Genomic DNA, 71,749 nt, shown 5'->3' with positions numbered 1-71,749 from the left:
CAACAGCCAGATCACCCCGTGGTATCTGGCCTTACAGCCTTTTAAGTTCAAGCTGGTCCATAGGCTGGGGTACACATAGTCACTGCTGATCATGGGGTAAGGTGGGCTAGGCTGCACGGCTCCCCGGCCTAAGTCAGAAGTGGGGGTATGGGACAGGGTGTGGTCTGTGGCTCAGCTGCAGGGAAGGGGAGGAGCAGTGGGTTCACGGTGTGGCGTCATCAGCTAATTATGCGTCCTCTATTTGAGCACAATGCAGGGACCTGATGATAGAGCAGTGATTGGCTGAGCTGGAGTGTGGCAGCTGGAAAGCTGTAGAGTGGACTGACTGAAAAACACTGTAAATAAACATACACTTGGGTGTGGTTTAGCTCAGTGGGATGAGCGGGCAACCGTATGCCATATGGCTGAGAGCGGCGGGCCCGGGTTCAGGGTCTGAGTCCGACCCGCGGCCACATTCCCCCCCCTCACTCTCTCCCTCTGCTTTCCTGTCAGTCTTCACTGTAACTATCCAATAAAGCCAGAGAAAGGCCTAAAAATAATCATTTAAAAATAAACATTTCATGGGCAACGAGAATATGATTCCCAGAGACTCGTGAAAACATGAATATTGATGTTTAGCATGATTTAAACGTGCGCGTGTTTGTGTCATCGTTTGATCATTTTAATGATATATTTGCTTTTCTTACCACAACACATAGAAAGCTTTGTAGCTAATTATAAACACTTTTTACATGGAATACCTCATTGAGAATGCTTTCCAGTGTGGGAGGTGTGTCCACTTGTGGAATGTCAAACTCCTTATCATCAATCTGAGAACAAAAGTCAAACAGAAACATACAGGATCAGAACGCTGCACTAGTGTCTCGGTTTCCTGCTTTAACTTATCATGTACACAATGCATTTTAGCACAACACAAGAGAGCATACAGCACAATTATGACTACAATTTATAATAATCAATTGTAATTTGTGACTGAACATTCTTCAAACTAAGCTTTGCTTTGCAAGGAAAACACATTTGTGAGCAGCAGAGTTGAGTATGTGGGTAGTGCCCATGAAAAACCAGCTTGTTTTGCTATTTACTTTATTTGTTGTTTGGTGCTGTTTGATGCCCGGAGTCTAAAGAATCAAGCTACATTTGCAATTTAACACTTTTTCCATTTAACAAACTGGAGCTTCAGGAGCATGTGGAAGTTTTAATCACTGGACTGGTTCAGGACAGTCTGACTGTGGAAGCCGAGGCCAAAGGTGCTTAATCCACATAAACCACCTGTGTAAAGAGCTGCAGACTGCAGTTTACAGACTTATCCCGTCCAGCCATTACAACTTAAAGGAAAGTTTTCACTGCTGTTATTGAGTCTGAAGGTTGATTTTATATGGACAACAGCTGATGCACTTCTGCCCATGAGGAGCACAGACTTCATTTCTGCTGCTCCTCTAAATTTCTTCTGTGTAAGAATTATGAGTCTGTGTGCTAAAAGAATTATTTGACACTATTTCCCTTTTTCAGCAGATCGTGCTCCTGCAGAGTCCAGATGAAACGTCCACTCTGTGTGGCTCTCACAGCAAACACTCGGTCACATCCAATAGAGACGACTGTGCTGCGGTTTGCAGACACGTGTAACAAAGGTTCCATACACAGCTTTGCATAATGGACACATGTAACGACAGCTGCTCCATCCTGAACTCTCTGCTCTTTAAGCCCAACATAAATGACAAGTACTGCACTCTGTGTGTACACATGCTTAGATGCAGCTGACCAACAGATGGCAGCATTACATAGCTACACTGTATTATGAGAGCCTTCCATAAATATGTGCTAAGGTTACAATGCAGGGATATGTTACTAAGATTACTTTACATGACAGCAGCACAGTGTCTTGTGAAGCCTGTTAGGAATGTCTCAGTTGAAGAAAGAGACCCTACAGAGTAGAAAAGCACATTTTAATTACTGCTGAAACACAGTCCACTATGTAATATCATAATTAGGGGCAGATCCTTCTGACAGAGAGCAGAACAAAAAGCAGTCAATATCCAGGAAGAGCTTTGACTGTCCTCATGAAGCCAGAAGACTCCTTAAAAAGCTGCTGACTGTCTAACTCCAACTGAGGTTGTAGGCTTCAGGAGGCAGCTAACACAAAGAAAGAGCTCAAAGCCCAAAGCTGCTTTTCCATTTATGGATCGATTTTCTGATACTTACTAATGGAAGATTTGTTTTCTTTCAGTTGCTGTCTTTTTTGTTTCTCTTAATGGAGGCAAATGCTTGTGCAATTAAATTAAAAGAACCCATCTTTTTGCCCACATTGTCTAGAAAGTCTTGCTCCTCAAGCAAACAGCAGCCAAATGGCCAATCTAGCAGGATCCCCTAATAACTTGCTATTACTTCATCATGATTTAATCACACGGCTTGATTCACTGAACACAGATTCAGGTGCTGGAAACATTTCCCAGGACATTTCTTCGAGATTGACAAGACAGTACAATGCAAATGTCCCATCACGTCCCAAAGCTGCTCTGTTTGGATCTGTTGGCTGTTTAGGCCATCTGAGTACAGTGAACTCATCATCATATCTGAGCTGATATGAGATGGCGTTATCCTTCTGGAAGCAGCCATCAGAGAATGAGCACAGTGCTGTCATAAAGGGATGCTCTTGTGCATATCGTGGTTGTAACAAGTGGTGACTGACTTCTTCTTGCATTCCTAACAGCACGAAGCAGACTCGCCATTCTTCCCAGTCCTTTGACAACAGCAAGGCTTTTTCTCCCAGGGAAATACCCAGGAAATTATGCACTAAATTCATACCATGTGATTGGCTGATTTAAGAATTCCCATTCAAATGCAGTTAAACAATTGTACTTAATTGTACCCAATGAAGTGGACAGTTAGTGTTTCTTAGGAAAATCTGAGATCATGTATTAGAAGAACTAAAAAGAAATGCATCTGTGCACAGAAGGTGTTTTTGCAGAGGACAATGAACACTGTTATTTACAAAACTAATGCTGAGAGTGTAAAAAATGTCATTTAAAAATGCAACAGCTCATCTTTTGCTTTTAAAAAAGGAACATTCTCCTTAAAACTGACCACAGATGCACCGATCAGCCAGGGACAAGAATCTTCACCATGTTTTGGGCCCTGACCAGTGACGGGCCAGGCAGCCTCGCATATATTATTATGAACCATTTGATTTTAAGCATGCACAGCACTTGCTCAGCAGCACAATGTCGCTCACACATTCACAGAACAAGCTAACATGTGGTTAGCGTGGAAGCTCTTTGCTGTGAGTGCAGAAACAAAGCAAACTGCAAAAATGTCCAGAGCTCAGAGGCAGCTAGCCTCGTCATGAGGACCCAAGAAGGTTAAAGGACAATTGGGGAGAAAAAGAAAAAAGCACTGATTTCCTGTTATATGCTGAAGTTATAAACCTCTGATGGTAAATGATGGACGCACTTGACATTTGTTTTGTTACAAAAATCTTTGCACTTGCTTTTGTCTGGTGAGGTAAAGGTGGGAGGCTGTACACCAGCTTATTCTCTCTTCATCTGCTGTAGCTCTCCAGTAGCAGTGCATGTTTTCAGTTGTTTCAATGACAGAAGATCATGGAGCTTACAGCACTTTGGGGAAAATTAGAATTATTTCTCTTTTTATAACAAATATTTTGCATTGAAGAAAAGTTGTTGGGTTTTTTTGCTTTTATTTAATGTCAGTTATAGCTCTTAGAAAGAAAACTGGAATCTGCAAAAAGGACCAGGTCAAACTAAGGAAAAGAGAAAAGCAGAAATCGGATGATCTCTATGACTGTCTTATATAAATACAAACGTCCACAGCTGATTTGTTTATTGCCAGTCTGGGGAATCGATATTTTCGGGGTTTTCATTTAGATAAATTGTGCCACGTCCCGACAGCACAGTGAGAACTACTTGATTACATCCCAAAACGTTGATTCTGCTCACCTGGACGTAAAACCAGTTCATTCTAAGCGTGTGCAACACATTAACTTTTGGGGATTTCCTCACCTGGATGATTGCGCATGCATCACATGACAGCTGTCACACTTTAACGTACAGCCTTGGTCATAAATGGGCTCACCAAGCTCACCTTGAAAACAGTAATGCTGGTATGGGCTTTCATCACTACATTAAATCATATTATGCAATTTGAAAAAGTGTAAACAAACAGGCGCCACTGGGCCTCATTTTGAGCCATCATAAGATAATAATGATCGTTATTAACACGGCATTTCTGCCCTTTCACGTGAGAGTCCCGTGCGTTGGTGATTTATTGCAGTCGCATGTCATTCTTTCACACCTAGATCAAGGTGTAGTCCAGCTCTTCATGCACCTCTAAACGTCACCGCTGTCAGCTGAACTACACCCCAGCGGAGTTCGTGCTCCCGCTAACCCCACGCAGCAAAGCAGGACGAATAAAGAGCCTCTCACCGAGTCCACTTCCATCAGGTTCAGCTGGGAAGAGGCAGACAGTAGGCTGTGGGAGTCCGGGGAATGCGACATGTCTCTGTTTACACGGACAAAACTCGGACCGCTGCAGAAAACAGAGGCGCTTTCCGTATATTGATCTACGCATGCGCGACAATGCGTAGACAATGCAAATCGGAACTCGAAAAGGGCTTTACGCCCTTCCTTTCACAATAAAAGCGCAGGACTCATACACTGTGACTTCTAGCAGTGAACTAGGCTCAATCCTCCCAGTGACCCTGTGTGGACAAGTGGAAATAAAAGGATGGACAGACATTCTCCTCGTTAAATTAACTCTGGCTATAAAGCCTATTTAATGATCAATGAAAAAAATGTTTAAAAAAAACTTTTAAAAGTAACTACACAAACAAAGCAAAATTTGTGTAATTACCAATCAAATCATAAGAAATATTCATTGATATTGTATAATACGTGTCTCTTTAGTTGTACTGTAAAAGTCACACTAAACATATTTCACACAAAATATTTTCATCTGTTTTAAAAAATACAGTAATATATGCTTATGAGGTTTGGCTTGAATTCAAACTCTGCTTTGTACATTCTGCATTTCAGAAAAAATCACAAAGAAAATTCCTTACAAAATGCACACACAAGAAGCTTAAAACTCTCCTGCAACTGAAGAGTTTTAACTGATGTAAGGAAAGACAACCACTTTGTAGAAACAAGCAAAAAATAGATGCAGATACTGCTGTTGAGGTATTTTAATCAGAATCTCAATCATAAATTCTTTTCAAAATAAAAAATATATGTAGATTTTATAAAGGATAGTAATATCTCAGAACAATACAAATCACTGTCTCACTCCCTGGGGATGGTATGTGTTCCTCAAGCTCCTCGGGAGTTTGAGGGATCTGTGCATCTTAGCTGATCCTAGGACTACACTCTTCTGGACAGAGACCTCTGATGTTGTTCCTGGAATCTGCTATAGCAACTTTTCCACTTTTGGGAGTTATAGCTCATAATGTTCCTATTGTCACTGAGACCTTCCTTCAACATCTGCTCCAACTGGTCCTGCAGTCCCTGGTAATTCTCTGGTTTCTCTTTTCTTTCTTCAGACTTTATCCTTCAAGCTCGGGTCCTCTACCAGACGCCTGGGAGCTTGACAATCCTCCGATCCTCCACCTCTCTGTCGCCCCTTGGTATTTTTCATTGATCATTTATTTCGAGCATTTGCGTACATATAAACAAAATAGAGCATGTATACAGGAAGGAAAACACTGTCTCCTAGTACAACAGGTGCTCAAAAAGGAGTGAGAAGAAGTAATTCTTATATATCTGTGAAGGTTCTCAGTTATCCAGGTCATTGATGCTTTTCTTTCCAAGGAGCTTGGAAAGAAAAGCGTCTGGACTTCTTTAAGTTGCTTGAAGACGTTTCACCTCTCATCCGAGAAGCTTCTTTAGTTCTAAGGTCAAATGGTGGGGAGTCCCAGATTTAAGCCCTGTGGGAGTGTCCGCCTGCGGAAAATACAGAGACATGCTACAAATGTGCTCACAGAGAGAACACAGAGAAACCAGACAGACATGGGCACGTGACTGGGTAAACAAACATGAGGACACTCATAAACAAACCAGAAATCTATCATTATAAATAACAAACTCAGAAGCACTAGAAAACTAGAACACAAATATCGTATACTTTCAAAGAAATAACCCAAAATTCCAAAACCAAACTGAAAATATTGGGTCAGTGATCCAGGACCATGACAGGGTGCTCTGCTGAGCACTCCCAGCTGCTGGGGTTGTCTCTTGTAAATTCTGCCTTTCCTGTGTTCCACGCCTCCTGAACCAGTGGGTCCTGAGCTGGCACCAGCTGTACTACCCGAACCAGCAGGTACCAGGTCAGCGCCTCCACCCCACCTGAACCTGAGGTTCTCGTTTAGCCTTCACCTTTGGGTTTCCTCTCCTTCCATCGTTGCCAGCCTCCAGCTTAGTCATTCGTGGGTCTTCGACGCTGTCATCGGCCACTGCCAGCGTAGCAGATATGAAATGGTAGGCTGTGTTGTCACGACAAACAGGGAGTGGTTGCAGAATGACCTTATTTTCTAAAAGACAAAATGCAGCAGCAAAATCAGTGGATACACACAGCGGCGGGCCTTTCTTCACCCCAGTGTGGAGTCCATGCAACTCTGGCCCACAATATATAAAAAACATAAAAATGTCAAAACAGTGGTGTGGTTTCACAGACACTTCAAAATCAAATGTAATAGCAGGGTTAAACTGAGACAAGTACATTTGCATAAAAGGCCTGACGTCACGGAGGGTTACACACCTCCTGAGCCCCATGGTACCGGGGGTGTCCTCAGTTTCCCTGTGCTGACTGGTCCGTCCTCCCTCACAGTATGTTTTTCTGCAAGATTTGTAGATTTTTGGTTCCTTGTTTTTTGACCTGAATTATTGTATAGTTTAGGTTAATAAAGTTTACCTCCCTTATTCCTGAGTCTGTATTTGGGTCCTACTCTGTGTGCCTCATAGCCAACCGTAGGTCCAGCAAATCAGCTGATCAATCAAACACAGTGATAACATGCTTACCAAACATCTGATGCCACTGGGCCTGAGAGGAAATTGGTATCCTCATAAGACATCTCCTGCAATGAAATGTATTTCACACTGCCATGTTGAGCCTGTCATTTTCAGCATCTGTGTGAATGTTAAAATCACTCCCTGTAATTTTATCTGAGCTAAACACCAAATCAGATAAAAAGTCTAAGAAATCAGAAACTCTGAGTAGGCCAAGTGGATGACAGAGACAGCAGGTAAAATACATATTAAATGTCACCAATTTTCCAATTAAATATATTCCTAAAGGTGCTGTTGACATGAAATTCAGCCCAGATGTTGCCAATAACTTATCAAATCAAAGAAATTGAGCCATAGACATCTATGGTTGACATCTATCAACCCATAGCTTAAGTTATATGAACAACTATTCATAACTATTTACAAAATCACATGTAAGCAGGAACAGAATCTTCTCCACTGGTTTCTCGTGCAAATCTCCCTCGTGGGGAAAAAAGGCCCGGTCTTCTGCACAGAGAGGACAGGTAAGTGAGCGGTGAGGCGACAACACAAAACAGACGTAAAGATGGTTTCAGTAATGTGTTCATTCCAGTCTCAGGTGAAGACCAAATGTTTGCTCCCACAGTAAGCAGTGGCAGACTGATCAGCAGAGGACAAACAGCTGAGCCTGTACAGATGGCGTAACGCAGGTGTCACTATTGCCAACATGAGTTATAATTTTAGGGAATTTACGTTTATCGTCAGCCAGCTTCAGGGTTCCTTTAATGTCTCCTGTTATGCCCCTTGAAGACACTTCACTGTGGTTGCTGGCGTCTCTAAATCCCTCGATGATCCCAGCTCAGCCACAGGTACCCACAGTTTAACATCACTGTCAACACTGCAGGAGACTCTGGAGACAGACTAAGGATGAACAAGTGCCTGGCATATGTAGTCTCCACTCTTACAGTGTTCACAGGTCAGCATCTGTTTCTTCTGATATTTAGTAAAAAGTTGTCTTAAGCTGTAATGCAATACAGCATTAAAGCTGTTAATCCATCTGCTGGATCATGGATAGAGAGCTGGAAGTGTACGGAGGTGGAGTCCTGCTCCTAAATGAAGTTTTCCCTTTGACTGTCTTTTTAATTCCCTGAAGCCAGCTGGTTGCAGTGGAAGCTTAGCGTCTGTTTTCAGACACATTTTTGAAAATATTTTCTTCTTGGCCTTTTATTGGCTTTATTGACAGAGACAGTGAAGAGATGACAGGAAGGAAAGCAGGGGGAGAGAGGAGGAAGCGATTACGTCTTTAAGGCGTCTTGATGCATGCTCTATCATCCAGGTAAGTAAATCTCCAAAAGTTCTTTCTGTTAATCTGGAAATCTGGAACTCACATCACTTAGTAATGACAACAACATTATCATCCTTCCAGCAAACAAGGGGAGGTGCACAGTTTTGCTAAACCAGAAAGACTATCATGAGAAAATACTTATGAGCCCCTGAAACGAGACCCAGGAAGTGGCTACAGGAAGGATAGACTGTCTGAAGCAGTTAGAACAAGACAAGGCTATTGACCGGACCTCATACCACAGGCTGTACCCAGTCTTAACCGTGTAGAAAATGTTGTAGAAATGTTGGCCAATCACAAGTCTAGAAGCCTGGGAGGAAAACCTCACAAAACCTCACGTACTTCGGTACAATGTAGCTGCCATCAACAGTGTGTGAGTGTGTGTGTGAATGGGTGAATGACTGAATGTAGTGTAAAGCGCTTTGGGGTCCTTAGGGACAAATACAGGCCATTTACCATTTCTGAAAAGTGTTTTTCTTTTCCTGGAAAAGCAGCTAATTTTGTGTTACTTTCACGTGCCTTCATCCTTTCAAATGTTAATAACTAAAGACAGCATTTTGGCTAGAATAGACTCACAACTTTGGAATGGGCAAAATGCATACAGCATACATAAATGTATTTATTTATTTTATTAAATTTATTCCAACCCGGTGTCAGGATTTGGGTTGTGAGAGTGTCTGTGTTGAATGTAGAAGCCCCGTCTGATGCGCGCTCTGATGCCTCTGTCTTTCTAAATGGAGGCACAGTAACCGTGTGTGTATATGTCAGCGTGTATAAACTGCAGATACTAAGATTAACAGCAATAGCATTTTGTCACGGCGTGACGTCAAAAACGGCGCACACTTTAGACATTGCGTGAGTAAATCTCCGTTTTCCTCGTCCACACCTAAACACAAAAACGTAGTTTTCAAAAATCTCCACCCTGGCAGGAGTTTTTTAAAATCTCACCTTTCAGTGACTCAATCTGCTGTTTAGGTGTGGACAAAAGCCCCAAATGCATTATTTACATTTTTTAAAATTTATTCTAATAGTTCCTGTAAAGTTCTACTCTAAGAGATTCATCTCGGCCTTCACGCAGGATTAAAGCTCAATAATGAGTACACACACACAATATAATACATTTCTTTATGACTGTTAGGCAAAAGTGAAGAGAACCCAAAGTTATCACAGCATATATCCACTGATATGGGCTTAATCTTGCTCTGCTCACTAATCTTTCCCTGGAGGCATCACTATGGCAACAAAACAACAAGCATTAAATGAGGTTCCAAACGACAACAACCAAGCTGTTTTCAGCGCTTAATATTTAACACGTCTTTGTTCTAAACTTTATTTGTACAAATCTGTGATGCTGATGTGCACAACCTGGGACTCTGCTGTGAGTGGTGTACTTCGACAGCAAAGAGCTGAAGCTTATTGTGACGGCTGCAGCTGTCGATATTGTTGTCTTGTTTATCTTTATTTTACTGTATCAGTAGTCACCTCATGTATTGATTGGATCTGAGAGTGGTTTACCCTTTTTTATATATCGTTGCAGACAGTGAAGGCGCTGCGTGGGAAACTCACCTTTTTTCTTGCCGCTTTTTGCATGCACCTCGTTGCCTGAGTGGAGAGGGCACTGAAGATTTTCCTTTTTATACTGTTTTGCCCAGTTGGGGTTCAGGGTGAGATGCCGCCAGAGATGGGCAGTAATGTGTTACAAGTAATGCGTTACTGTAATCTGATTACTTTTTTCAAGTAACGGGTAAAGTAAGGGATTACTATTGCAAAAACGGTAATTAGATTACCGTTACTTTCCCGTAGGAACGCTGCGTTGCTGCGTTACTAAAACCGTGATTTTTTTGCGAGAATGTCTCATGACAGTGACGTAAGCGAGTGCCACGTTCGTGACAACAGCTGTGTGCAGATCAACAATGGATCATATATCGATTGTGGGAGAGAGTATGAGCGTGCAGCGTTTAAAGCGTGGAAGTACTGACCTTACTTTGAGTTTGATTCCATAAAAAGTGACAAAAACATTAGTGTCCGTTGTGCGTGGGAAGAAAACTTCTTTTTACAGCGAAAAAAAACCCCTAAACTTCCAACAAGCACCGAGTAGCTACGACGTAATGGGAAACTCACAGAGAAACTCGCGGATTCTTCCACTGACCGCGGCACACCTGCACCAGGGTAAACCTCCGCCTACCCCAGTCCTGCTTTACAGGTGAAAATAGAGCAACAGGACCGCTGAGTCTTTGACTTTATTTATTTTCTGCTGTGTTTTACTTGCATCTATTTGAAAGAGTGAGTGTAAACACACAAAAATATTTTATTTTATGTGCTGGAATGTGCAGAAAATAGGTTTAAATGTTAAACTAATTTCTTCCAGTCAGAGAATGTTGCATATAATTAAATTTTTGCTTGATGCATAAAGTTAAAAGATTAAAACTAATAAAACAAGTTTTAAACAGAGACTTTTCCATTTGATTACATTTTGTATGATGGATTACGTAGAATGCAGGCGAATGGGAACCATGAAGAGGCCGCTAGAAAAGCTGCAACCACCAAGTACCTGCAGAGGGTCAGGCAAGTCCTGAGGAGTCAGCTGAATGGTAAGAACAAGATCCGGGCCATCAACACGTACGCCCTGCCCGTGATCAGGTACCCTGCTGGGGTAATAGGCTGGCCAAAGGAGGAGATAGAAGCCACTGACATAAAGACAAGAAAGCTCCTTACCATGCATGGAGGGTTTCACCCCAAGTCCAGCACCCTGAGGCTGTACGCTAAGCGGAAGGAAGGGGGCCGGGGACTGGTGAGTGTCAGCACCACAGGATGAGACAATGAACATCCAAGAATACATTGGGAAGATGGCCCCAACTGACCGAGTGCTCAGTGAATACCTCAGGCAGCAGAAACCCAAGAAAGAGGCGGGAGACGAGGAACCATCATGGAAGGACAGGCCCCTGCACGGTATGTACCACCGGCAGATAGAGGAGGTGGCTGATATCCAGAAATCCTACCAGTGGCTGGACAAAGCTGGACTGAAAGACAGCACAGAGGCACTAATCATGGCAGCACAAGAACAAGCTCTGAGTACAAGATCCACAGAGGCTGGGGTCTATCACACCAGGCAAGACCCCAGGTGCAGGCTGTGTAAAGATGCCCCAGAGACAATCCAGCACATAACAGCAGGGTGCAAGATGCTAGCGGGCAGGGCATACATGGAACGCCATAACCAAGTGGCCGGCATAGTGTACAGGAACATCTGTGCCGAGTATAACCTGGAAGTCCCGAGGTCAAAATGGGAGATGCCCCCAAGGGTGGTGGAGAATGACCGAGCTAAGATCCTGTGGGACTTCCAGATACAGACGGACAAAATGATTGAAATATCTATATACAGTGTCCCTCGCTATAATGCGGTTCACCTTTTGCAGCCTTGCTGTTTCACAGATTTTTTTTGTGCAATTTTGCATGCTTTTTTTTTCTTTTACAGCATATTGTGTTCTGTGTCCTGATTGGCTGTAGACCATTGTCAGTCAGACACCTCCGTGCCGTGTCTCCTGTACAGTACAGAAACCGTTCAGTTTGTCAAATTTACATAAATCTTCAATTGCTAGCACTGTGACTCTGAAACTTACAAACATACAGTATAGCACTGTATGTTTGTAAGTTTTCTCCCCAACAAACACAACAATGTCAACAAAACGTTTTGCACCGTCAAAGGCACCTGCGGTAGCACCCAAAAGGCAGAGGAAGTGTCATGGTCCGGGTGAGTACGGGGTTTTTCCACTCCGCTGGGCTCCACCTTCAGGCAGAGACTCCAATCAGCTTCCACACCTGGTTCCAATCAAGTCACCAGCATATAAGACCAGCATTCACAACAGACCTCTGCCAGATCTTCTGCTAACTCATGACCCACCTGGCAGTCGCGCTTCCCAACCTAAACTACTCACATCTCTGCCTGGACGCTGGTTCTGTCATCTGGTTGCTTCCTTTCCATCATTGGACTACACCTGCCTGCCTCCCTGCCAAGCCCCTCACTCCAAGCATATTCTGAATCCTCTCTGGACACTCCTCACCCGGAACCCCCTGGACACCCCCTCCTCGCATGACACTTTAACCTGCAACGCGTAAGCCCTAACCTCCATAGTCTAATCCTTCAGCTGTGATTCACTAGACTGCCACTGACTACTTGTCTACTCTCATTATAGTGACTGCGTACCTCCATCCAAGCCGCTGCCCCTTTTTCCATTCCCCGGATCCATCCATGAAATCTAGCACCTAGTCATAGCACTCAGAGTTTCATGTTCATCGTTTGGCCTCACAGTTCTCAGTTCATAGCTTCCACAGTTCATAGCATTCTCCGTTCATAGCATTCATAGTTTCCTGCTTTGTAAGTTAACTAGGCACTGTAAATAAAGCACTGTGTTCACGCCCGTTTTGCCTCCCTCTGTGTCTGCATTTGAGTCCACACCCACAGCCTGGCCCTCTCGGCCGTAACAGGAAGATGCTAACCATCACACAAAAATTTGGACTTCCTGACATGCAAAAGGAAGGTAAAAGTTAGCGTATTTTTTGGATTATAAGGCGCATTAAGCGAAACAAAACAGCCAGATAAGTCAAACTTTACTCAACTCATTCTTCTTGCTTCCTCTACTTCCGTACAATTGATTCATTAATGTTGAATTTTCTGGCAGCTGCTCTATTCCCATGTCCTGGACCTGAAAACAGGGTTTGATCTTTGGTTTCATTCTATAATACTGGACTTATTTTTCTACGAAGGTTTGAACTTTGAGAGTTTAAACAAGAGAGAAAAGTGTGAAAATGTTCATGCCTGTCTGAGAAAAGTGTATAAAGTGTGTAGTGAGGGGTTTTACAGCCTTAAAACATCTATATTAATTGTAAAATATAAAGTTGGCTACTTTGCGGATTTCACAGATTGCAGGTTATTCTCAGAATGTAACTCCCGCGATAAACGAGGGACTGCTGTATATCTATATCAATAAAAAAAATTCCCCTTGGGGTGCCTGAAGCCAAAAAGCTGACTCAAAGCGCTCCAAGGTCACGACCTGTGAAACCCATTACAGCATGGTGTAGAACAGATGTAGTTGTGTCCTCACCTCCCAAAGGAAACCAAGTTGTCACCCAGAAACAAACCTACACACACAAATCCATTTAAAAGCTAAAAATTGTCAGGATGTGTGCTGTGGCAGTCAGGATGACCCAAACACTGGACTCGTACACAGAATGTACAAAACTAACCAAAGCCACAAATATGAAAACGAAAAACTAGATATAAGACAGACTAACTGGAAAACAAACCAGGAACTGAGAACCTGAACTTAGCCAGGATCACAAAGGGCAAAACTCAGCACAGTGAGGGTACAACACGATGAAGGGCAAAGGAAAACACATGGCTTAAATGCACAGGCAAGACAAGAAAGGATGGGGATCAGGTGGGAATACAGCTGGGACAAATCAGACATACAGAGACAAAGCAGAATACACTGACATAAGACATGGACTATCAAAATAAAACAGGAAGCATGACATCATGTAGAGGCAGAGTTGACACCGACACGTGACAGAGTCTGGAACAGAGGAAATACAAAAGCACCGGGAAAACATGGGGCCAGAGACTAACCACAGATAAACAGTAAGGTAGAGACGACTAAGATCACAAAACATCAACATCAGTAATCAAAGAATATCATTCCAGAAGTTGAAACACAAACAGTGGGTCGCAGACCCAGTACCATGACAAAAACCACCCACAATATCAGTAGTAATTTAATAATTTCACTTTATTTTCTATAAATATTCCATCCATCCAATCACTTCCGCTTATCCCTTTTTAGGGTCGCAGGGGGGCGCTGGAGCCTATCTCAGCTGTCATAGGGCGAGAGGCGGGGTACACCCCGGACAGGTCGCCAGTCTGGGCTAAGACACAGAGGCTGTATCCCAATTCAGGGTCTGCAGCCTTAAAGTACGCAGCCTTAACGGTCCACAAGGGCCGCGTACTCAAAGACCGCTAAGGCCGGAAGTGCGAGGCTTGTGAAACGGGACGGTCTAGCCTCCGTCGCGCTGCCCAGGTTGCCTGGCAACCATGATACTAACAGCTGGAAACTTTTCAGCATTATTTGAGACAATCTTTTGTTCATTTGTTTGTTTGTTTCTACATGAGCTTTGATCATTCTCTGTAGGATTAAGCTCAGCTATTGAACGGCGTATATTTTAAAGTAAAGGCTTTAAAACCAAGTTAGCACAAACGTCACTAACGTCACATAACTTTGCCGACATGTGGCCAACAGTAATGTTTTAATGTTCTTCGTTATTAAACATTTGCACATAAATAAGTGACATAATATTCAGTACTTAAAGTACTTTGTACTCTTCAGGCGCCCCTCGCCCGCCGTTTTTTTTTCGGCAAAATTATCCACACCCACCGCCGCGCTATGCATTCTGGGATATGTTGGGCCATAAAGTCTACACCGCCACGTCCTTAAAATTCAGGGAAATGAAGGACGCATTTGAGGGCCGCATTTCGAGCAGCCTTCGAATTGGGACAGCCTTCGTCACGTCGCTGTGACGTAATCGGCCTTAAAATGCGGCCTTTAAGGCTGCAGACCCTGGATTGGGACACAGCCAGAGACAGACAACCATTCTCACTCACATTCACTCCTATGGGCAATTTAGATTGATCAATTAACCTAATCCCCACTAACTGCAAGTCTTTGGACTGTGGGAGAAAACAGGAGTACCCGGTGAGAACCCACGCAAACGTGGGGAGAACATGCAAACTCCACACAAAAGACCCCGGCCTGATGGTGGAATTGAATCAGGACCTGCTTGCTGTGTGGCAACAGTGCTAACCACCTTGCCACCGTGCTGCCCTGGTTTAAAAACATTATTTCACATCATTTATTGTAGCTCACACCACAACATTCAGAGACTTTATGGCCACAGATTGTATAGAGAAAATTAATAGTAGGACAGCATATTAATCGTGATTTCAAAGGCTGTAGTTTGCAGCCATTGCTTCAGCAATGTGTATAAATGTAACAGGACTGGTTTTAACCATTGTAACAGTCTGAGCTTCTTCAAGCTTTATTTGAGCACATTAGCTTACTAAAAACAGAAGCTAGCTAGTACTACTGGGATGTCACATTTTCACAAGGTAAGACTGGGGCTACATGGCGGGATACTAGCATTAGCTGTGTTACTACATTACTTTCAGCCAAATCATGAGGGGTTCAGGTTTTCTTTTCCCTGCATTTTCCCTTCACATCATTCATATATTTGTGTTGGACATTTTCAGAGAGTGAATACCGAGGCTAACTGCCCACAAACACTTCTTTAAAAAGTCTCCTTAACAGTGAAAAGAAAAACCCAGCCAGCATGCCTGTGAGCAACCAATGAGAGACCTCTTTACATGCATGCCTAATTTGCATTGCTTTTTCTCCAAGGACAAAAAAGCCATAGAAATGGAAAAGCTAATCCAATAGCTAATCTAATAATTATTACAGCTAACAGGGGAAAAAATGAAACTTAAAAGGTGAGTGGAATAAACATTTCAAAACTAATTGGATTTTTCAATTCATTTACTTATTTCTCTTTTTAATTTGCATTTTTTTAAAGTCTCAATATGAACATTTTTTAAAATGAGGTTTTGATTCTTTCTTTTTCTTTCTATAAATCATATTTAGTATTAACTACATTAAGTATTTGTTGTTGGATTATTTTGGAAATATTTATTCATATTTATGTTTTTCATTTCCCTTTAACCTATAAACAACGATGGATGTTATGCATGTCTAAATAAACAAAAGACATGAAAACAGTTCTAAATGAATTTACTAATGCAGGTTATTTCACGAGTCATCATTAAATCAGGCAATGCTTCATTTCTGTGTGCTGACTCTCCTGATCCTCGACGCACATCAGCAATATGGACACGTTAGTTAAAACTAAAAGGAAGGAAGGCTGGAGTAAGGAAGGAAAGGAGACAAGGACGCCGCCAAATGGTAGCGGGTCGCGTCCTGCTGTATTCCTTCGACTCCGTTCATCTCTATTCACAGTAAATAGAAGCATGGAGGCTTTGACTCTCGGGAGCTAACAGCGAGCAGCGGGGGGTAAAAACGCTGCCGCATGCGCTCTCGCCTCGACTAAAACACACAGGAAGGAAGCGTGATCGTGGTGAGGCTTTGGCCAGTTGGATTGAACTGATTTTAAGTGAAAGCAAGGTGTGCTGGTGGCGACAGGAGCGGGACAGCCCGCCGCGCAGAGCATGAAGCGGACGGCTGTGGTGGCCAGGCACAATGGCCTCGTCTCTCCGTTGGGGAACAACAACTCTGGAGCTTCTAGCATCGTCTCGCCACCCCATCCGAGAGCTACCAGTATCCCCGCTTCTGCCGACACCGATGCGGGCGGTGGGATGGACGGCCTGCTGGATTTCTCCAAAGGCCCCACCGTTAAAACGGAGCTAGTGTGCAAATGGATTGACCGAACTTCTTCAAGACAGAGGCTTGGGCGGACGGCGACATCCGTCTGCGATCAAACTTTCAGCTCCATGCACGAGCTCGTGGACCACGTCACCACCGAGCATGTAGCTGCGGGGCTGGAAAGCCTCAGTCACGTCTGTATGTGGGACGAGTGTATGCGCGGCGGGAAGGCGTTCAAAGCCAAATACAAACTCATTAACCACATTCGCGTGCACACCGGGGAGAAGCCGTTTTCATGCGCATTTCCCAATTGCGGCAAGATGTTCGCACGCTCGGAAAACCTCAAGATCCACACGCGCACGCACACTGGTAAGGGTTCGTGATTGTGTGACTGCTACGAGAGCGCAGATACTGTCATTGCGCTCGCTCAGTCCGTGCCATCCGTCAACACAAGCTTCCTGTCAGGGACCGAGAACACACAGCATAATACACAGCGCTCTCCCCTGCTAGGAATCCCCTCCATGTTTACTTGGGCTTAGTTCGGTGTAGATTCACATTAGACTTGAGTGCTCCCTTGTTTCCTCGAGCAGCCGCGGTTCTAAACTGCAGCAGAGGAGTCAAGCAAGGTGACAGGCATCAGCACAGGTCAGAACTGAGGTTTAGTTTAGTCCTCAGGACATGTATGAGCGGTGAACCCGTCCTTGGGCAATGACTATACATCAGTCATTAATCATCAATAACAACAGCGCTTACTGCGTTTAGGATCTTGAAATCAACAAGCCAGTAAAAGTATAAAAGTCACCAGCTAAACTAGAAACAACCACACAATCCAGAAAATGAGTGCGATGCTGTACCGACATCACGGGCAGGGTAGCACAGGGCGCTGATTGAAACTGGCTGCATGTGTGACAGATGCTCTGAAACTGCATCCAATAAAAACTGGTACTTACTGGGTGCACCCCCCCAACAAGCTCTCACACACCTTCATTCATTCATTCTATAGACAAGTGCCACGTCTAACATTCATGCATGCACTCACAATCTAATGGATCAACTTACTCCAGGATGCTTGGACATGCAGGCTGAAGGGGCTGGGCTCAAGCCACCAGCTCTCTGATTGGTAGAAAAGCTGCTTCTGATGTGAGTCACAGAGGCTCCAGCTAAGTGGTCTGCAGCCGTATAAGTAGCTGAGTGGTCCCACATACATGCAGGTCCATTTTCTGACCATGTCTCTTAAAGATGCTTTATTACCACAACACTGAGTTTATGTTACTGATATAGACTTTTTCTAGGAAGGCCTGTGATGGCATGATGTCACGGTAGAGGCTCTGTACATAGACTGTACATAAAAGATGGACACAGATTCCAGTGAAGCCCGTGTTGGTGTAGCTATAGTGGTGAGGCGAAAAAGATCAGCACATAGCTTCAAAAAGAGGTCTGCCACTGCATTCATCTTTAATACAGTCTATGCTTTTATGTGTGCTTCCAGTTTCCCCAAGACATCACTCCCATTCCCGTTAAAGACAGCATGAAAGCATTAGTACAACTATGTTTTCAAAAGGAATACAAAACATGCAAATGTTAAAATTTAGCATGTCGTTATCTCTTCTGCTGATAATCATTCATCGTTTTACATTAAGCTAAATCATCCAGTCTTATGTGAAAACAGGGTTTTTTATTAGCTGGTGCTTCCTCGCTGACCCCACTGTGTTTTCTCTTTATCCCAGAAGAAGGTAAAAACCCTGGTGTGTGTCTGTCCTCCCATATGGAAAAGATATATTATAAAGTTTGTATCTGTCTTGTGTGAAACGTGTATGAAAAGCATACAAGAGTGAAAACAGATATGAGATCCCTTGAAAAATTATAGAAATGAAACTTGTATGTTTTGGACACTTCCTAAAACAATATATGAAAGTAATGAGAAAGTGGCCACTTTCATGAGTAAATCATATAAGCTTTATAAGTATATTGTCTTTTTCTTTTCCATATGGGCTCTCACAAGCTGCAGTGTGTCTGCATGGAAGCAGTGAGAGCCTGACCTACACAGCTCTTCTGTCCATTTGGTGCTGCATTAATCAATGTGGTGCCTGACTGTTGATCTAAAACTGCAGCAGATTTTTTTTGTTTAAATTCCCTTCTATTTATTACATTTACTGGCAATATCACATTTAAAAACAAAGGGAAGGAATCATGCAGCATCCATAACTTCCCTCCACCATGCTTGACAGAGGATATCAAGCATCATTTGTTCTGCACTCACAGATTTGCTTCTTTTGTAACCAATCGCCTTCTTGTTGGTGATGACTTTCTTCTTCAAAGCTTTCAGTCACCATTCAAGAGCTGCTGTTTTGCTAATTTCTCAATGGATCAACCTTCATTTCTTAAAAAGCAACATCACTCTGCTGAGGTTTGGAAGCTGTTCTCTGACTGGGATGTATGCCTAAAAGCTAAAGGATCACTTCTTCAGCAGCATCATATTTGTTAAACCTGCTTTAACTGTGTGCTCAGTGATGGTTGCTGAACATCGGTCACTGCGTTCCAACTTTGATATGAGTTTTGATTATTTAACCTCCTCAGACCTGAACTCTTCCACGGGAGCATTTTTTAATTTCTCTTTGATATTTGGGCTGATTGGGACCTGATGAATGTAAAAACAAAGAATTACCAGATTTTTTTTTGTTTACCTTATTTTTGTTTTTAAGAAAAATAAGAGCCACACATGAGGATATTCGTTTAACATTTTGATAGAACAGTAGCACTATAATGTCCTTGTAAGTGGATATCAGGCCCTTGTAGAGCAAAATTGAGTATTTTGGTCTAAATAACCCAAAATGTGATGTCCACATATGTGGACGCAGGTCCTAGGAGGTTAAAATACGATTCCATTAAATATTTACTGTTATTTAGAAACAAGTGTCCTTCTTTGGAATAACAATGCTATTTCTCAGCATCCCTCCTTTGAACGTGTCCAGTTGAATGTCGGTTTTTCAGGTCCATTCCCTTTGCAAGGCTGATAATTGTGCGTGTGATGTTTGTTTTTCAGGTGAGAAGCCATTCCAGTGTGAGTTTTGCGAGCGGCGCTTTGCCAACAGCAGCGACCGAAAGAAGCACTCGCAGGTCCACACAGCCTCAAAGCCCTACGACTGCAAGGCAGTAGGATGCACCAAGTCTTACACCCACCCCAGCTCCCTGCGCAAACACATGAAGGTTCACATCAAGTCATCACCTACCTCTGAAACCCAGGACCTGTACAATGCCATCCCTCTTCAACTCCAGCAACCTCATCCGGCTGTCCTCGAGCCCCTTGACCTTAAAATGAACCACCTCTCTCCATCACTTACTGACAGAAACACTCATTTTTCTCTGCTGTCCAATCACGAATTGGACCTCCGTTCAGCCAGCGAAGTGGACCATAAGCTGCTGCTACGGAGTTCGTCTCCGGTAGCGATGCCTCTGGATCTCTCTCTTTCAGGCCTGAAGAGCCAGCTGAGCCAGCAGCAGCAGAGCGGCAGGACCCCACGGAGGAGCCAGCGCTCAGTCAACCCAGCCTTACCTCAGTTGTCTAACATTAAGGAGTGGTATGTCTGTACCAGGACTACAGCACCACACTTTCCTCTCCTTCACCCAGACCACATCAAATCAGAACCTAGTGATGACGAGGAGTACGTCACGTAAAGTTGAGGGACTGGTGAAATTTGACTCGCAGAACAGATCTCATATCGTCAGATCCAGGTCGGGCCAGAACAAGCAGCTGCATGGTTCCACATCGGTGGCCCTCGGAGAAGGTCAAAGGGACTGTGTCACATTAAAAATGTGTGGATCAACAGAAACGGCTCAAATGGTGTCCGAAAGGACGGGAGGAACTCCTGATTATGAAACAAAATGTTTTACTGCAAGTTATCAGTCATGGCTAGCTAACCTGAACTAAGATAAGGAGTTAACTTTGTGCAAGTGGATCAGCGAATATTAAAGAGATTTGTGTACATGACGACCTCTAGAGACACGGATCAATGACCAATTCAAGGGCTCCACTTAGGTGAAGCAATTTTAGGGGCCAAGTTGATGGAAAGAGGTTAATGTTTCCTTGATGTCACAGCACCAATGTACACAAGGTAACACGGCAGGACCAAACCAGCAGGTACACAGGGGAGTACTTTATAGTCTCTGTATGCTTTGAGCAGACTGGTTTGTACAACTTTAAAAGGTTGATCTGGAACAGCTGATTCTGCTGTCAGGCCGCCACCTCTGTGGAAGCATACAGAGGTCTTTAGTAACAAACAGATGGCAACAACATGTCCAGAAGTATTTGTGAGTTTAATCCAACGTAGCAGAAGTCAGTGAAACTACACTCACGTCCTTGTTTGTACTGAATCTCGGTTGGATTACGAGTGAGTTAATCTCCTGTGTTTGTTTACACTTCATTTCCAGCACCTCAAGCTTTCAAAAATCTCATGTCCTACACACAATGTGCATCAATAAATCAAGAAAAGAAGTAGAAGTGTGCATGATTTTTGAAACTGCTTAAAAAAGTAACTGTTTTAAAGTGCACTCTTCATATGTGGCTCAGATTCATGATCCACCCACCAGAAAAGTTCAGAGACCTGCAGCAGGTGGAACTGTCCACCAACCATAACCACAGTGGTTCCTCCTAAAAGGTTGTAATTTAATTTTGCCATGAACACATTGCAAAAGTCTATCTAAACATGATAATTCACCAAGTATTCACACTTACCATGTCAAAGCTTACCCCAGGCAGACAGAGAGCTGGCTGTATTGACTGTATCAGGGGTTTCCTGCATTGGAAGTCTCCATGTTCTTGTGTCTTGATACTCTGACAGAGATAGTAAGGTAGGTGGCTCCCCTCTACAGACTGACTCAGTGATGTGAAAGGTAGACCTGAAAGTGTGATCCAGCCTGTGGCAGTAAGATTATGTGGAGGGTGCACTCATCCACTGCCAGGATGTTTCACAGCAGCGCAGCATGCTTTTGAGCTAATCTGAGTGAAAAGAAGCTAAAATGAAAGCTGTCTATATTTTGACCAGCAGCTGGTTCAGAATTTAAAATTTGATACATTCTTGTAACATTAGCTACAGGCAACACCAATCAAATACATCGTCATGCTCTTGGGTAAGTTACTAAAGCACGTTGCCAGATAAATGCTTTCTGACACTGCTCGAGTGAACTCAATGCTATTTCATTAGGCATACCTGCTGAATTGCTTGTTAATGCAAAGATCAAATTAGCCATTCACACAGCAGAACAATGCTTTTACACATGTAGTCAAGATAACAGTGAACTTCGAAGCGAGCATCAGAATTGGGACGAGGTGTTGCTGTTACCAGGTGGACTGCTCTGGGACTGTCACAGACAAACCTCTGTAGTGTTAACAGAGAATGACCTCAGAAAGAGAAAGCATCCGCTGAGTGACTCTGCTAGAAAATAATGGTCAGACTGCTTAGAGTTGGAAGGTAAGTCCATTAACCTCTTCTTACAACCAGACTGGAAAAACGTTGCCTGGTCTGATGAGCCGTGGCTTCTGCTGCAACGTTCAGATGGCAGTTTGATGTAAGTAATGTCACAGCGTGAATTAACCCTGCCTTGTATCTGCAGCTCTGGACGTGGGTGGTGGTGGCGGTGTATTGGTGTCTTGACATATGGTCTTGGCACCCTTAATGCTATTCTTTAAAGACCAGAGCCAGACTGTGAGTTTGAGTCCAACACTGCATGTCACAAAGCTCACATAATCTCAAATTGGTTTCTAGAACGTGGCGAGGAGTTCTCTGTACTCTGATGGCCTCCAGAGTCTCCAGCGCTCAGACCAACAGAGCACCATTGGGATGTGGTTGAAACGGGGGATGAATTCAGCCAAGAAATCTGCAGCAACTGTGTGGGTCCCTTTAACTTCAAAGGCTAAAGGATGTAATTAAAGAAGTGTCTGGGTGTGAGTGTGTCTGCAACCAACATGTGATGTGTTAATATCAGCTAGGATAGCACCCTGAGGCCCTCAGAAACCTAATGGCAAACAAAGGGACAGCATTTTCAGTAAGCGTGTTTAGTTGTGTTTATATACCAATGAAAATTTTGTTCCAAGCATTTTAAGTTACTTTTGGGTTGGGGTGTGCTATCTTCACAGCTCTGGTGAGTGGTGCTCTTGGACTCTTGTGCAAAGCAAACATTTCTGCACCTGGATTAAACCCAGGAGGCTCTCCAGCCAAGAAAGAATTCAGCATGTGTAAGTTATTAGGCTCATCCGAGGGCTGACTGCAGCTCTGGAAGGTTTGAATCACGACTCCTGCACTGGGCATGTGCAGTGCTGTGCCCCCTTCCTCATTTCTTAGTTGTTTTTTTTGCATATCTACAAACACATTGCTCACATGCTTCCAGTCATCAACTAAACTTTAATGTTGGACAAAGATAACCTGAGTAAATACAAAAAGGAGTTTTTAAATTTGATTTCTTAAGAGAAAAGAGTTATCCAAATCTGCCTGAAACATTTTTGGTCACTTTAAATATCTATCTTATATTTGTCGCAATTGCTGCTGCCCCGTTGGCCTGGCCGCTCTTAATGTTTAATGTCAGAGTTCATAATCAAAGGACATATTAAAGTGTCTTTGCTATAAACTGATTGGCACTTCTACCTTATGGCACAAATGTTCTTTCTGGCTTGACATGATTCAGTATTTACTATTTAAATACCGGAAATCACTTTTTGGCACCACACTGGCCTCCTGCGGCTGTGCGCTCTGCACGCTACGTCATGACGTTGTGGATGATCGGCAACATGGCGGCGCACAGTGTTCCTTCGACGTTAAAGAGGCTTCTGTTCGCTGTAAAGGTGAGCTGACCGCGAGGGTCTGTGCTTTCACTCAGAGGACCTCCACAAACAGCTAACGCACAGTCCGCAGAGTCTGTGACGGAACAGCCGCTGGAAACAAACTTGGAGTTTCCATTACGAGGGGTTGTACCACACTGTTAGAGGTTTCAAAGTATTTTGCGCTGAAACTTGACATGTTGGCGCTGCTGTGTCGCGTATCTTGTGCAGCAGAGTAGACACTGAGTCTCGCGGGTATGGGCTCAAAATGTGGTCATAAATATTTTGTACTTGTAAATCAGTTTTGTATGTGTAAACAGAATGTGTGTGTGTGTGTGTGTGTGTGTGTGTGCGCGCGCGCGCGCGCGCGCGCGTGTAAAAAGATTTGTGTATGGACTTAGCCAAAAAAGACCCTGCAAGTGACAAGTACGAATTTTGGCCCTATTTTTCTTCCTTTCATCTGATTGGTCAATGTCATGTCAATCACAAATGTAACAATCCAATCAGAGAACAGCTGGGTTTAGCTGTCGGAGGGGCGCTTTTTTGAACTGCAGGTCCTTGAAGGGTCATACAGCAGCATAAAGGTCCTTTCACATCGGACGCAGGATGTGCTGCTAATGCTAACTAAAACCCAAGGATCCAGAATTTGTTGCTGGCTGCTGGGCTCTGTGGGTTTTTGCAGCAGCTCTACCTGCACTAGATGCACCTGCTGCTTGTCGTTTCTATCTCTGACTTTATGTCCTCTACAAGAGTTTCTGTTTTTTTGCTGGTTCTTCAAAAAAATAGGGTCAGAATTCGTACTTGTAACTTGCAGGTTTTTTTTGGCTAAGTCCACATACAAATCTTTTTTACGCACACACAAATTCTTTTAACACATACAAAACTGATTTACAAGTACAAAATATTTATGACCACATTTTGAGCCCATACTGCGGGTGACTGTGTGGCCTGTTGCTTCACGCTTTCATGCCACAGACATTCCCGGGACTGTGCTGCCCTCTCCCTCCTCTGTCTGCACTGAGTCGGCTGCTGTGACCCTGCACACCAAACATCCCGTGTTTGTGCAACCGGGACACCGGCACCTCAAACACAGGCAGACGGAAACCAGGCGACAAGCTGCGAACAAATAGTTAAAAGCTCAGGCATTTGGAGTGGCTGTAGCTCAGGAGGTGCCGCAGGTCATCTACTGATTGAAGGTCGGTGGAAGCTCCCCGCTTCATCCCACTGCTCTCCATGCACAGCGCGCGCTCCCGATGCAGGGGGTAGCTACCTTATCGCGACACCTGTCAGCCTTCAGCGAGCTGTGCAACTCAAACACGGAGTCACACCAAGTTAACAGTTCATCTGCATGTTTTGATCCAGATGTTGTGCTGTGTCAGACACTTTGTAGCTGAAAGTTGATCAGGTGCTTTGATGCAGACCTCCCGTGACTTTTTCCCTGTAAAGGTTTTAATGTTGATTCCAGGAACAGCGCTGCTGTTTCTTCCACGCTCAGCATGTCACGGTGTGTGGACAGACTCGGGCTCCACGTTAAACTGTGCCCGCGTCATCATCACTGCTGCTGTTGTTCTGCAGTGTGATGTTAAAGCTGGGGGCTCTCGTTCATTCACTGCTCCTACATACGTTTCTGTTGCAGCTTTGTTTCAGTTGAAAATGTCGGAGAAACGCTGGTGTTTAAACGCATCTGCTACAGAGCCGCGCGTTAGACGACAATCGATGCGAAGAATGCGTGTCGAGAATTTTTCATAATGGATTCGTTGGAATTACTCGATGAATCGTCGCAGTCCCAGCGGGGAGCGATGCAACGGGAACACGGACCAAAGCTTCGGAGAAACGCCAAATAAAGCAGGAAAAGCGCAGCCAGTGACACTTTTCACTGTTTCCAGCACTCCGCGCTCTCCTCCCAAAGCTGCTTGGTTACACACTGACTGCAGGCAGGCAGACAGTCCAGCAGGTGGCGATTGAGCTCAACCATAAACCCCGTTATTGTCAAAGCTGGCGAGCATAAGTAGGTGCAGTTAGTCTCTTCCTGCTCACCTGTGTAGAACTTCAGCCACAAACACACTGCTCTACCGGCTCAAAACTGTCAATAAAAATGAAGAAGAATGCTTTGAAGTCTTCAAGCAAAACTTCAAAGGAAAATATCTGACTTTACTTAAACTTCAATGAGAGGCTCTTTGTAGCATATTTGGATATTTACTTGTTTCTAAGAATCAGTAATGAGGTCAGATTGACTCTAGTGTGTGTGTGTGTGTGTGTGTGTGTGTGTGTGTGTGTGTGTGTGTGCGTGTGTGTGCGTGTGTGTGTGTGTGCGTGTGTGTGTGTGTGTGTGCGCGTGTGTGTGTGTGCTCGCTCTGCAGTGTTCCCCTCTCCAGTCCAGATGCTGTGTTGTGCAGAGAGAGGCTCAGTATTCCACCATATCTAGTCCCAATGAAAAGGTAATGCATGGCTCTCGTCTGCTTATTTCATTTTTGTATTCATTCATATTTTCAACAATGCTGATTAAGAAAATCTATATATTTTACTTTCAGTACAAAGTCTTTGTAGTAATGCAATGTTGCTGTTTGTCTTCTTCCTCCGCAGACCTTTGATAAGATCCTCATTGCAAACAGAGGAGAGATTGCTTGCAGGGTAACTCTCATTGACTCACACAATATGTACAGTTAACAGCTGGTTGTTTTGGGGGGACTAAGAGGAAATTCCACTTTGACTTTACGGATAAATGCCACTGATATGTATCGACTTTCACATCAAGTTGGTGCCAGATTTCTTTAAATGTGACAGTACTTGTGCTCGTATGGGACCACAGGTAGCAAAGTGATCCTTGACAATAACAGGTCAGTACCCCTGACCTATCCAAATGCCAAAAACAGCATTCACACAGCTGTAAATAGAGTTTTCGTGTGTGATTAATGTTAAGTCATGGTCACGATGAATGTGTTTCATGCGTGGACGTGTCAAGCTGTTCATCTTAAAATGAAGCAGAGAGCAGCTGCAGCTCACAGCCCGTCTCATTGCTGCAGCAGGAAACTCTGCAGGGCTCAGCTGTGAAAGGTGCTCTGCCTACGTTCTTCATCTCATGCTAACTTCTGCATCAGTGGGTCCACCTTTCAGCCACCAGCTGCCTGATATTATGTAGCAGCACGGGGGCTGTGGTGGTGGGGTAAACGTCCGGGATCCATGATTTCCAATACAGATAATGACATCATCTATATATTATTCATATCTCAGTGCTTTTAATGCTGCAGCTGATTGGTGCAGTTGGCTGTGCCTGCTGATATGTTCTACTGTGAGGTATTTTCCTTGTTTTCAATCAGGTGATCAAGACGTGCAAGAAGATGGGCATCCAGACTGTGGCTGTTCACAGTGATGTAGACTCCAGCGCTGTGAGTCACGACCTGTGCATTTCCAGGGAGCAGGGGAACTCGGATGTTAGACATAACCTCGTGTTGAATAACTGCATGCTGGTTTTATTTCACACGTACCTGAGGACTTGTCTTTGTGTTCAAGGGTTTCATTTGAATTTTCAAACTCAGTGTGATCTGAATGTGATTCAGTAGGTTAAACGTAAATTCAAGCTCAGGTTAACTTAAATACTTTATCCTGAGAGTTAACAGTTAATGCACGTTCATGGAAAGAGGAATGGTTTTATATTACATAGTTTATAGTTAACACTTCAGTGTTGGATCAGACACCTGGGCAGTGATAAATCAGCTGATGCTTCTGCACTGACTGTGTTACAGTCAGGTATAATAACTAATGTTATTCATACCTGACTGATGATTAAAAAACCTTGTTTGTGTGCTGACATTACCATGTACACTACCGCTAGGGCTGCCACGATTGGTCAACTAGTCACGATTAGTCGACTATCAAAATCGCCGACGACTGATTTAATAGTCGACGCGTCGTTTGAAGCTTTGTAAGATCCCAAAAGACGCAGGAATAAGTAGCAGGATTTAAGAGTGTAATAACGGACTGGAACAGAAGATGGCAGCACTGCATGTACAAGGATGCCAGCTGCCGTTAAACCCCGAAGAAGAAGAAGAAGCTGTGTCCCAGAATTCATAGCGCGGCCCAGCTCAGTTTCCAACAATGGCGGCAGCTAGTTAGTTTTAATGTTACTCTTATTATTCTTTCTGGGTCACAAAATAAACGTTTAACATATTTTCAGGCGAGAATGTAGCTGTGTAAACCTCAAATATCTGCTCAGTTTATCAGGACACCACATATTTTCAAAAGCGCTCCGACGTTTTCGGAGACGTCTGTTACCCACTAGCTCGATAGCTAGCCGGGGGCTAGGCTCACTAGAGCCGTGAGAACACCGGACTCCCGGCAAATCGTTTTCAAACCCACCGCCGTCTTTCACTACTCAGGTTAAACATGATATATGAGTCACTTAGATAACTTAAAAATGTTATTGTTTGGCTTTTTTCAGTGTTTTATTTGTTCCTGAGTAAATCGGTTTGGCTGAGATTAAAGTTTTTACACAGCTGAATAAACGTCAAGCAGACAGCTGATCATCAGAAGTGTGAGATGCTCGAGAATTTACTCCGGTGTCCTGTTATATTTTAGATAGCAAGGAGTTTATTAAACTTCACCGAAACAATCTGCAAATTTCATTAAAATCTAACAAACTATCATCTTGTCTTTATTTTTAGTTAGCACCTTAAACACTTAAAGCTGTAAGCTAATGATAGTTATATAAGAGCAGATGCTGCTGGCGCAATAAGCTGTAAGTTTTATGTCCAATGGATGATGATCTGATTAGTCGACTAATCGCAAAAATAATCGGTGACTAGTCGACTATCAAAATAATCGTTTGTGGCAGCCCTAACTACCGCCTTAAAGGTTTATCACCTTTTTAGTGTAAACTTTGAATGATAATCAACATTTGGCTCAAAAAGATCCTTTGTGAGCAGCAGGAGAGCTTTAAACGATGTTTGTCGGTGCTTTGTTTGTGGGACGTTGGTAGAGCATGTTCTCTTGCAATGCCATGGAACAACACCGTGTGCACATTATACAAAAAGTGCACTTAAACTCAAACAAAAACAGAGTGGCACTTCAGGAAGCGTGAGCTCAGATCTTTTCAGATCACCCTGAAAAACAGTGCAAAAAGTCACCGAGGCCTCCGCTGCTTCAAACAAACGATTCTCTGTAACTCTTTTACAAGTATGATGTGAAAGCGAGCCCAACATGTGTGCCTAGGTTCTATATGACCTTTGCATTCATTTTTCACTTTTTTGTTTTACCGTTTTAGTGACTTTAAAGCACATCATCTGGAATAAAATCTTTAATCAAAGAATGGGTATATGAGTAGATTACTGTGCAGTGAAAACTGTTGTTGGTGTTTTAGCCGCACAGTGAACCTCGGTTTACCTCCTGCTGTGGATGTTAATGTTCTGCTCTGTATGGATCTAGGTTCATGTAAAGATGGCTGATGAGGCGGTCTGTGTTGGCTCCGCCCCCACCAATAAAAGCTACTTGAACATGGATGCCATCATGGATGCCATCAGAGTGACTGGAGCACAAGCTGTAAGTGAATGACATGACTTGTGCAGATGGGCGTCTGCATATTCATTTTGTGTATTTAGCCCAATCGATGACCCGAGAACCTGATACCACAGGTGCATCTACTGACAATCTTATAGGCGTTTGATTCTCAGTGACTGCATCCTTAAGGTTAGAGGTCAGAGGTCAGGTTTTCTGAAAATCTTGTGAATGGAATACCTTGAGAACAAGGTGATGTAAAATTTTGAAATTCATACGACAGGTGCATCTACTAGGCAGAGGGGTAACTCTGGGTCCGAATCGACTTCTGTCTTCATGTTAAGATGAAGATGATGCTTTTCTGTATTCCAAAGAGTCATTTTGTTTTTCAGTTGAAGCTCAGATTTCCTGCAGTGTCCTCCGTCATGTTACAGTGGGGCTGCAGAGAGGCTTTTATGTTGATGATGTAGTTGCTTACACACATGTATGAGTGTAATTTGTTTTAAGTTGTTGCCTCCAAAATAAAAGGGACAGGCTTGTAATGTATGTTTTATAAAACAATGCAAAGTACAGTGGGTGAGTTTATCAAAGTGCTTTTTATCTAACATTCACACTCTGTTGAACACATCAGAGAGAAACTAAGGTTCAGTGTCTTGCTCTGAACCACCTTCTGATTATTAGATGAGCTGCTCTGCCTCCTGAGCTACAGCCACCTGTTCAGTGGCTGAAAGGGGACAAAGTGCATGATGTATACCTATTTACATTGGAGTCCTACGGCCAGGAGTGTCCAGGCCTTTAACATGCATTCAGACTTGTGTTGACAGTCCTGCTAGAGTCTCCTTCTAGGTCAGACGCAGTAATACTGTTGTGACTCTTTTTGATGTTAACAGCTTGTAATTCATAAGTACAATTAAGCAATTGTTTATGCATGAAAGGAGTTTTCTTCCAAACCCCCTTTAAAGTATATTTGGGTTTGAAAGTGTGACGTTTTTTTCTCCTCTCTAAGGTTCATCCTGGTTATGGGTTTCTGTCTGAAAATAAAGAGTTTGCAAAACGACTGGTGAGTTATGCAGTGAATTACTTCTCTCTCAGCACAAAGTCTTAGGAGTCTCATGGTACTTTGTCTTGTTGCCAGGCAGCAGAAGGTGTGGCATTCATTGGCCCAGACACCGATGCTATCCAGGCGATGGGGGATAAAATTGAAAGCAAGCTAATTGCAAAGGCTGCCAAAGTCAACACTATCCCAGGATTCGATGGCGTTGTCAAGGTAGGGCCATCAAAACGGCAATGCATGGAAACGAGAAGGCGTTTGCTAGATCAAGTCTGAGGGCTGTTCATCGGCTGTGTCATGGTTTTTGTTTTTCACTAATACTTTTTTTTTTTTTCCAGTTAATAGGTTAAAGCTAAACATGTGAGTGAAGTTGCCCCCCCCCACCTTCTTCAAATCCAACAAAGTGGTATCAAACGTTTGTGCTGCAAAAAGTTTCGTTTGTGCTACTATCATTTTAAAGATATTAATAAAAATTTCTAGAGGTCATCAGAGGTCAACCAGCCCCCCCACATTACCCAAATCAAAGAAAATTGATGTCAAACGTTTGTGCTGGTTTGTGCTGCAAACATTTTAAAAAATTTTAATAAAATAATGTCTTGATGCGTGCTTAATCATCCAGGTAAGTCAATCCCAAAAGGTTGATTCTGTTCATCTGGACATTTTCAGTTGGAGAAACGTTTCGTCATCATCCAGGTGACTTCTTCAGTCTCAGCTGACTGCAGGTTTCCAACCTTATAAACACATGTGAGTGAAGTTGCCCCCCTACCTTCTTCAAATCGAACAAAATTGATCTCAAACATTTGTCCTGCAAATGCAGGTTATGTTTCCCTAATTTTATAAACAGTACATGTACAGTGAGAGAGATATGTCACGGAAGCGTTGGAGGTCGTTCATAAGAGATTACAGGATCACCCCAACCTCAGCAACAGGACCACTCTCAGCACTGATCAGTTGTGTTTGCTTTCGGAACTGTGTCTTAATTCCACCTATTTTGCATAAGGGTCAGTACAGGCAGAAATCTAGGTGTGCCATGGGTTCCCACAGGCCCCTGCTCAAAGTCACCAAACCAGTTCGTAAGCAGGTACAGGTGTGGCCAGAAGGGTCCTCAGAGGCACTGCAAGACTGCTTTTCCACCACAGGCTGCTACACATGACAACACCACAGACTTTCAGGAATATACAGAAACTGTTACTGCCTACATCCCAAAATGCACTGATGATGTCACAGAGACCAGGTGTCACGGGTTGCTTAGAGGATCCACTCGCAGGACTCTTGAGTAGCATTTAAACAGAGACGGTTTATTTACAGATCTTCACCAAGTGTGTGTACAGACAGTGTGGGGTTAGTGCTATATACAAGACGTGAGGGGCAGGGCTCCAGGGAAAATGGGGAAATCACACACGCGCTCAGTTCAACCTCCCTCTTCTCCGCTAGCGACCAGTCGCTCCTTCCACACTCCTCGCGGGGAAACACGGGGACGGGTCCGGGGAATCTAGGAACAAAGAAACACTCGTTAAGTCTCTGAGACAGAGGCACAGGAAACTTGAGCTAGATGTGTACTGACTAGAGCCTTCACAACAATCCAGCGCTGAACAGCTGATCTCCTCCTTCTAATATACCAGCTGGTCTGATGAGGCCCAGGTGTGCACGATCCGGGAAGGCGTGGACCGAGGGCGTGAAGCCGCCATGAGTTCTGCCCCCTGCAAAACAGGGCAGAGAAGGAGAGAGGGGGAGAGAGAGGGAAAAAGAGAAGAGAAGGAGGGCTAGGAGTGGAGAGATTCTGATCAGCACCTTGCCAATCCTGCAGGTCGTGACACCAGGCCTATCACTGTCCGGGCCAATCAGAAACCATGGCTCACAGGTCAGGTTTAAATGCTCCTAAGGTTGAAAAATGCAGCCTTCAGAGCCGGGAATTAGGTGAGCCAAAGAACAGCAAGGGCAAACCTGTAACGTGGCATCAGCTACAGCAGAGATACTTTGAGGCAGTGGCAAGGAACACAAACCATCACAGACTACAAGCCCACTCTGCAGACTGTGGTGAACAAATGGTAAATGGCCTGTATTTGTATAGCGCTTTACTAGTCCCTAAGGACCCCAAAGCGCTTTACACTACATCCAGTCATCCACACACTGGTGATGGCAGCTACATTGTAGCCACAGCCACCCTGGGGCGCACTGACAGAGGCGAGGCTGCCGGACACTGGCGCCACCAGGTCCTCTGACCACCACCAGTAGGCAACGGGTGAAGTGTCTCGCCCAAGGACACAACGACCGAGACTGTCCAAGCCGGGGCCTGAACCAGCAACCTTCCGATTACAAGGCGAACTCCCAACTCTTGAGCCTCGATCGCCCCAGACAGTGTGTGGAGATCCCTTGCCAAAATCAGTACCGCCGTTCCCACATGCCTCAAAGCCTCCACCATCATTACTGTACCCAAGAAGTCATCTACCTCCTGCTTTAAGGACCACCGTCCTGTCAAACTCACCTCCATCATTATGAATCGCTTTGAACGGCTAGTCATGCATCAAATCAAATTATCGCTTTCGTCAAAACGCTCAACCGATGATGGAATTTCAACTGCCCCTCACTCAGCCCTCACACATCTCAACACTAGAGACTCATATGTCAGAGTGCTGTTCATAGACTTCAGTTTAGCCTTCAGCATCATCATTCCCCAGCAACTCATTCACAAACTGGATCTGCTGGGGAACAGCACCTTGCTGTATAACTGGCTGCTAGATTTCTTGACAGGAAGACAGCAGACAGTACGGGTCGACAGCAACACCTCCAGCCCAAGAACACTGAATACGGGGGCTCCCCAAGGATGTGTGTTGAGCTCCCTTCTCTTTACTCTGCTGACCCACGACGAGATCTACTACAGGGGTGAAGTTAACCATCTGCCAGAGTGGTGCAGCAACAACAACCTGTCCCTGAATGTGGAGAAGACCAACAGTGACTCTACTTCCTCTGCAAACTGAGAAGCACAAGAGATTCAACCCCCATTATGAGCACCTTTTACAGAGGCACAGTTGAGAGTATCCTCACCAGCTGCATCACTGTGTGGTATGACTCCTGCATTGGGTTCTGCAGGACAAAATGACAACGGGTAGTGAGAGCAGCTGCACCTGGCTCACCTGGAAGGTCCTCTCCATTACAGGTGACTCCACTCATCCCTTCAGCAGCCTCTTCAGTTTGCTGCCATCAGGAAGGAGACTGAAGAGCCTCCGGGCCAGAACACACAGACTGAGAGACAGCTTCGTCCATCGGGCTGTCAGGATGCTGACCATCTCTGAATCGAGAAGGGGGGCCCAAGGGTACATCTGTCACCATCTTACAATGCTGTGATTGTAGCCATTCCCCACTTTCTGTGAATGGTACTCATGGCCATTGATCAGTAGGCTTTGATTAGTTGTCATTGATCAATGGTCATAGGAATTTGCATACTAACAATCATGGAACTAACTCCCCAGCACATTGTTCATTCAGTGGTGCTAGTTTCCTTCACTATGCAAATGTCCTGTTTATAAGGTTGGGGAAACCTGCAGTCAGCTGAGACTGAAGAAGTCACCTGGATGATGACGAAACGTTTCTCCAACTGAAAATGTCCAGATGAACAGAATCAACCTTTTGGGATTGACTTACCTGGATGATTAAGCACGCACCAGGACATTATTTTATTAAAATTTTTTAAATGTTAGCAGCACAAACAAAAAATTTTGCAGCACAAACCAGCACAAACGTTTGACATCAATTTTGTTTGCTTTAATTAATGTGGGGGGGCTGGTTGACCTTTTGACCTTTACCTTTTCATTAATATCTTTAAAACAGACGCAGCACAAACAAAAATCTTTGCAGCACAAACGTAGCACAGTTGATTGACACCCATTTTGTTTGATTTAATTAATGTGGGGGGGCTGGTTGACCTCTGATGACCTCTAGAAATTTTCATTAATATCTTTAAAACAGAAGCAGCACAAACGTAGCACAAACGTTTGATACCACTTTTGTTGGATTTGAAGAAGGTGGGGGCCAACTTCACTCACATAAGCTAAACTGGATTTTTGCATCTATAGCAAACGTTCATATGTTAATATTTATGGCATATTTTTCTTGTCATTTAAAAAAATTGTGCAATTATTTTGCTGTGCTGTAATACGATGCAATTACGTTTAACCATTTTAACAATAAAAACCACGATGGTGTTACATTTTAAAGTCACGTAGTTCTAAAAAACCAGCTAAAAATTGCGTTTGATCAGCAAAGCTTCTTCAGAAAGTCTCCTTGCACATCACTCTAACCTCTTAATGTTTCAACGCTTGGCTTAATACTGCTCCTTCTCCTCTGCATTCACTTTAGTGTGATGTGTGCAGTCCATTGTGATTCTCATAGAGGTGTTACGAACCTTCATGTTCAGACTGAGGGAGGAATTCAAGTTGGCAAAACCTCATTTTTGGAATTTAAAGATTTTGTCTTTGAATTTTTAATTCCACGCTTTAAGCTTTAAAGTTCTGAACAGGATGTAAACAGATGATAAAATTATATTATTCCCTTTGTTGTGAAGATGAAATGTGATTTATTTATCCCCAAAAAGTTGGTTACAGCAGCCAGATCATGAAAAACAACCTAGTAAATTACAATATCACAACACAGAGCTGAGACTTTGATCAGCTGTGTCTCAGTTAAAATAGGAATCAATTTATTTCTTCAGACTTCTCAAAGCTTTCTTTGCTGATCTGTTGCTCAGCACTTTAATAGTTCTGCACCTCTTGCAATAAGTGCAGCTGTAGAGGTGATTGCTGCTGTGAACAAACCGCATGTGTTAATAGTAATGGATCCATATATTCATATGTGCATTTGCCCTTAAATACTTTGTTTTACTCCTCGCCTGTGTCAGACTGCAGAGGAAGCTGTGAAGATTGCACAGCAGATTGGTAAGTCATCGGTTTTTCTGTGTGCTAAAAGTTTACAGTAAACTGTAGTGATGACAGGAAGAATCTTAGTGAGTTTGTTTACTGCAGACATGATCTCCCACACACGTGTTCCTGGCCCACTCGAGCTGTTTACTCCTATTTCTGATTATTTTTTAAATGTATTTATTTATTTTTGTTGAATTGCTGTCAATCATCACATCTTCATGGAGCTGTTACCAAAAGATAACACATTTATTATGTTGAAAATATCATTGTAGGAAAACTCAATGTGCTAAACACAGAAGCTAAAGATGTAAACGCTGTGTAGGTTTACGATATCTGAAGAGATGGAACAGATGAAAGCAGAACTCTCACTGTGGGAATATAAAGAGTCTGTTTTACTCCTCAGTCTTAAAAGGCTGCTGGGGTTTTGCTGAGGATGATGTCTAAGCTGACATCCATCATGGACGACACCTCCCACCCCTGCATGAGACTGTACGAGCACTGAGCAGCTCGTTCAGCAGCAGACTTTTACACCCGCAGTGTAGGAAGGACTTTTACACCCACAGTGTAGGAAGGACTTTTACACCTGCAATGTAGGAAGGACTTTTACACCCACAGTGTAGGAAGGACTTTTACACCTGCAATGTAGGAAGGACTTTTACACCTGCAATGTAGGAAGGACTTTTACACCCACAGTGTAGGAAGGACTTTTACACCCACAGTGTAGGAAGGACTTTTACACCCACAGTGTAGGAAGGACTTTTACACCTGCAATGTAGGAAGGAGCGCTACCAAAGGACATTGTGACCAGCAGCTGTCAGACTCTTTTACACAGTTTAACATAATCTTACTCATCACCTGTATAATTGACATATCACATGTTTGTAATTGCTGATACTCATTTGCATCTTGTTTGTACACCAGGATCATTCATACCCCCCCCCCTACACACACACACACACACACACACACACACACACACACACACACACACACACACACACTCTACTATAGGTCTATATTCCTCCTGCTATAAGAGCTGTGTAACACCCACAGCTGTGTAATAAAGTTTCATTCTATTCTATTCTGTTCTGTTCTATTCTGTTCTGTTCTATTCTATTCTATTCTATTCTGTTCTATTCTATTCTATTCTATTCTATTCTATTCTATTCTATTCTATTCTATTCTGTTCTATTCTATTCTATTCTATTCTATTCTATTCTATTCTGTTCTGTTCTGTTCTGTTCTGTTCTATTCTATTCTATTCTATTCTATTCTATTCTATTCTATTCTATTCTATTCTGTTCTGTTCTGTTCTGTTCTGTTCTGTTCTGTTGCCTGACTGTGAAAAATGCACCTTTGCAGTTGTTTTGTTTTGTTGCCAGGTTACCCTGTGATGATCAAAGCTTCTGCAGGTGGAGGAGGGAAAGGAATGAGGATTGCTTGGAACGCTGAGGAGACGAGGTATTGTACTTGGTCACGTGCTCAGTATACACGAGCCCATCAGCTACTCTGTCAGTGCGCCCCAGGGCAGCTGTGGCTACAGTGTTGCTATCACCAGTGTGTGTGTGAATGGGTGAATGACTGAATGTAGTGCTTTGGGGTCCTTAGGGACTAAGTAAAGCGCTATACAGATACAGGCCATTTACTATTTTTTAGTAAATACACACTCAATTATGTGTTGAACAAAACGTAGAAGTAATTGTTTTTATTATTACAAGCATTGCTTATGTAGTAATGACTTAAAGTACTCTACCTCAGGTAATACTGTACAGTCTTATATTGCAAATATAAGGACTAAAGCTACTGCTATTAGCTCGTACGTCTGCAGCTTATGGAAGATGCTCGTGCAGCGTCTTCTGCTTACATTAGTTAAACTCTTTGATCTTAAGTAGCTCCAAATACCACAGTTAAAATACTATTGCCCCAAACACTGATTCAGCCCCTAGTTAAACTAGTGGCCAGAAATGTGTGGGCCTTTTCCACTAGTAGCTGCTTGGGTCAGTTCAGCTTCAGGTTTGTAGGGTTTTCCATTAGATGGTAGTACCTGGTACCAGGCCGGAGTCTCCCATTGTAATGATGTTTGTTGTTTTGGCAGCGTTGCTTTAATGACCCCAACAAATGGTACTCCACTGTAATGGAAAACAACCAGAACAGATGGAGTGGGTGCTAGTGGAAAAGAGGCATTAGTGAGCTCTGAAGTTCTTCCAGAACACTATACAAACTCATTGAATAACCTAACAACACAAGCAGTTATATTATACGACACATTAAACAGTCCAGGTCTTCCTTTTTGTTTCGTCCCTGTGTGTTTTACAGACGTTAGTCAAAATCACCTGTTATTGCTAAAGTTATTCATTCAGCTCCTTGTGCTCTAAACTGAAGCTTATTTACTTACTTAACTGTTTTCCTGTTGTTACTTGTAGACCAATGGAAAGTCTGTATTTGCTCTTTAAAACTGTTGTGATCTGTGGGTGTGCTGTTAACAGGGAAGGTTTCCGGTTCTCATCGCAGGAGGCAGCATCCAGCTTTGGAGACGACAGGCTGCTCATTGAGAAATACATAGACAACCCCAGACATATAGAGATTCAGGTATATCGACTGTCTACACTGATCTCCTTTAACTTTGATGGATACATGAAAGCCAAAAGAGCAAGCGGAGGTGACTCTTTGATTCCTAAACTCCTCGTCTCAGCTCTAGATTCACTGAAATAGAAACAAACTGCACGACAGTCTGTTCAGTCGAGTCGAGAGGAGGCTGTTACCTAACAGCTCTCACAAAACGCCATCTCAGAATGCACCACGCAAACAAGCTTGAAGAGTCAGAAGGTCACACTGACTCCTGTGAGTCAGACATGCAGTAGGCCTGCACTAATAAGACCGTGAACAGAGCGAAGCGTAGCCTAACGACTCTCCCTCTGCTGAGACTGCAGACGGGAGGCAGAGTTTGGCTGAATCCAGCCTGAAAAGTTCGTAGGTCACAGCCGTCCACTCTGAGTGACAGGTTCTGATGTGGGCTCAAACTATTGGATCCCAGTGTGAGGCGCTTAGGAATGCATTGAATGAATTAAAGGTTTTATGCCACAGCTGCCCTAAATGAACAGTGTTGGTATTTACCAAAATCATTAACACATTATATTTGTTATTATGCAACATTTTACAAAAACCGTAAAAATAGGAAAACACGTGATTATTGTTTGACTAAGATGCTGAATGGTTTTCTTGCATTCCTGAAGAGAAACATGAGGATCACTGTACCAGCTCACATCTGAGGATCCAAGTGTGAATTGGTGTTTTTTATTTTTTTATTTTAATAAAGTTTTTAGATTTCAAAGAATAATTTTCTGGACTTTTGTGACAGATGCTCTAACATGCAGACATGTTCAGCGACATGTGTAAACCACATAGTGTGTTGACTTGAAAACCTGTTTCAGGTGTTGGCTGATAAACATGGAAATGCTCTGTGGCTCAATGAGAGGGAGTGCTCCATCCAGAGGAGGAACCAGAAGGTAGTGGAAGAGGCGCCCAGGTTAGTGAGACGTTTTTGGGCTTCGCAGTTATTTGTTTCTGTAAAGAAAAGACCGACCCGACGACATCTTTATTGACTCGGTTGTTGTTCACACAATCGACTCAGTCGGCTGCAGCTTTCCAGCTCACAGCCCGACTCGCATCACAACAACGATGTACTGACAGACAGCACAGCCTTTGTGCCGGCGAAGCGTGATTGCAGATGCCGTGCAGGTGCGTCCATCTTCCCTGCAGCGGCACCGCAGACCACGCCCCACCACAGCTTCAAATGGACATAGAGCAAGTAAATAGTAAACAAACTGGTTGTTACATGGCGCTTTTCTGCTCACTCAAAGCGCTTTAATTCGTTTTTACTCATTAGTCAATTAGTGAAACATGGGGAGATTAAAATCTTGTCATTAAATGTCAGCGGTCTGGGAAACTCAGTTAAGGGTTAGAATTATGACTGAACTAAGAAAGGGGAGGACACAGATATTTAAATAATGAAAGTACTCCCCCTGCTGGAAGGAAGCTGTCATTAACGTACTTCCCAAACCAAGAACAAACAAACACGAAATATGTCAAAATTATAGAGCAATCACTATCCTGAGTGTAGCGTATAACACATACACCTCTGTAATATCAAATGGGGTTTGTAAGGCACAGACAATATGAGGAGCACATTACATGTAATACAGAGAATACAAGTAAATCAAATATCAGCTGCCTGGATCAGTTTAGATGCAGAAAAATCATTCGACAAAGTTAATAATCTGTTTAAGATTAGGAAGATTTTGATTTAATGAAAAGGCCATTCAGTGCATTAAAGCGATTTATACAAATCTCACTGCTAGATTAAAACGAATGGCTCACTAACTGAAAGATTCCACTTGGATTAGACAAGAAAACTCAATCACAGGAATAGAAATCAATCAACAGAATCATGCAGCTTGTTCGTGGATGATATTATGATATATCTTTTAAAATGAACAGTGCAATCCTTTATGAAATCCTTTTAAATCACTAAAATACCCTGAGGGCAACATAACTAAAAATACACCAAAGCTGTATGAAGCAAACAAAGACGTGGCAGGATGGTCTACCTGCCTTTAGTGCCAAACTAGGCTCCATAAAAATGAATATCCTCCCACGCCTGCTGTACCTGTTCTTATCTCTATTTAATTTCAATTCAATTCAATTATATTTTATTACAGCAAATCACAGCAACAGTTGCCTGAAGGTGCTTTATATTGTAAGGTAGACCCTACAATAACACATAAATTCAAATTCAAATTCAAATTTTATTTGTCACGTACACAGTCATACACAGTACGATATGTAGTGAAATGCTTGGACAACTGCTCGTGACCTAAAGAAAAACAAAAAGGAAAAGGCTATGAATAAGATAGGAAATAAATATGAAAAATTAAAAAGGTTAAATTTAACTAGGAAGGAATAAAATATAAATTAAGGTTAAAAATGAAATAACTGTACAACACAAATTAGAATGAAGGGTAAATTTAACTGGGAAGAATAAGATAAAATATATAAATTAAAGTTGAAAATAAAATAACTGTAACAACAAAATACACAATACACAATATAGAACTATATAAGAATGTATGAAGAAATCTAAATATAAATAATATATACACAATAACAGCAGCTGTACAAGTATTAACCGGAAATGAAGAATATAGTGACCAGTGTTGTGCAAAAACAAAGTCCAGAAAGTCCAGTGTGTGTGTAGGAAACTGTATGTGTGGGTCAGTACTGTGTGGTGGTGTGATTGAGAGACCGTATCGCCTGCGGGAAGAAGCTCCTCCTCAGTCTCTCTGTGTTGGTCTTCAGGGAGCGGAATCGCTTTCCTGACCTCAACAGAGAGAACAGTCTGTTGTTGGGATGGCTGAGGTCCTTCACGATCTTCCTGGCCTTGGTCCAGCACCGCCTGCTGTAGATTGAGTGCAGGTCAGGGAGCTCGGAGCGGATGGTGCGCTCAGCTGACCGCACAACCCTCTGTAGAGCTCGTCTGTCCTGCATGGTGCTGTTCCCGAACCAGGTTAAGATGTTTCCCGCCAGGATGCTCTCTATGGTGCACGAGTAAAAGTTCCTGAGCACCTTGGAGGGCAGTTGGAAGTCTCTCAAGCGTCTGAGGTGGTAGAGACGCTGTCGGGCCTTTTTCACCACGGTGTTGATGTGACAGGACCATGACAGGTCCTGCGTGATGTGAACTCCGAGGTATTTGAAGCTGTCCACTCTCTCCACTGGGCACTCGTTGATGACGGGGGTCTGGTAGTTCCTCTCCTGCTTAGTGCTGAAGTCCACTATCAGCTCCTTTGTCTTACTGACGTTTAGAAGGAGGTTGTTCCTCTGGCACCAGTTCTCCAGATTCCTAATCTCCTTCAGGTAGGCCGTCTCGTTGTTATCAGAGATCAGGCCCACCACGACGGTGTCGTCAGCAAACTTGATGATGGTGGTGGAGCTGGTAGTGGCCACACAGTCATATGTGTACAAAGAGTACAGCAGGGGGCTCAGAACACACCCCTGGGGGGCTCCAGTGCTGAGAGTGGTGGAGGCTGAGACATGTCCGCCCATCCTTACTGCCTGTGGTCTGCCAGTTAGGAAGTTGGAGATCCACAGACACATAGATGAGCTGAGTCCCAGATGCTCCAGCTTGGTGGTGAGTGTGGAGGGAATTATGGTGTTAAATGCAGAGCTGTAGTCTATGAAGAGCATTTTAACATAATTCCCCCTTCTAGTGTCCAAGTGAGTGAGTGATGTGTGGAGGAGATGAGAGATGGCATCGTCTGTGGAACGATTTGGACGGTAAGCGAACTGTAGTGGGTCCAGTGTGTCTGGTAGTGAAGAAATGATGAAGTCTCTGACCAGGCGTTCAAAGCACTTCATCACTACTGAGGTGAGGGCTACAGGGCGATAGTCATTGAGAGAAGCAGGGTGGGGTTTCTTCGGGACAGGAACAATGATGGACTCTTTGAAGCATGTGGGGATCACCGACTGAGATAAAGAGATGTTGAATATCTCAGTGAACACAGGAGCTAGCTGGTATGCGCAGTCTCTTAGGATACGACCTGGGATGCCGTCTGGTCCTGCTGCTTTCCTGGTGTTCACTCTCTTGAAGGCTCTCCTTACTTCATGCTCGGAGATGACGAGCACGTTTCCAGTGCTGGCAGTATCTTCCTGTCTGCAGCCGTTAGCGCCGCTAACACTAGCATTGTTGGAGACCTTAGCTGCAGCCTCGAAGCGAGCATAGAAAGTGTTCAGCTCGTCTGCCAGAGTCACGGCCGCGTTCGTCATACCGGTTGTTGGTGCTTTATAGTCCGTTATTGTCCTTAGTCCCCGCCACAGGCTCCTAGAGTCACTCTGTTGGAGTTGTGACTCTAGTTTCCTCCCGTAGCGCTGCTTCATACAGAGAAAAACCCAACAATCATATGACCCCCTATGAGCAGCACTTTGGCGACAGTGGGAAGGAAAAACTCCCTTTTAACAGGAAGAAACCTGCAGCAGAACCAGGCTCAGGGAGGGGCGGGGCCATCTGCTGCAAGGTTAAGGGAGGAAGACAGAACAAACACCCAGTGCATCATGGGAAAGCCCCCGGCAGCCTAGGCCTATTGCAGCATAGCTAACAGAGGATTCGGGGTCAACTGCTTTTTCAAAAGGAAAGTTTGAAGCCTAATCTTGAAAGTAGAGATAGTGTCTGTCTCCTGAATCCAAACTGGAAGCTGGTTCCACAGAAGAGGGGCCTGAAACCTGAAGGCTCTGCCTCCCATTCTACTTTTAAATACTCTAGGAACAACAAGTAGGCCTGCAGAGCGAGAGCGACGTGCTCTAATAGGGTGATATGGTACTACAAGGTCATTGAGACATTATTTGACACTTCTGTAAGGCTACTTTGGTTTCACATCCACTTTTGTTTCTTCCAAAGCTTTTTAGAGGCTGCATCTGCGGGCTGCTTCCCCTGTACATGGAGCTGCTATCAAGTTCTATATAATTACAAAAATGTTTAGTCCGCATGCTTATTGACCTCCACTTTGGTCTTTGTATGTCCATGGTTGTATTTTTTACTGTTTGATAGTTTTTGTGTTTTTTATTTTTAAATGTATTTAGAGCCAAATTAAGAAAACACTTAGCAGGCTGAATTCTTACTTCCCTGATTTCTTGCTTTCCTGCCCACATTAGTCTGGTTTAGTCTCACTCACACACACACACACACACACACACACACACACACACACACACACACACACACACACACACACACACACACACGCGCGGTCTGTTTTTAATCACGACTGAGTGTTACAGAACTGTGCATTAAATCAAGTGTCAAAGCAAAGTGGAATCATTCAAAATGATAACGTTGTTGTAGCTCTAATCTGTTGTGCTTTATTTTCATAGTCTTTAAAGGTTTTTAATTTTAACAGGATGGGCAATCTCGTTAATTATCATTAATTTCCTTCCTTCCTCTTTTTCTTCTTCTTTGATATTGACTTCTCATTGTGTCCTCCCCGACTAATTTGCTGTTCCTTTGGCATATTTACTCAGAGTTTTGTTCCTTTTCACTCGTGCCCTTACTTTAGTTTGCAGGGAAGCAACGTGGTCCTCCAAAGTAGGTAATCACAGATCAGCCTGTGACTCCCGGAGTTTATCTCCGTCCTCATCTCTCCCACAGCTGCCATAACGCTGTCCATGTCAGAGAAATGCCTCAAAAAATGTTTTGTTTTAGCCTGTATGATGGAGCGAAGCAGCAATCAGGTGTAAAATAATCAGCAATAAAACACAGATTTTTAATTTTGCTCTTCAATAATTTGCAATGAAAGGTGGCTGGAAGACTCGAGCTGTTTGTTTTTGTTTCAGTGAAACGAGTTTGAGCTTCTGTGTCGTGTCCATGCAGTACTTTCCTGGACCCAGTCACACGACGGGCAATGGGTGAACAAGCAGTCCAACTAGCCAAAGCTGTGCAGTACTCCTCTGCTGGGACTGTGGAGTTTCTAGTGGATTCTAAGAAGAACTTCTATTTCCTGGAGATGAACACACGACTACAGGTTCAGTTCCATTTCATTTATATGTATGACAAACAGTTGCCTCAAGGCGCTTTATATTGTAAGGTGGAGACCTTCACCTTCAGGTCACCTGATCCAGCCCTAACTATACAGGGAGTGCAGAATTATTAGGTAAATGAGTATTTTGTCCACATCATCCTCTTCATGCATGTTGTCTTACTCCAAGCTGTATAGGCTCCAAAGCCTACTACCAATTAAGCATATTAGGTGATGTGCATCTCTGTAATGAGAAGGGGTGTGGTCTAATGACATCAACACCCTATATCAGGTGTGCATAATTATTAGGCAACGTCCTTTCCTTTGGCAAAATGGGTCAAAAGAAGGACTTGACAGGCTCAGAAAAGTCAAAAATAGTGAGATATCTTGCAGAGGGATGCAGCAGTCTCAAAATTGCAAAGCTTCTGAAGCGTGATCATCGAACAATCAAGCGTTTCATTCAAAATAGTCAACAGGGTCGCAAGAAGCGTGTGGAAAAACCAAGGCGCAAAATAACTGCCCATGAACTGAGAAAAGCGTGCAGCTGCCAAGATGCCACTTGCCACCAGTTTGGCCATATTTCAGAGCTGCAACATCACTGGAGTGCCCAAAAGCACAAGGTGTGCAATACTCAGAGACATGGCCAAGGTAAGAAAGGCTGAAAGACGACCACCACTGAACAAGACACACAAGCTGAAACGTCAAGACTGGGCCAAGAAATATCTCAAGACTGGTTTTTCTAAGGTTTTATGGACTGATGAAATGAGAGTGAGTCTTGATGGGCCAGATGGATGGGCCCGTGGCTGGATTGGTAAAGGGCAGAGAGCTCCAGTCCGACTCAGACGCCAGCAAGGTGGAGGTGGAGTACTGGTTTGGGCTGGTATCATCAAAGATGAGCTTGTGGGGCCTTTTCGGGTTGAGGATGGAGTCAAGCTCAACTCCCAGTCCTACTGCCAGTTTCTGGAAGACACCTTCTTCAAGCAGTGGTGCAGGAAGAAGTCTGCATCCTTCAAGAAAAACATGATTTTCATGCAGGACAATGCTCCATCACACGTGTCCAAGTACTCCACAGCGTGGCTGGCAAGAAAGGGTATAAAAGAAGAAGAACTAATGACATGGCCTCCTTGTTCACCTGATCTGAACCCCATTGAGAACCTGTGGTCCATCATCAAATGTGAGATTTACAAGGAGGGAAAACAGTACACCTCTCTGAACAGTGTCTGGGAGGCTGTGGTTGCTGCTGCACGCAATGTTGATGGTGAACAGATCAAAACACTGACAGAATCCATGGATGGCAGGCTTTTGAGTGTCCTTGCAAAGAAAGGTGGCTATATTGGTCGCTGATTTGTTTTTGTTTTGTTTTTGAATGTCAGAAATGTATATTTGTGAATGTGGAGATGTTATATTGGTGTCACTGGTAAAAATAAATAATTGAAATGGGTATATATTTGTTTTTTGTTAAGTTGCGTAATAATTATGCACAGTAACTAGTCACCTGCACACACAGATATCCCCCTAAAATAGCTAAAACTAAAAACAAACTAAAAACTACTTCCAAAAACATTCAGCTTTGATATTAATGAGTTTTTTGGGTTCATTGAGAACATGGTTGTTGTTCAATAATAACATTATTCCTCAAAAATACAACTTGCCTAATAATTCTGCACTCCCTGTATGCTTTATCAAAAAGGAAAGTTTGAACCCTTCTCTGAAAACTAGAGAGGGTGTCTGTGGGCCCTCACAGGGAAAAATAAAGCCTGCTGTTCCCACACTCGAGCAAACTCACTGAGATAAGGCAGAGTTTGACCCCGACAGTCTTAGTGGCTGCTTTGAGCTGAATCCTGTCTGTACTTCATAAACTGCTTATTTTTACTCCAGGTGGAGCATCCAATTACAGAGTGTATCACTGGCTTGGATCTGGTGGAGCAGATGATCAGGGTTGCCAAGGGTTACCAACTGCAGCACACACAGGAAGATATCCCAATAAATGGCTGGGCCATTGAGTGCCGTGTCTATGCAGAGGTAGGTGTGTTTGTGTGTCTGTGTGTGTGCACCTGTAATGGTAACTGAGATCACATGAACCTTACTCGTTTACGTTACCACACAGCTTTGCAAACATAGTTGAAAATACAGCACATAAAATATGAAGATGATCCTTTATTTTGCTAAAGTTGGGACTAGGGATGGGTACCGGTGTCCGGTTCTGACATAAACGGTAGTAACCAGACCGAAAAACAGCGCACATTTCGGTGCTTTATTTCGGTGCTTTTTTTTCCTGAGCTGTGATACACTTCTAGCCAATCATTTTACGTTTCCGAGGATAGTAGGCGGGGCCAGGTACGTACGTTCTGTTAGAGCAGAGCTACAGATTAAAAATGTCCAAGGCGAAGCGGTCAAAAGTCTGGCTGTACTTCACAGCAAAATATGCAAACTCAGCAGCAACAAGTGCTTTAAGCTGATACTGTGATACTGTCAAAGGAGGTAACACCAAGAATCCGATTAAACAGCTGGCGACGCATAGCGTTTTTTTAAAAGCCGAGAAATGCGCCGTATTTGATAGCTTGCTGCGAGACCTCACACCGAGCACATCTACTGCGGGTGGGTTGCCAGTTATCGGACCCGGAGCAACATCCCCCAAAAACCCGAAGAATAGAGTCCTGGCCCCTAGCCCTGCCAGTGTAGCAGAAATGATGAGGATGATGATGCAGCAGCAGCCGTTCTTCTCTGCGTGAGTAGCTTAATGTTGTTCGTGTGTAATTTACGTTGAGTAGGCTAACCACGTTATTACATTAATGCATGTAAGGTGAACTAGCAAACATCATCATAGCTACATGCGGCTGTCTTCTTGTTTGATGGCAGATGCTCCCTTCACCCTGGCCAAAAAGGCTAAAATGACCAAAGAAAAAGTGGGAAACAGTTAAATATGAGAGGTTTTTGGACAAAGTTTGTGTTTTTTCCATTGTTTAAGCACTGCTTCCAGCCAAGAGTGATACCATATATGCCCCATAGCTGCAGAAAAGGCTAACATTGTTATCTTTTTACAAAAAAACAGCTGAACATGAGAGGTTTATGGACCAATTTTGTGTTCTCCATTCTTTAAGCACCGGTTCGAGCACCGTTTAAGCACCGGCACCGTTTCAAAAGTACCTATTTGGCACCGGTATCGGATAAAACCTAAACGATACCCATCCCTAGTTGGGACTGCAGAAAATATAAAAGCAGTGCAATAATTAAAAAATAATTTAAAGCCTTTGTTTAAAGACAGCATCTTTTTTTGTTTTATTTTATTTACATTCAGTCAAACTTGTCGTTGCTCATTGTCCGCCGACAAGAATCATTTCTGAGTGAAACACGAATAAAAGTAAAAACACCCAAAAATCCTGTTTCCTCTGGTAGGATCCTTATAAGTCTTTTGGTCTTCCTTCCATTGGACGCCTGTCTCAATACCAGGAGCCACTCAACCTTGACAAAGTGAGTCGATCAGTCAGTTTTCTTTTTAAACACGCGGTCTGCCGGACGCTGTCGTTTCCTGGCTCACTCTGCTTTCCTCCAGGTCCGTGTAGACAGCGGCATTCAGGAGGGAAGTGACATCAGCATCTACTATGATCCCATGATCTCTAAGGTCAGTGATATATTGGCTACAAAATGTAACCATTCAGTTCCAAAGTTTATTTGTATCAGATCTTTGAAGGAGGTCGCTGCTTCACAGATGACTGTTGGTAAGACGGCTGTCGCAAACTCCCTTTACTCGTGGGCCACATACAGCCATGGGCCAGACTAGTAAAAGTCCTCTTTCTGTCACCGTAAACAAGTTTCTGTGTTTTCTACATTTAATCCTGACCAAAAAAGGTAAATACAATGATAAAAATGAAAAGGTTGAGCGATGTCAGTCGTGCACGTTAACGGCACTCAGTCAGGCCTTCAGTAAGAGTCACGATATCATGATGCCAGAGGTCAGACAGCTTTCAGGATGGCAACAGAAGTCGGTCACTTACAGCAACCAAGGTTTGTAGAGGAGCATCTCTGAATGCACAACATGTTGACCCGTGAAGCAGATACAGCAGCAGACGACCACGCCACCTGCCGTGTCTGTCAGCTAAGAACAGGAAACTTAAGGCTACAGTGTGCACAGGCTCACCAAAACTGCACAAAGCTGAAAAGTGTTCCCTGGTGACCAAGCTTGTTTAAGGCTGGGGGGATATTTTATTGGCAGTCTTTGGGCCTCTTAGCACCACCCGAGCATCATTTAAACACCACGCCAACCTGAGTGTTGTTGCTGACGATGTCCATCCCTTCATGAACACAGTGAACCATCTTCTGATGGCGAGCTATCCTGCTGGAAGCAATCGTGTCACCAAGCTCGGATCATCTCCGTCTGGTGTCTTGAATATGAAGATGAGCTCACTGCACTCAGATGACCTCCACGCTCATCAGGTCTCAGCCCAGCAGATGTGGTGAAATGGGAGACTCACATGATGCTGTTGTGTCAGTGTGGACCAAAATCGGAGGATTGTTTCCAGCACCTCGTTGAATCTAGTGTACAGCTGAGGACACAGTGGGTAAGATGGGGTGTTTGTGGAGCAGGTCGTCTACTAATCAGAAGCTCGGTGCTTCAATCCCTGCTCCAGCCTGCTTGCCAAAGTGTCCTCGGTCAAGGTACCGAACCCCGAGTTGCTCTTGACACGTTCATCAGAGTCTGTAAGTGTGAACGTTTGATAGAAAGTGGTGTAGTTGCTTGTGTAAAGATTCTTATTTAGCGCTTTTCTGCTCTCAGTACTCAGCCCTTGAACAGGAATTGTGCTCATCACTTAACTCATTCACTGCCAGCCATTGGCAGTGAATGAGTTAAACCCATTGACTCATTCACTGCAATTGACGGCTATAGACGTCAATGGCAGTGAATGAGTTAATATACGACAGGACGATACCAACATGCACCGCGTATCCAGGAATTAAACACCTTACATTAAATCAGTGCATGTGTTTAAAAGGAAATGGGTGATAGAAATTTCACCTGTGTGCTCTGTGAGAGTGCAGGTGCTCATTCTCAGTTATGGGATGTTCTGTTTCTCTAGCCATGTTAGTGATGATTCACAGCAGCTCCTGATGACTTGACTGGTTCAATAATAACATATTAATATTCTCTGATATCAATTTGTAGCTGATTACCTACGGAGCTACACGAGCTGAAGCTCTTGGTAGGATGGAGGACGCTCTGGATAACTATGTGATCAGAGGTGGAGTACATGTTCGTAGTCTGTCACTAAAACAACATTTGTTGGGTTTTATTTCTCTAAAGTTGGATCGTTTTCTTTCCAGGTGTGACCCACAACATTCCTCTCCTGCGAGAAATCATCACTCATCCTCGCTTTGTCTCTGGTCACATCAGCACCAACTTCCTCCCAGAGGTTTACCCTGATGGCTTTAAGGGCCATCAGCTAGAGGCAGATGCAAAAAGGGAGCTGTTGGCATCAGCAGCAGTGCTCTACATCGCTGCTGAGCTTCGTTCAGCAAAGGTCCTCAGCACCCAGAGGTGAATGCTGCAGTACTTGTTGTTTGGTGCTACGTGATGGGATTCTGGGGAGAAAGTAATAGGGCTGGAGTTGTATCCTAAATCAAAGTGCAGTCGATCACGGTTCAGCCTGAGTGGACTGGCATTTATATAGCTGTTACTGAGCACTCACAGTACTTTTAAACTACAATCCACATCATCTCTTTCATACACACCAGCAGATTTTCATACACTGCATGATATTTTGTTGTCTTAAACATTAAAGTTAAAGTTCTTATAATAAAGGGCATTATTATTAAAATTAACTTGTCAGTTTCGTTTTAGCACGTCTGACATCTATAGATCCAAACCATTATTCTGTGTCCCATCTGTCAGTTATGGGGTCACTGCGTTAGCTGACCTCAGGAGCAGCGATGAGGCCTCGGTTAAAGCTTGTTCATTTCAGGGTGGCCTCCACTCCTGTGGAATGCAGCCACTGGGAGCTGTGTGTGGAGCTGGGTGAGGAACGCCAGGATGTGCAAATCAGCAAATCAGGAACTGTTTATACTGTGAGTATTAAAGCACATCTATTCTCGTTCATTCTTGCTGTACTAGAAAGCTGAGAAAAGGACAAACCTAAGTATGTCTGTGAAGGTTCTCAGTCATCCAGGTCATCGTAGTCAAAGGAGCTTGCAAGGAAAGCGTCTGGACTTCTTTTCACTTTAGAGGAGTGAAAGAAGCCATCTACGTCCACTGTGAGCGACCATCTTTGAACAGAGGCGGTGGTTTACGACACCAACTGTCTGCCATTTATAATCCAGTTTTGAGTTCCCTCCCCAGACGCCTTAACGCCCACTCACATCCTGGGCCATCTGACCTCAGGAAATCAAATGATAAGGTGGGGCCAGGTTTCACAATGAGCTCACCCGAAACTCTGGCTGATTGGGACCCACACCCAGTTTCACACCTTGGCTCAGGCGATTAGAGGATCATCAGGGGGTCCTTTGTCCTTCTGTGGGGGGAAACTCCCACTAGGTTTAAATCTGGAACTCTCCACCATTTGACCTTAGAACTGAAGAAGCTTCTCGGATGAGAGGTGAAACATCTTCAAGTAACTTAAAGAAGTCCAGACGCTTTCCTTGCAAGCTCCTTTGACGACAAACGTAAGTAGTGAATATGGCCATCACAGCAGATGGCCCCGCCCCTCCCTGAGCCTGGTTCTGCTGAAGGTTTCTTCCTGTTAAAAGGGAGTTTTTCCTTCTCACTGTCGCCAAAGTGCTGCTCATAGGGGGTCATATGATTGTTGGGTTTTTCTTTGTATGTATTATTGTAGGATCTACCTTACAAAGCAGCTTGAGGTGACTGTTGTTGTGATTTGGTGCTGTATAAATAAAACTGAAGTGAATTGTGAGCAAACACAGAAGTGTTAAACAGACGGGCAGGTCTGGCCTGTTCCAGTTCCTGATTTAGCCTTCTGTAAAAAGGTGATACCTGTCTTGATGATATAACGTTATAAGCTTTCACTGTTTTCTGTTCCTTTATAATTTTACTAACTTGTTGACTCTTGTTTGTGAAGAATAATAATGTGTGGTGTGGCCTTTTTACTTACAAATATGTACAAAGAACACTGAAGACATTCACTTTCAGTTTGAGTTCAGAACAGTTGGCAGGAGGCTCCATCTGTACTGTAAGTGCAGTGATAGAGAAAACCCAAAATCGCACAGTCCACTATCAACAGCACTTGGTGAGGAAAAGCTCAGACAGGAGCTGCCATCTGCTGTGACTGGTTGGCTGAGAGGGGAACTGATGGGTACAATTTATCACACGCAGCAGCGGTGTGTATATACCTGGGGAGGGAAGTCCTCCAGTCTGAGCCCACAGCAGCATTACTGAGAGCTGGATCACATGACCCTGATCCATGGTGACTCCTAACGAGGCTTTATGAAAAAGGAACGTCCATCTATCCATCCATCTTCATCCGCTTTATCCGAGGCCGGGTCGCGGGGGCAGCAGCCTAAGCAAAGAGGCCCAGACCTCCCTCTCCCCAGCCACCTCCTCCAGCTTATCCGGGGGAACACCAAGGCGTTCCCAGGCCAGCCGAGAGATATAATCTCTCCAGCAGTGTCCTGGGTCTGCCCCGGGGCCTCCTCCCGGTGGGACATGCCTGGAACACCTCACCCAGGAGGCGCCCAGGGGGCATCCTTGTCAGATGCCCGAACCACCTCAGCTGGCTCCTTTCGATGTGGAGCAGCAGCGGCTCTACTCTGAGCCCCTCCCGGATGGCCGAACTTCTCACCCTATCACCCTATCTCTAAGGGAAAGGCCAGCCACCCTTCGGAGGAAGCTCATTTCTGCCGCTTGTATCCGCGATCTCGTTCTTTCGGTCACTACCCACAGCTCGTGGCCATAGGTGAGGGTAGGGACATAGATCGACCGGTAAATTGAGAGCTTCGCTTTTACACTCAGCTCCCTCTTCACCACGACGGACCGGTGCAGTGTCTGCATTACTGCAGCTGCAGCCCCAATCCGTCTGTCGATCTCCGGCTCCCTTCTCCCATCACTCGTGAACAAGACCCCGAGATACTTGAACTCCTCCACTTGGGGCAGGAACTCATCCCCGACCCGGAGTGGGCACTCCACCGTTTTCCGGCTGAGAACCACGGCCTCAGATTTGGAGGTGCTGATCCTCATTCACGCTGCTTCACGCTCGGCTGCGAACCGTTCCAGTGCGAGCTGGAGGCCATCACCCGATGAAGCCAACAGAACCACATCATCCGCAAAAATCAGAGATGAGATTCTGAGGCCACCAAAGCGAAAGCCCTCCGCCACTTGGCTGCGCCTAGAAATCCTGTCCATAAAAATTATGAACAGAACCGGAGACAAAGGGCAGCCCTGGCGGAGCCCATCACCCACCGGGAACGAGTCCGACTTATTGCCGGCAATGCGAACCAAGCTCTCGCAACGGTTGTATAGGGATCGAATGGCCCGTAGCAATGGGCCAGACACCCCATACTCCCGTAGCACCTCCCACAGGACACCCTGAGGGACACGGTCGAATGCCTTCTCCAAGTCCACAAAACACATGTAGACTGGTTGGGCAAACTCCCATGCACCCTCAAGTATCCTCGAGAGGATAAAGAGCTGGTCCAGTGTTCCGCGACCAGGACGAAAACCGCATTGTTCCTCCTGTATCCGAGGTTCGACTAGCGGACGAACTCTCCTTTCCAGCACCCTGGCATAGACTTTCCCAGGGAGGCTGAGGAGTGTGATCCCCCTGTAGTTGGAACACACCCTCCGGTCCCCCTTCTTAAAGATGGGGATCACCACCCCGGTCTGCCAGTCCACGGGTACTGCCCCTGATCTCCACGCAACATTGCAGAGGCGTGTCAACCAGGACAGCCCTACAACGTCCAGAGCCTTCAGGAACTCGGGGCGGACCTCATCAACACCAGGGGCTCTGCCACCAAGGAGTTGTTTAACTGCCTCAGTGACCTCGCCCCCGGAAATTGGTGGGTCATTCCCCTCATCCCCAGACTCTGCTTCCTCCTCGGAAGACGTGTCAGTGGGATTCAAACAATCAATCAATCAATCAATCAAAGCTTTATTTGTCACAAGCAGGTTGCCCTGCAGTGAAAATGGGACCCCCCCCCCCGACCTTGCCCACATAACACAGACATCACATGGGGTTACAAGTCGGAGATTGGTAGCGTTACAGAAAAGAACACTGAAATGTACACAACAACGGGAGGGTACAAGAGGAAAAAAAGAGACCTCCACTCATGCTGTGCTTCCATGGTAGGACAGCACGAGAACAGGAAACAAAAAAACTCCTCTGCACAAAAAAAAGCACATGAATGGCCACAGCACAACATTGTGAAAGACATGACAAGCAACAGGGTTGGGTAGGGGATATCATAACACAATAAATACAGTGTGTACATCTGATCTGGGACTGCTGCAATCTTTCGACTGCGCTGCCAGCTGACCCGATGTCCACATCATGGGGGAGGTAAGCATCGAAGGCGTTGGAAGGGGAGGGGGGATGAGTGAGTGCTTATCAGTGTAAGTGTATGTGTGTGCGTGTCCATAGTTCAGCTGAGACAGTGTCCTTCGCCCTATCAGGCTAAGTAAACAGTCCTCCAGCCAATCCAGGTGGCCTTGCATGGGATGGGAAGAATAGTCATCACACAGTCGTTATCAGGGAGTGAGTGTTCGGCTCCAGCCTTCGGCCTGCAGCTGGCGCCGTGGTGGTGTCCGCATTACGATGTTGATTTTGTTGATTTTTCATGCAAGCAGCCCAGGAGAATTTCAAGCTGCTCTTTAACACTCTGACGCTGGTCTCGCAATCTCCCGTTGGAGAGCCGCGAGCCTCCCCATGATGGTATCAAACTTCTGTTCCGTGGTGTTGTCATTCTTTTGATTCTGAGACCCCACAACTGCAGTGATCCGTTCCGCGATGTGTTCCAACTTTCAGCCCGCCGCCTCTCACCAGGGGCAACTCCAGACTGAGACAGAGTCCAGCCCCTCTCCAGGAGACTGGTTCCAGAGCCCAAGCCATGCGTAGAGGTGAGCCTGACTATATCTAGCCGGTACCTCTCAACCTCACGCACTAACTCAGGCTCCTTCCCCACCAGAGAGGTGACATTCCATGTCCCTATTGCCAGTCTTGGCAGCCGGGGGTCAGTCCGCCAGGGCCTCCGCTCCTGGCCGCCACCTGGCACACAATGCACCCGACCCCTATGGCGCCTCCTGCGGGTGGTGGGCCTGCGGGAGGATGGGCTCATGTCTCCTCTTCGGGCTGTGCCCGGCCGGGCCCCATGGACTAAGGCCCGGCCACCAGATGCTCGCCCTCGGGCACCCTCCGGCTGTCTCCAGGGCGGGGCCCCGTAACCCTATCCTGGGCAGGGTAAACTGTTCCCTCGATGTTCTCTTCATAAGGGTCTTCTGAATCGCTCTTTGTCTGGTCCCTCACCCAGGACCAATTTGCCATGGGAGACCCTACCAGGGGGCAAAAGCCCCCAGACAACATAGCCCCTGGGATCCCTGGGACACACAAACCCCTCCACCACGATAAGGTAGCGATTCAAGGAGGAAAAAGGAAAGTTTTAAGCTTAATATCAAGACTAGAGATGGTGTCAGTCTCATCAGTCCACACTGGGAATTGGTTCCACGGTGGGTCTGATTAAATGTTATCGCTAGTTAAAGTCCTCGGCTTAGCAGACCTCTAACTCAGCTTGGCTACAGAGCTGGGGTTGTCCTCTTAGTGATGAGGTGAGATGTCCCAGTTTAGGGTTGGGTTTGTTTGTTCATCTAGATTTAAAAAACAAACTATTTTTCCTGGCTTTCCACTCCACCTTACAAAATATCTGCTTTTAATGCACATTTAAAAATTATACCAAGGAGTCAAACTTCTGCTCTTTTTCAGAGTATCCAGTATGCAGTGAGGAAGTAATACTGGTAACATGATAACTGACCTCTGTGGGAGCAAAGTTTATCTACACTGTGTCAGGAGACAGAAACAGAGCATAGAAAGAAGTGCTTTTGCAAATGGGAGTAAATGGGTGAAAGAGGCAAGTTACAAAGAGTAGAAACGAGCTAAATAAGAAGCAGTACGTTCACACAGCAGGTCGAAAATAATCACTACTTTAAATTCAGTTACTTGACCTTTTACATAGAAACGGAGCCATGGGGTGGCAAGCAGGGCAAAGGGTGTATCTAATAAAATGGCAGGTGAGTGTATTTGACTGCAGATTAAGTTTAATATGAATTTAAAGATTAGTTAATAGGAATTCAAGCCAGAATTTGTCTTGATTGGAAAGCTATTGGTGATCATCAGAAGTCCCGATTCATTCAGATAATAAAACAATAGTGTGAGCATTGTGTGATGTGAAAGAGTGGCTCTCCAGTTAGACTGTGTTAACTGTGTCTGCAGGTGGAGATAGATGGAGCGAAGGTGGAAGTTTGGGGAGCGTTGAATCTGGCCTCCCCATTGCTGCCACTCACAGTCAACGGCACACACAGAATGCTACAGGTAACACACAGCTAAGTGTTGGTAAAGAGACCTCAAACGGATTGGAGCCATGGTGATATGGTGGAAAAGTGGTAAAACCAAAAAAGTGGCTTGATAGTTCGCTCTATTTTCTTCATAAATTCTACTGAAGGCATGCAGCTTCCTTCTACCTGAAGATGTTCCCGTGGATGATGGTGGAGAAAGAGCACTGTCTGTCCATGTGGTGCAGCTTTTATCAGTGCACTCAGTTACTTCATGCCTCATTCCTGCCTGACCCTCTGAAGACGCAGCAAGTTTTTTAAATAGTTTTTAAACTGGGGGACACCGGCGTCTTGGCAGAACAAATTTAGAACAGAAATGTGCTAAACTCACCAGTAACAATAAAATAATGAAAGATGTCAGCTGTAATACAGATAACGTATTCTCTCTTTTTTATAGTGCCTTTCCAGAGATGCTGCAGGAGTGATTGTCCTACAGTACCTGGGCACCTTGGTAAGACTGAATAATTCAAAATGTAGGCTAGTGTCTGGAAGCTAACTGATAACCACAGGGTGTAAAGTTTGATCAGGTGAAAGGGGGAGATGCTGGAGAAACCTGGTGTATGCAAAAGTATAGTGAGGGTGTGCTGGGAACATCTGGCAACGGCTCCAGTCTCAGACTCTTCTGTTCCCACCGATTAAAGAGTTTTGATTGCATTCAGAGTGACCGTGGTCCACACCTCCATTGCTGAAGCTGCCACAAGGTTGTCGATACCTGTCATGGTGCTAATCCAAGAATCAGAAACTGAAGGGAACTTGGATGAGTGTTACTGAGCTTGGTTAGCTTGTAGGGCTCCAGAGGCAGCTGTCAGGAGGAAGAGCAGGGCATCTACTAATCTGAAGCTTTCATGGCTGCTCCAGTTTGTATGCCAGATATCCTTGAGCAAGACACAAACCCCAAGTTGCTCTCCGATGCATCCATCAGAGTATGAATGTGTGTGAATGTAAGATATATATATGTGTGTGTGTGTGTGTGTGTATATATGTATTTTTGTGTGTTAGATCAGAAGAACTTTCCATGTTATTGATATATTGCAGTGCCAAACATCCCACTGTTCCCCATACGTTTCTTTTTCTTGTAAATATATATAGTTTAAGGTTCGAGTTCTGTCCAAGCTGGCTGCAGAGTTGAACTCCTACATGCCAGAAAAAGCTTCAGAGGACACGAGCAGCATCCTGCGTTCACCGATGCCGGGAACAGTTGTGGCTGTATCTGTCAAACCTGGAGATACGGTAACACATTCCAATATGTACACATCGTTTAAATGCTGTTTAACGAGTTCATAGTTCATAATGGGGAAAAAGCCTGTTGTAGTTGACATGTTGCTGGTAAGACTGTGCAGATGTGCAGAAATGATTAAGATTCAACATTATTTTAATTCTTAATCATAGAATCAAAGATTAAGTTGGTGAGTTTTTGAATGCATGCTACAGCCTGTGAGTGTATTTTGACATTTCATGTTCTTATATATTCATAGATTAGTCACTGAATGTTGTTGGGCGTTATTTTAAATGTACCACAGAAAACCTTTTTTTTTCTCCCTCTGCAATCACACCAAACTCAGTTTTACTCCAAAACTAGACTGTTTTATCTGTTTAATCCATGTTTTTATCTTCAGTTCACTCACATTACTCTGTCAGGTTCTCATAATTGTCCATGTTAACATTATTCATATTCCTCAGAAACTGGCGATGCTGCCCATCTTTCACTACCAGCGTAATGCTTAAATGAGGTCAAGCACCCTGTGTATGAATGGGTGAATGAGGCATGTTGTATAAAGAGCTTTGACTGCTCAGGTAAAGTAGAAAAACACTATAAGACCAGGTGAGCCAGGAGATTGGGCCTATCAGTGAAAAGAAAGGAAAACCATTATTTTTGCAGTTAACAAAATGCCATCAGTTTGTCACAAGAAACATTTGGAGTCTACGTGCTGCCAGTCTCTGTTCAACAGGGCTGTCGCTCCTCGTAGATGGCAGCCTGAGCTTCAAATAAATCTCTTGAATATGTGCACGTTGACAAATGGTGCACGGAAGGCAGCAGGAGTAGCTTTTAGTCATCCCTTCTTAAACATTTACATTTACAGTTAAGCCATTGCTTTTACACACTCTGTTTTTTTTTAGGTTGCAGAAGGTCAGGAGATTTGTGTAATTGAAGCCATGAAGATGCAGAACAGTTTGACTGCTGTCAAGCAAGCAAAGGTAACAGGAAATGTGACAGTTACTCCCATCACTAGATTTCAGTAGTATTATCTAGGTCGGGGGGTCAAACTCCGGTCCTCAAACGCTGGTTTCTTCAAACTTCTCCATGGTTCCTGCTGCAACACACCTAAATAAAATTAATATGTGATTAGCAAGACTCTACAGTGACCTGACTGCATGCTGAGGAGGCAACCCCTAACCCTACTCAAGTAAATTTAAATATATATATATAAGTAAATGTTTTTAGAAAAATGTACTTCTAAAAGTTTGTTTATTGCACTCATGAGCTGCTGTAACATGAATCACATGGCTGAACTGCCACCTCAGCATTCAGTCAAGTTCTAGTCCAGACAGACATCGGCCCTGAAAGACTGGAGTTTGACACCCGCAATCCAGAGCATAGAGTTTAAGTGGTGCGTTTCTAAAACTGTAAATGCACTATTTAAAGTTTGTGTTTAACTGCACGTGTGTCCTTACAGGTTAAGAGTGTCCACTGTAAGCCGGGCGAGACTGTGGGGGAAGGAGACCTGCTTGTGGAGCTGGAATAAAACATGATCTGTTCCCTTTGACATGTGACTTGTGTGAACTGGGACAGATGGAGTTGAACTGTGTCACAATGTTGGTGTGGGTGCTCACACAGTTGTCTTGTGTCTTTGATTCAGCTGACTGTTCCAATTACTCTGTTGTACTTAGGTTTTACTGCTTAATAGATATTGTTGTTGGTAGGCCAAACATTGAAATTTGGATGAACTGACTGAGAAAAATAAACAAACTTTTCCAAATAAAATAACTTTCAGTTTTTGTTTTTCTTCACACACAACAGTTGCCTCAAGGCACTTTATATTGTAAGGTAAAGACCCAACAATAATACAGAGAAAACCCAACAATCACATTTTCCACTTTGAGCAAGCACTTTGGCGACGGTGGAAAGGAGAAACTCCCTTTTAACAGGAAGAAACCTTTGGCAGAGCCAGGCTCAGGGTGGGGCGGGGCCATCTGCCATGATTGGTTGGGTGTGAGCAGGACAACGACACGCTGTGGAAGAGAGGCAAAGATTAATAATTAACATAGAGTGGTTTATACAGTACACAGTAAGTGAAATAGAAACACAAACTGGGATTTGATTCAATAGAAGAGGAACCTGGAACCTAAGCTAAGGGTTGTTTCCCATTCTAATTAAATATCCCAGGACCCACAGATAAGCCTGCATCTGTATGCAATGATACAGTACGATGAGCTCTTTAAGATAAAAGTGACAGTAGTCCAGCCTGGAAAGCATGCTAGCAAGCTAGGAAGCATGTATAATGTAAACAGAATTGGTCCTAGCACTGAACCCTGTGGAACTCCATAATTAACCTCAGTGTGTGAAGAGGACTCTCCATTTACATGCACAAACTGGAGTCTATTAGATAGATATGATACAAACCACTGCAGCACAGTACCTGTAATACCTACAGCATGTTCTAATCGCTCTAATAGGATATTATGGTCAACAGTATCAAACGCTGCACTGAGGTCTAGCAGGACAAGCACAGATGAGTCCACTGTCAGAGGCCATAAGAAGATCATTTGTAACCTTCACTAAAGCTGTTTCTGTGCTGTGATGAGCTCTGAAACCTGACTGAAACTCTTCAAATTCCTGCATTCCTTGTAGGGGGTGACAGATTACTTCTATGAAACAGTCGTGTAAGATCACTTGGTGATGGTGGAAGAGAAACATACATATCAAACAACTTGTATTGCATCGAGAATGTTGTGATCAGTTAAACCTTTAAACCAGTATGTTGTAGATCTAAACATTTCTGAGTGCAATAATTGTAGTTGATGACCTTTGGTTTGTGTCCAAAGATATAACAATACCCTGCCTTTTCAAAAACAAGGTTAATAGCTCTTTGTGAATCACTTTTAGATACTCATCTAAATTGTGTTTTTCTACTATGTGTTTTTTTAAGGAGACACTGCAGAGTATGCTGAGTCATGCTAGGGTTCCAGCTAATAACTGTTAATCATCTTAGTGTAGAAAATGTTGTTTATGCCCGTCAAACTGCATTATCTTTGTTTGTTTTTAATGTAACGAAATAAAAGGTAACATCAGAAGTCTGTTGCTCTGGTAACTGGAACAGAAACCTTGTTTCTCTCATTTCAAGGTTAACAACCTCTGAATTTTCATCACTCATGGTCTCAGGGAGGTCTAAAGTTGTTTGTTGTGTCTGAACATGTTCAGGTAAGTAAATACAACAAAAAGCTCTGAAACCTGTGGCAAAAGTGAGGAACCTTAAAGGCAGGTGGCCTCTAAAGGCCTCTATGCAAACCAAGATGTGAAGGATGTCGTTTTCAGTGGGAGAAACGTTTCATCGCTCATCCAGGAGACTTCTTCAGTCTCAGCTGACTGCAGGTTTCCAACCTTATAAACAGCACATTTGCACAATGACTGCAGCTCCACTCACTAACAGTGGACTACCATTCACAGCTTTCTGAGTACATAGTACATAGTGAGTACCAGTGTTGGTCAAGTTACTTGAAAAAAGTAATCAGTAACTAATTACTGATTACTTCCCCAAAAAAGTAATCCCGTTACTTTACTGATTAGTTATTTTCAAAAGTAATTAATTACTTAGTTACTTAGTTACTTTTTAAAAACTTGAGGTTACTCTATTCCGTAACCCCTGTTCTCTGATAACATGAGTGAGGTGTCTCACTATGGGGAACGCTCTCTCAGCGTTGTCCTCAGAAGCCTCTATATCATTATTCCAGCCAGTATTGGCTGGCAGTCGTGACGCTTGCGTCAGGGAGGGGCCACCCTCCTCCCTATAAAAGGGTGTGACGCAGCGTCACCCGTCATTCAAGATAAGCCCACCTCTTCCTCGCTTCCTGCAAGGAGGGTGATCTGGTGAGACACCTCACTCATGTTATCAGAGAACAGGGGTTACGGAATAGAGTAACCTCAAGTTCTCTTTCAAACATTCGTTTCGGTGTCTCACTATGGGGATATGCAGACTCCCGTATTGCCAGATAAGCCCATCTGAACGACTGACTGCCAATTTAGGAGGTCTCGTGGGGACCCACACTTAACACAGTGTGGGCTAGAGACGGTGCACTGACATCCAACCTGTAAAACCTTGCAAAGGTCAAAGGTGAAGCCCAGCTCGCAGCTGCACATATCTCTTCTATAGAGACACCCCTAAAAAGGGCCCAAGAGGTTGCCATCCCTCTGGCAGAATGAGCACGAAGTCCCTCCGGGGGGGGCAGACCCGTGCTGGAATAAGCCAATTGGATCGCCTCAACAATCCAGTGGGAAATGCATTGTTTGCTAACGGGCTTGCCAAGATGTGGTTTAGCCCAGGAAACAAACAGCTGATCCGACCTCCTGAAAGCCTTCGTTCTCTCTATATAGGTACATAAAGCCCTAACTGGACAGAGAGCATGTAGGCGCTCCTGTTCAGGGGAGGAGAAAGGAGGAGGGCAAAAAGCTTCCAGCTCCAATGGGGTGCATTGAAGATAAGGATTTTTGGGCACAAAGGCCGGATTTGGCCTGAGTGTGACTCTAGAGTTATCCCGCGTGAATCGGGTGCACTCTTTGTGTATTGACAGCGCATGAATATCACTGACACGCTTCGCAGATGCGAGAGCCAGGAGCAATGCAGTCTTCAAAGACAGGATTTTCATTTCCACCTGGTTTAGTGGTTCAAATGGTGGCCGTGAAACTGCCCCCAGCACCAGGGATAAATCCCACGTGGGAACGAGAGGTTTAGACACTGGGTGGAGCCGTCGTGCCCCTTTCATGAAACGGCAGACTAGCGGGTGATGGCTCACCGGGCCATCCACGAAGCCCACATGGCAGGCTGAAATGGCTGCTAGATATACTTTAACTGTGGAAAAGGCCTTTCCTTTATCTAACAGTTCTTGGAGAAAGGAGAGAATTGTTGTCACAGAGCACTGAAAGGAGAGAGTGTGAGACTTTCCACACCATTCCTCAAATACCCTCCACTTGTTCTCATACAATGATCTTGTGGAGGGGGCTCTAGCACTCTGAATAGTGGCTATAACACCCTGGGGGAGTCCTGCCGTACTCAGATTCAACCTCTCACGGGCCAAGCCCACAGGGCGAGGCGCTCGGGGTGAGGGTGAAAAATCTCCCCCCTGGCTTGGGAGACTAGGTCTCGTCGGAGAGGGAGAGGCCAAGGTTCGCTCCACAAGAGAGGCATAATCTCTGCTAACCAATGGGACCTCGTCCACCTTGGGGCGATTAATATCATTGTTAGCCCTCTCTCTCTCACTCTGGTTAGAGTGGGAGAAATTAAGACCTGTGGAGGGAACGCATAAAGCAGAGCATGTGGCCAATTGTGAGCTAATGTGTCTACCCCTAGCGGAGCCTCCTGGTCCCTCGGGGAGAAATACAGTGGACACTGAGCATTCTCCCTCGAGGCAAACAGATCAACCTGTGGCTGGCCAAAGCGGGTCCAGATTTGGGTCACCACATGTGGGTGCAGGGTCCAGTCCCCGTACTGCGGGTTTCCCCTGGACATTAAGTCTGCTCCCAAGTTCAGAGCTCCTGGAATGTGAGTAGCTCTCAGTGACAACAGATTGATGCTGCTCCACATGATCAGTCTGCGAGCCAGCATGTGCAAAGGACGGGAACGTAACCCGCCCTGTCTGTTGATGTACGCCACAACAGTGGTGTTGTCTGTTCTGATCAGAACATGGTGGTTTCTCAACAGGGGAAGGAAGTGTCTCAGTGCTAGAAAAGCTGCTAGCAATTCTAGCCAATTTATATGAGCACCCCTCTGTTGTGAGTCCCAGCTGCCGCTCACTGCTCTGCCCTTGTGAGTGGCACCCCAACCCGTGAGACTCGCGTCCGTGGTCACCACCTTTCTGGCTGTGACAGCTCCCAGTGACACCCCCTGAGTGAGAAATGTGGGATTTCTCCAACAGTGGAGTGCTGCAGCGCAGTCTGCTGTCACTCTGATATAGCGGTGGGTATGGCGCTTTCGACTCAGTCTCAGTGATGCAACCCATTGCTGAAATTCCCTCATATCCAGTCTGCCTAGTGGAATGACTGCCAGTGAAGACGCCATTAATCCCAGCATCTGCAGGCATTTTCTGAATGGGAGATATCTTCCCAACTGAAAAATGCCGGCATGTGATAGCATTTTTTTTACTCTGTCCACAGAGAGACACGCTCTGTACGAGGCGGAGTTTAGAGCTATTCCTATGAAAGAGATGGCCTGAGCTGGCTGCAGGACACTCTTTTGGTAGTTTATGGTGAAACCCAGAGCCATCAGATGATCCACTGTCAACCTGGTGTGCTCTCTTCCCATTATTTCTGACTCTGATAGCAGCAGCCAATCGTCTATGTATGTTGCTATGCGGATGCCCCGCCTCTTCAGTGGGGCTATGGCCGCCTTTGTGCATTTCACAAATACCCGAGGGCTCAGTGAGAGACCAAACGGCAGGACCTGGTACTCGTACATTCTGCCCTGAAACGCAAAGCGCAGGAATTTTCTGTGAGGCGGGTAAATAGGGATGTGAAAATATGCGTCCTTCAGGTCTATTGATGTAAACCAATCGCCTGGGCGCACTACATGCAGCAGAGTGGTGGTCGTCAACATCCTGAATTTGTATGACCTCAGATGCTGATTCAGAGCCCGTAGGTCCAGTATCGGACGTAGTCCCCCTCCCTTCTTGGGCACGAGAAAATACCTTGAGTAAAAGCCGCATTGGCTCTGCTCCTGGGGTATTTCTCGTATTGCTCCCTTTGACAGCAAGGTAGTTATTTCTTCTTGCAGGATCCTGGCTGATTCGCCTTTTGCAAGAGAGAAAATCACTTTGTGAAATCTGGGAGGGGTGGTTGCGAATTGCAAACGATAGCCTCGCTCTAATGTCCTCACAACCCATTCTGGCGCAGCGAGAGCTCGCCATCTCTCTATTCTTGCTGACAGCGGCCCCAAAGACAGGCACTCCACAGTAGACGGAGCTCTGGCTCCCTCTTGTGGCGGAAACTGACCAGACCCGACTGCGCATGCGCGGGCGGCCCGCGCTTGACCAGCGATTATGGGGCCGGACACCACTGAGGGAATCAACCCCGGTGGTGTCTGGGTGCGTGGGGGCATTATGTTTTTCAACATACTTTCTGTGTTTTTCACACATTTTTCCCGTGCCCTTGGCAACATGCCTGGATGCAACGGGTGAGTTTTTAATAAACAGTGTGTTTTGTGAGACAGACATGCTTGATTCAGCTGAACAGCGTTTCGTCGTCTCTTTTTTGAAATCCGCTCTGTGGGATCCAACTCGAGTCCCAGGCGCTGAAAGGTGGAGGCAGAACACACTTCTCCGAACGGGCTCCGGAACTGAGCCCTGGAGTGAACTTGGAGCCCAGGCTGGTCCGGCTCCGATCTCCCCGTGGGGGATGTTAGGCAGTCCGCTTCTTCTTGCGGTCCGACTGCTTGGCTGGTGGTGGGGCACCCTGAGCGGCAGCAGGCGGGACGTGTTTCTTGGGCCAGTGGGTCTTAGGGTTCTGCGATCCTAGAGGACCCTGGGCCGCGACCTGCGGGGCTGGGCGGCGAGGGATTTTAAACGTCGGCACGCCGGCTGGACGGCTGGTGACCTGAGCGAACGTGCGGCGACCGGGTGGAGGCGCAGCCTGGGTCTTCCTAGGGAGACACAGCTGCAGGGCCTCTCCCTCTTTCTTCTTCTCCTCGCACCGTCTTTGCATGGTGGCAACGGCGGTCCCGAAAAGCCCAGCGGGGTCGATGCTTTCGTCCAGAATGTCACGTTTTTCTCTGTCCGAAAGCCCCGACAAGTTCAGCCATCTTGCCCTCTCCTGTAGGACGATGATGCTGAGGGCTCTGCCCGCCGCTTGTACTGCTGCTCTAGTGAGGTGGAGACACTGGTCCGTAACTACGCCCAGCTCTTCCCACAACTCGCTAGCATCCGGGTTCGCAGCAGCCTGGTCCTGGAGCTCCGCCGAGTAGGCTAGCAGGAGCGACGAGGCGTTCAATGCCCTCGCGGTGGTGGAAACCGATTTATACGCCTTGTCAGCCAGGGAGGACTGCAGGCGTTCGGCCTTGGAGGGCAGGGACGGACCAGATGACATGGAAAGTTTCTGGTTTGGGTGGAGATGAGAAGCCACCAGATTCTCCACTGTGGGAATTTGGTAGATGCCCTTCTCTTTCATTCCAGCGCAGTCAAACGCCGCCGCTCCCTGCACGGGGTTGGGTGACGAAAATGGCTTTGCCCAGCAGCGTGTGACCTCGTCCACGCATTCGGGGAAAAGCGGCAGTACCTGCTTAGTAGTGCGCTTTGCTTTGGGGAGCCTTTTACCCTCGTATCGTGAGGTGGAGGTCTCCGTTGTCACCGCGGGCCATGGGATTGCCAGCTTTTCAGCTGCCCGTTTTGCAACGTCAAATAGCTCCATGCCGCGGGACTGTGTGCCGGGGTTATCACAATCGGCCCCTTGTGTCGCAGAATTCCGACCAGAGGGGGCAAAGAAAACGTCGTCATCCTCGTCCGAGACGAGATGTTCCGACGCTCCCTCAGAGGGTTCGCTGAGTAGCTCGTCATTAGCCTCGAGGGAATCAAGCATAGCTTCGCAGCTGACCTCGGCATCATCCACCAGCGGGAGGACGATATCCATGTCGTCGCCCCAGCTGGTGCCTGGTGTGGCGGACTCAGTGTGCTCCATCGGTGGGCCGATTGGAGACAGCATTGGGTCCTCCTTCGACAGGCTAGCCTGGTGGGCTAGCCTTCGGCGAAGGCTTTTTAGGGTGAAGCGAGCGCAGTGTTCGCATATACCCGGTGTGGAAATAGCCGCTTGGGCGTGTTGCAGCCCGAGGCACATCACACACGTGTCATGTGTATCTGAACCTGAGATTTTGCAACCGCAGGGGCAAATTCTGGGCAGCGGTTTGCAGTCTGCCATATTAAGGAAGCTTGGTGTAGCTAGCTTGGAATGGCTGGACGGCTAACGCTGATCTTTTTCTTTTTTCTTCTCTCGGTCGGGTAGCTATGGTGAGCTAGTATGACCTGGCTAGTGTGGTGGCTAGCGCTTGTGCTACTTGGCTTGGTGACCGTGTGTAGCAAAGACAGTTAGCTTGGTCAGCTAACTGTTGTGCTAGATGCGTGGTGGCAGCTAACACACTCTCCGACCTGGCTCTGTGGTGAAGAGCAGGCGACTCGAAACGCGAGCCGTGCTAGCGCCCGGTGACCAAGGTGTTAGCTTGCTCGTGTGGACAGTTAAGCTAGCACTCACGTTCACAGTCAGGAGAGATGAGGTTTCTAAGAAGCGAGAAGAGGAAATTGAATGACGGGTGACGCTGCGTCACACCCTTTTATAGGGAGGAGGGTGGCCCCTCCCTGACGCAAGCGTCACGACTGCCAGCCAATACTGGCTGGAGTAATGATATAGAGGCTTCTGAGGACAACGCTGAGAGAGCGTTCCCCATAGTGAGACACCGAAACGAATGTTTGAAAGAGAACAAGATTTACAACCTGAATAGGTGATAAAGCGATAGATCTTTCAGCCCAATTCTACTTTTTCTGCATAATCCATCATACAAAATGTAATCAGATGGAAAAGTCTCTGTTTAAAACTTGTTTTATTAGTTTTAATCTTTTAACTTTATGCATCAAGCAAAAATTTAATTATATGCAACATTCTCTGACTGGAAGAAATTAGTTTAACATTTAAACCTATTTTCTGCACATTCCAGCACATAAAATAAAATATTTTGTGTGTTTACACTCAGTCTTTCAAATAGATGCAAGTAAAACACAGCAGAAAATAAATAAAGTCAAAGACTAGCGGTCCTGTTGCTCTATTTTCACCTGTAAAGTAGAAGTTGGGTAGGCGGAGGTTTACCCTGGTGCAGGTGTGCCGCAGCGGTCAGTTGAAGAATCCGCGAGTTTCTCTGTGAGTTTCCCGTTACGTCGTAGCGCACTCGGTGCTTGCTTGGAAGTTTAGGGGGGTTTTTCGCTGTAAAAAGAAGTTTTCTTCCCACGCACAACGGACACTAATGTTTTTGTCACTTTTTATGGAATCAAACTCAAAGTAAGGTCAGTACTTCCACGCTTTAAACGCTGCACGCTCATACTCTCTCCCACACTCAATATATGATCCATTGTTGATCTGCACACAGCTGTTGTCATGAACGTCGCACTCGCTTACGTCACTGTCATGAGACATTCTCGCAAAAAAATCACAGTTTTAGTAACGCAGTAACGCAGCGTTCCTACGGGAAAGTAACGGTAATTTAATTACCGTTTTTGCAATAGTAATCTCTTACTTTACTCATTACTTGAAAAAAGTAATCGGATTACAGTAACGCATTACAAGTAACGCGTTACTGCCCATCTCTGGTGAGTACATTAAAGTACTCTTAAGGTTAAGAGGGGGGACAAAATAGACAATTGTTTTGAGTGATGTACTCAGAAAGCTGTGTTTCTGTTTCCAGCAGACATAACTGAAAACTGCCGATTGAAGAGAGAGGATGTGAGCGCCCATGTAAGTCCCCGGCGGGTCTCGATGGCGCCAGCGCACCGCGGCGGCGGCCTGTCGCAACAGATGCTAGGGCAATGCTTCATGGGCTACCTCTGTCGACCCACACGCCGAGCCCCCAACCGCGAGCAGTTATGCCTACCACGCCAGTTAAGGTACCGAAATACAACGGGCTAATCCCGCTGGAGCCCTACCTCTCACAAGTGCGGCTGGCCGCCAGACATAGTGGCTGGAGCAAAGAGACTGCTACACATCTAGCGCTAGCATTAGAGGGAGATGCACTGCAGATACTCCTTGACGTAGCCCCGGCAGAGCAGCATGAGCTCCAGGCGCTCACCGCGGCACTCGAGAGGCGATTCGGGCAGCGGCACTCCACTGATCACCGCGGTGGCGCGTGCCTGTAATCCAAGCTACCGGAAGGCTGAGGTTGGAGGATCGTTTGTGCTCAGGAGCTCTGAGCTGCAGCAGGCTATGTTGATCGGGTGTCCACACTAAGTTCGGCATCGATATGGTGATCCTGGGGGAGACGGGGCCACCAGGACGTCTCTGTTTTGGCTTCCCTTCATTGGCTTCCTGTTAAATCCAGAATTCAAAATCCTGCTCCTCACATACAAGGTCTTAAATAATCAGGCCCCATCTTATCTTAATGACCTTGTAGTACCATATCACCCTATTAGAGCACTTCGCTCTCGCTCTGCAGGCCTACTTGTTGTTCCTAGAGTATTTAAAAGTAGAATGGGAGGCAGAGCCTCCAGTTTTCAGGCCCCTCTTCTGTGGAACCAGCTTCCAGTTTGGATTCGGGAGACAGACACTATCTCTACTTTTAAGATTAGGCTTAAAACTTTCCTTTTTGCTAAAGCATATAGTTAGGGCTGGACCAGGTGACCCTGAATCCTCCCTTAGTTATGCTGCAATAGACGTAGGCTGCCGGGGATTCCCATGATGCATTGAGTTTTTCCTTTCCAGTCACCTTTCTCACTCACTATGTATTAATAGACCTCTCTTTTTCTTTTTCTTTTTTTTTCTTTTTTTTGTGTCCCGTTTGGATCTATAGCCATCAGAATTGTTGTCTTAAGGCCAAGAAAGATGCCAAGCGGATTTATTTTACCAAGTGGATCGTCATGGCCTTGCCATATTGGTCCATTTGATTGACCTTTATTATAATTATGAATTTATTTTATTTTCAGTTGCTACAAACGGGACAGACATGACTGGAGGATAGGACAGGGAGAAAGAATGAAAGAAAGAGAGGGAGAGAAAGAAAACCAAATGGGAGAAGAGACGGTGAGAAGGGGGGGAAGAAAGAAAAAAAAAAAAAAGAACAAAACTCCTGGGTCACCTGTATGGAGAAAAAAAACAGAAGAGAAAGCAAACATCAAAGAGCAACATAATAAATAAAAAAAACGGCACCATCACAATAAACTAGCTAGCAGTAGATATCAGTAGATACTAAATAATAAACGATATTGTGCAGCACGCAAGATAGACAGCGCACAATGTGCTTTGAGGCAGCAGCCAAGAAAGCTGTAGTCCGCGTCTGTGAATACCCGTGTGTACACCTGTGTGCATACCTGTGTGGATCAGCATGCTTGCATTCCAAAGGTTTCTCCATGTAACGATCTGCTAGGGAGTGTGGGGAGCCACAGCCCCGTCCTCCAGGGCATGAAGCAGGTATGGAGGAGATCAAAACTCCAGACATCCAGAGGCCCCCAGAACACAAGAGACCAAGGAAGACCAACAGAGGGGCAGCCGCGCCACCAGTAAGAGCTGAGGAGAGTCCCAGATGAGGGCTCACTCAGCAGCCGCGGAGCAGAAGCCAGGGGGGGTTGCAGTGACGCGCCCGTGAGCTCCGCCGGCCGACAGCTGTGCCTGAGTGACCGAGCCCCAGGCCGAGAGGCCGGGGGCACCCCACCTCCGAAGTGGCCCGAGCGAGCCCCAGGCTCCAGGCCCCGATAAGCGGCCGCCAAGGAGTGAGCCGGTGTGTACCCGGACGCCCACCCCCAGACACAAAGAACCACCAACGCACCGACACCTGAGGGAGTCCGCCACTGGCAGGGGAAGTGGTGGTGGGTGGAGATAGGCCTCCAAACCTTGGAGGGCCTGAGATGTCCCCAGAGAGGTGGCGTCTGATACCCAACCTGACATATAGACACAGACATACAGGCACACACAGACACAAACATCCATTCCCACCCTCATGCTCTCATATGCACTTACTCCACACTCAACCAACATGGAGACAGACATAAAGAGACGCTGTACACACGGTCACACTCCCCAAGCGTACTCTACGAACCGGGTCTAGGTACCCTTGCCCCTGGAGGGGGGAACTGCACCCAGACCCAGGTGGTGTTACCCTTTTCCCTGCGGTGGGGAGAGGCAGACCGCCCCGACTCCGCAGCAGCAGGGAGGCCCCACACTCCAGACCGCAGTCGGACGGCCAACTCCTCCTCCTAGCCCCCCCGCTCCAGCAGGCCGCAGAGAACGGGGGTGAGAGAAGACTCCAAACCTCCCTCCACCCGCTCACTGTAGTGTTGATGCATGTGTGTTCTAAGGTGCAATTAAAACCCAGGAGGGCATGGAGCTACCTGCCAGAGAGCAGCAGGTAAGCGCATAGTCCCTCCTGCTAGCCCTCAATGTCTACGTGTATTCAAAATTGAGAGGTGGGCAACGACGCCAGGGGCGGGGTGTACACCCTGATGGTAATTCTGACTCCGTGTATCGTGCCCACCCCCAAGATCCTATATGTATGCGTAATGAGAGTGTGAGTAATGTGAATGTCTAAGTTGTGGGATAAAATTGAGGCAGAGGCAGCCAGAAGGGGACAGGGGGGGGGGGGGGGGGTAGCCTCCTCTGCACCCTGGTGACATACCCCTACTCCAAGGCCCTACATGTGTGGGTGGTTGTGGTGGAGCGGGAAAAGGGAGGCAGCTGGAGATGGGGAGGGAAGGAAGGGAGGGGCAGGTGACCCCTCCCTGGGGCCAGCTCCCCCGCTGACCCCAGTAGGCACTCCCATACTCCGCGACCCGCCAGGGAAAGGGGGCCCAGGCCCATCCAGACCGGGGCCCAGCGCAGCAGCGCCCCCCGGCCCCACAGAGCCCGGGACAGTCCACCCAACCCCACCACAGAGAAAACTGCACCCACCCCACCATCCATTCATCTTCCAGACTACATGAGACAATAGACGCCCAGGCTGAGATCTTCCTCCACCTCTCCTGTGTCTCCCCCTCCTGCAGAGAGTTCCTGAGGAGAGGAAAGCTCCTGCAAGGTGTGACAATCTCCCCCACCAGTTGAAGAGCCCCCCAGGTGGCTCGACGCACCGGCGGCACCCCGCGCCAGGGATGGGCCCCCATGCACCCACCCGCCCACAACCCCGGCGACACACAAACCAGGACCCAAGCCCCCGAGGCCTGGCCCGGGCCCCAGCCCAGAGACGGAGCGCCCCCAGAACCTCACGCCTATCCCGGACCCACCCAGGGGCAGACAGGCTACCAGGTCAGTAACCCAAGTCAGCACAGACCCTCCCCTAGCCCCGCTGCACGCAGCCACGAGGAAACAGTCACCCGAGAGCCAAAAGAGCGCACCCGGACATGACCGATACCCCGGGTTGAGCCCCCCAAGGAAGATGCCTCCGGGGAACCCCCCGACGCCCTAAGCCTGTCCCTACCGCCACACCAATCACAACAGTGAAGGCGGGACCAAACTATGACCCCCCACCCCCACTAGGTGATGAAGCTGATCAAAGGAGCCCAGAGCAATTGATCTGATGTGGTGGCAGAGGCTGTATCAAGACTAATGTAATCTAATAGATAATTTCTATATTGGTTAGAATTAAGATTGTTTTTATTTTTCCAGTTCATGAGGACAGTTTTCTTGGCTATGCATAGGGCAGTGAAAACCATATGGGCTATATTCTTTTCTGAAGTGACATTATCTAAGCTGCCTAACAAACACACTAAGGGGAAGTTGGAATGTTACATTTCAGACACTTTGATAAGTCTTCACATATCTCGCGCCAAAACTTCTGCACTGGTGGACAGAACCAAAGAGCGTGAGTGTAATTGTCTGGTGTATTGCCTTGACAGTGTGAGCAGTTATTGGAAGATGTAAAGCCCATCTTGAACATCCGATGACCTGTATAGTGCACCTCTATGTAGTATTTTGTATTGTATTAATTGCAGACTGGGATTTTTAATCAATTTAAAGGTTTTTAAGCATACCTGAGACCAGAAGTTTTGGTCTAAGCTGACTGATAAATCTGCTTCCCACTTTGCAATAGGAAGGGATATTGATTCATCTAATTTAGAAAGTGTTCTGTATATTTTAGATAATAATTTGGGGGATTTAAGAGTAAGGAAATGTGCCGCACTTGGTGGTGTTTGTAATTCAACTTGACTGAGGTTAAATTTCTTTTTTACTATGGATTTAATTTGTTGATATTCTAAAAATCTTTTCTTGTTGATCCATATTGTGCAACTAGTCTGTCAAATGGAATAAATTCTGTTCCCTCTAATATATGTTCTAAGTATGTAATTCCTTTACAACTCCATTCTGGGAAATTAATCATATTATTGTTTTGTAATATGTCAGGGTTGTTCCAGATAGGTGTACGTTTACATGGGATTAATGAAGACTCCGTTATTTTTAGAAACTCCCACCATGCTGTCAGAGAGAAGCTGATGTTGATACTTTTAAAGCATTCATGTCTTTTGATGTTTGAGCTAATAAATGGTAGGTCTGAAATCTCTAGATCCTGCATAGTGCCTGTTCAACATCTAGCCAGGGCTCATCTAAGAAGGTATGTTTTGACCATTCTGAGATGAACTGAAGCCTGTTGGCTAAGAAGTATTGTTGAAAATTAGGCAGAATCTAATCCTCCTCTATCCTTGGTTCTTTGTAGCGTTTTTAAGCTGATACGCGGGGGTTTATCTTTCCAAA

At 45.3% G+C, this 71,749-nt stretch overlaps 3 protein-coding genes across 4 annotated transcripts in view; 2 read left to right on the top strand and 1 right to left on the bottom strand.

Moving 5' to 3' along the window:
- vps8 (VPS8 subunit of CORVET complex) overlaps positions 1-4,583 on the bottom strand; it is a 42,210-nt gene extending 37,627 nt beyond the window's left edge. Inside the window, exons 1-2 of the mRNA XM_040005073.1 lie at positions 4,437-4,583; positions 741-809 (exon numbers count right to left, since the gene is read on the bottom strand). Coding sequence (XP_039861007.1) covers positions 741-809; positions 4,437-4,508 — 141 coding nt within the window. The 5' untranslated portion in view covers positions 4,509-4,583. The remainder of the gene's footprint in view (positions 1-740; positions 810-4,436) is intronic.
- Positions 4,584-16,199: 11,616 nt separating this feature from the next.
- LOC120717199 (zinc finger protein ZIC 4-like) lies at positions 16,200-18,593 on the top strand. The gene has a single exon (XM_040005080.1). The coding sequence runs from the start codon at positions 16,598-16,600 to the stop codon at positions 17,132-17,134; it is 537 nt and encodes a 178-aa protein (XP_039861014.1). The 5' UTR covers positions 16,200-16,597; the 3' UTR covers positions 17,135-18,593.
- A 4,864-nt stretch (positions 18,594-23,457) lies between these two features.
- On the top strand, positions 23,458-58,105 carry pcca (propionyl-CoA carboxylase subunit alpha). Of its 2 annotated transcripts, XM_040005079.1 has the most exons (23): positions 23,458-23,586; positions 25,923-26,000; positions 26,146-26,193; positions 26,880-26,948; positions 28,984-29,097; positions 30,059-30,112; positions 30,188-30,319; positions 34,998-35,034; positions 36,402-36,480; positions 37,506-37,608; positions 38,451-38,545; positions 43,436-43,586; positions 45,459-45,602; positions 46,977-47,051; positions 47,134-47,202; positions 48,742-48,817; positions 48,900-49,113; positions 49,538-49,640; positions 55,004-55,102; positions 55,520-55,573; positions 56,212-56,352; positions 57,241-57,318; positions 57,798-58,105. In XM_040005079.1, exons 1-23 carry the CDS (start codon positions 23,509-23,511, stop codon positions 57,864-57,866), a joined length of 2,160 nt encoding a protein of 719 aa, XP_039861013.1. In that variant the 5' UTR covers positions 23,458-23,508; the 3' UTR covers positions 57,867-58,105. The 2 variants fall into 2 exon arrangements, 1 of the variants encoding a protein (XP_039861013.1); XR_005692120.1 differs by lacking the exons at positions 57,241-57,318; positions 57,798-58,105 and having other exon boundaries at positions 55,233-55,573; positions 56,212-56,286.
- The last annotated feature ends 13,644 nt before the right edge of the window (positions 58,106-71,749 follow it).

This window comes from Simochromis diagramma, unplaced genomic scaffold (assembly GCF_900408965.1).
Source record: "Simochromis diagramma unplaced genomic scaffold, fSimDia1.1 OVJJ01000309.1, whole genome shotgun sequence".
Classification (NCBI taxonomy): Eukaryota; Metazoa; Chordata; class Actinopteri; order Cichliformes; family Cichlidae; genus Simochromis; species Simochromis diagramma.
The sequence above is the reverse complement of the archived record's forward strand: the minus strand, read 5'-3'. Positions and strand labels throughout refer to the sequence as shown.

Bases quoted from the DNA above. Each gene is read 5' to 3' on its own strand.
- pcca (XM_040005079.1), top strand. From the start codon at position 23,509: ATGACGTTGTGGATGATCGGCAACATGGCGGCGCACAGTGTTCCTTCG. The intron at 26,194-26,879 runs GTAACTCTCATT...GTTTTCAATCAG, and splicing joins GAGGAGAGATTGCTTGCAGG to GTGATCAAGACGTGCAAGAA. The intron at 55,103-55,519 runs GTAACACACAGC...TCTTTTTTATAG, and splicing joins GCACACACAGAATGCTACAG to TGCCTTTCCAGAGATGCTGC.
- LOC120717199 (XM_040005080.1), top strand. From the start codon at position 16,598: ATGAAGCGGACGGCTGTGGTGGCCAGGCACAATGGCCTCGTCTCTCCG.